Genomic DNA, 53,562 nt, shown 5'->3' with positions numbered 1-53,562 from the left:
GTACGAGTTCCACTCCCGCAGGGTGAAAGAGCTAAACATTGGCATCGCAAATCTGACAGTTCTAAAAACGTTGGAATTTTTCAGACCCGTGTATGATTACGTTATCTTTCCTGTTTCAATTTGATCCGATGGAGCAGTGTAGCGAATAGAGTCGTCACATTCTGAGACATATATATACATATAAATTTGCAATGTAAACTAGTATGCTTTGTTTAGCTACATGTATCTCTATGACAGGGCACATCTCCACTCAACGCAATTCAACTATTTCATTCTTTTATTTCTTTCAATGTGGCGCACAAAGTGTCAGAAGAGGAATTACAAAAATAGTTTAATAGTAATGGTACTGTGAAAACGCTTGATTCGTATGTGTACCATCTATATTTCTTGCGTTTTAACAACATCTCAACTTTCCTGAAATATTCATAAAAAATGTTTACACAAAAAAAAAATGAGTAAAGATCGCATGATGTAAATCGAATGAACCATTAATAATGCATTTATCTCTAGTTTAACAATTACAAGTAAAAAAAATAGTCAATTCTTTATTTTTCACTTCTACTAAATTCAAGCCGTATTTATAAAAAAAATCTTCAGAAGTTACAAAATTTGGTTACAGTTAAGAAATAATAAATCAGTGTACAAAATCGAAGTAGTTAAAACTTTAAATATGACTATGCAATAGTTAATTCATCTATTATTATACATGTATTCCTATTGAAGTGTTACCAATACATGTAACGGAAAGTGTAAGGAAATGATATAAGAACATTGGCATGAATAGTAGTCCTACCTTCGATGATTTTAAAAGATCAGTTATTAAAATGAAATTTATAGATTCAGATATATACATGTACATGTACTAGTATACATGTATGAGGCCAAAAGCAAATTACATGTAGCACAATAGGAATTATAAACGCTAAAATATCTCGAACATTTAACTTGGGCTACACTATCAACTATACAGAACTGTTTATAAAAAATATACAAGGATTTTTCATCATTTCTGTAAAAAATATCTGCCCAAACTGAGTCAAGATGGTAACAGTAAAATTTAATATAGAGAGAGGAAACTTCTAAAACAAACTAATAGGTAAGAAGTTTTTCACAATACAATTTGTAGTAAAATTTTGGGAATTAAGACGATGTCGGACCCAGAAATATCGAAAGGGTGTGGGCGATAAAGTGAATACAGGTGATTTTCTATATATATATACAATTCGTCTAATCTTTACAAGTCTTTGGATGTGTAGGAACAATTATTGTATTGGCCTTCCAAAACCCTGTATAAAACCTGCATGCACGTGAAATAATTTAGCATCCTTATCAATTAAAGTGTATAAATTTATATCAGTGATGGAAGTGACCAGCCCTGTCTTGGTTGCCATAACTACTAGTAATTCGTGCAAACTAAATTTCTAATACAGTAACTCATCATTAGGGTGAACGTCGAGTTTGAAATTCACCAACCAATTGAAATTCCCCGAAATCTAACTTGGTTACAGGAGATTGTGAAAGCTACTGATCGGAGAAAGGTTAAATGCTTGGAGTTTCAAAAACAGTCAAAATTAAGTGTTGTTGATGTTGTGGAAAAAGGTTACTTCTGTGTAGTAAATCAGTGTAAGAATAGGATTAAAGATATCGCAGATAATAACCGAAAACAATATCTAAAGCATGTCATATGTTTTCTGCCTTTTTTTAACTCCTCAATAAAAAAAACGTCGAAAATAAGAATACATGAAGTCAAACTAATTAATGAATCGAATGTATAAGAGCAAGGAAAACATCTATGCGTAAAAAACCTCACTAGCACTTGCAACTTTCTTTGCTTTGATTCTTCAAATTCGGTCAAATTCCCCATTGATGAATGTTGTCATTGCTCTTGGGGCCTCAGTGTCAAACCCAACCACATCAAGCATATATCTATCGGATGGATCGGCAATACTGAATCCATTCGTAGCCATTCCGCACACGATTAATCGCGCATCTTCTATTCCAGAGTACTTCCGGTACTCTACTAGAGCTCGTGCTGGATGAATATTTCCGAAGAAAGTTTCTGAATCTGTGAAGACAACAAACACATCGTAATTTTTCTTCATTTCACAAGCATATTTCATCGGAAGAGAACAGTCAGTGCGACTAAAAGGAAGACGAGAACATTTATCGATTGCTGTTTTCATGTCATCGTTTTCAGTTACGTCTAATTTCGTAAAGGTTTCAGAAAAAGCCATGACGTCACATTTTCCTTGTTCAGCTTTCAAAGTTAGGAGCATCATGGCTGCTGCGGCGTCTCTACATGTAATAGTACTTGACCCAACTACTGGGGCAGTCATGGAACCACTAACGTCAACTGCCAGCAAATAACGTTTACCTGTTGGTTCTACATAACGGAAAGCTTGATAAAAGCCGTCTTCGAGAGCCTTCACTATTTTGTTATTCACTGGCCACGTGAGTTTGCCTTTATCGCCTTTTCCAGCTTGGTACTGGTACCAAGCAACTAATATGGTAAAAGGATGAATTTTTGCACATTTCAAAATATTCGGTTCGGTTAGTTTGGTAACAACTAAATTTTCATAATAGGACTCGGAACTAAACATTCCAAGACGTGACATTTTCCCCAGGTTTCTGATCATAGCAGTCATAGGCATTTGACGAAACAAAACGTCCCAGATTTCGATAGAATCCAACATGCTTGTTGGGACATGTTCTCTTGCCAGATTATATGTTGAAATCAATGTCTTCATTTTTTCCACTTCTGCTCTCTTACATTTTTTTCCGATTTCGACTGCTTCTAAAAAATCAAGCACCTTCTTAACTTGATCTTCCCCAAAGGTGTTATCGTCCATAGGCATTGGTGCAGATTTCGCTTCACTTAAACCTTTGACAATATATCTTATAACGCGACTAATGGCTGGTGTTTCCGGTCTGATGTGTGCCAATCTAAGGACATCTCTATGGCTCCATGAATGACGGCTTTGATATTTAGTCACGTGAAGAGCCAGCTTTACTGGGTCTTTTTTGTATTGTGTTTTGTTGTACCATTTGCCGATTGCAACTCTGTGAGCCCGACCCCATCCCGTTCCTGCACTCTCATTTTCGCAATACTTGACAAACTCGAAGAGATGTGTTGGTATTCGACACACACAGACAAGAGCGCGGTAGGCGGCATTTTTTGTCTTTAAATCATTAGATCGTGCACAGACAGCCAAGGAGTAGATAGTTGTGGATTGCTTACATGATCTGCCATTCTCACTTACATCCTTTATAATTCTCACAACATCTTCTCCTTTATTAGCCATGATTAACCTGAAATGCAAACGCAGTAAGTAAGGCTAGTCATTTTGACTGGTGTATAGAAAACATTTCCCTGACACTTTGCTCAAAATTGTTTCAATTAAAGCTTTTTTTTTCTACGTGCATTTTCTTATTATTTGGAATTTGATAAAACCAGAAAAATATAATAATTTGCACAGCATCACAGGAACCGATACTTTTGTAAATCGATTCATATTTGAAAGGGCTACCCATTCGCACAATGCATCGTCCCCCATTCCCAATGAATCCCCATTTTATTTTCCGCAATTAAATTATTATAACTATTGTAAACTTTAATTCTATATTTATATATTTTTTAATATAAACACTACACTGTGTAGTTGTTTTTTAATTAGTTAATTGTTACAATTATATAAAATTGAATGAAATAGATCAATATTCTTTTAAAACAATTTACCCACACTCTCGGAGTGACGGAATCTCCATTCAAAATTCCAACCCTTCACAAATTCTTCTTCACTATCCTCATCCATCACATTCATGATTCCCTATCTCTTATTTAACTCCATACAAGTACTTTAACAAATTTTCCCCATTTTGGCACGTACAACATCACATGGCTATACTCAATTCACGAGTTAGTTATGCTTTTCTTAATTTATGGGGTAAAATATATGCACAAAAAGATTTTTTTAAAGTTTTATATATCCACTGGGTAGGCTATACCATTTGAATTGAGCAAATTTAGGAATCAACCAATTTCATACTGGAGGTGGGATTAAAAAAAGTTCTTCCAAATTTGAGCAAAAAAAAAAGTTTACTCATCCAAGAACAAAAACAATAATTTGAATCAATATTCCCTCCATTACATTACAATGTAGATTTTGAAATAAATTCTTTTAACTCCCGATTACTGCTGAAAAAAATCGATTATTTTTTTAATAAAATCACAGCCTCCCACCCTTTTCTGAGAAGTGTGTTTGTTTGTTGGGGTTTAACGTCCGAGCAGCACTATTTCAGCTATATTCAGACGATGAACATGAAATTGATGATAAAATGAACATGAATTGATGATGAAATGAAAAAGGGGTGGGACACAAGGACATTGGGGTCGACAAATTTTTATTGCCACTGGAAATAGGGAGAGGTGGGTAGGGTCGGGCAATTTAGCCTCCTGTGGCGGAGCCCTACGGTTCCTACTCCGGGAGAATACCACAGTAGGGTTCTTTAACGTGCGAGGAACGTGGCATCTTTCCCAACACGGTGCATCACTATGGTTTGCGGTCAGGTTTTCCGTATTATAGCCTCACAACCCCAGCATGTAACACGCCAGGAGTACCTTATTCCACCACCTGGGGCACACATCCCAGTTGCCTTGTGGGCAAAGCGCCCTAGCCCCCGGCTAGGGTTCTGAGCACTATTTAGTTGCCTTTTACGACAAACTTAGCGCTGCTGTAAGCCTATTCTTTAAAACACCCGGACCTGCACGGGGCTTTTCTGAGAAGAAAATGGTTTGTGTAAAGGTTTTGAAAAAAAAAAACGTTAATTTTCATTCCTATTTTGTTGTGTGTTATATACCCTTTCAAAGTTGCGGGCTGCAATTTACATTGTAATATTATAATATTAATGCATATGCAGTTCATTGTCAAATAGCAATTATAACGTCTCGTTTATACAACGATCCAAAAATAACCACAATATTTGTTTGATAAACCCTAGAGTTTACATACTTTATAAATCTGTATAATTTATTGACATGATTCGATATTTTCTGGTTCACTTTGTATTAAAATACGTATTTAAATAAATATCAAATTACATCACAATTGTAAACAGGAAGTAAATTGCGAATGACCGATAAAAAAGGGGGTAGTCACGTAAATAAAAGTGAAATTCGAGTTTGTCCGTAATTCAAACGTTATAAAATGTTTTTCATTCCATTCAATAAACTAGTTTATTTATCGATACATATATACCTGTCGATACACTGTACATTTTCACGTTTTAATTCCGACTCAGATGTGTAATATGTTCCACCTTCAGACCCTAAAATAAGAAATCTGAGCAGTCTGACTTCATCTGTTACTTCATACGAATACCCTTTAGCTTTGTTTTTACTTTGTCCAATAAGCGGTTCCCATTGAGGAACTGGATTCCCGGATGGCTGTGAATGATTTCGAAAAGCCATGTCTCAGTTTATGTAGGCTTACATATTTTTTTTGTTTAACATGGCTGCCGTTACGTTCCGAATAATACTGTGAATAAGCTAAAATTAGAAAAGGGGAATTATTGTTTTGTGCTATAGACCACAAGTTCACCCGGTGGCTCTAGATAGCCATACTTCTGTGTGATTTTTCATGATATACTTTATTATGATGAGAGTTTCATTATTGTGATGAGATTTTCATTATTATGATGAAAGTTTTCTGTTTTCTTTATCGATGCATTTTCTTTATTATAAATGACATTTAGCTTAGAGAGTGATAGAGCAGTTTGTTACCCCGAGAAAATTGTTGTCACCCCGAAGCATTATGGAAGGGGAAATCCGCCATAAATATGTTCTTTAACTTTGTTACTTGCTCATTTGTTCTCTGTATTTTCTTTCTTGGTTAATCGAAGATTGTTTAAATGTTAATTCGTGAAATGTATTTTTTATCGTAACTTGCAGTGTTTGTACGTATCTTTCTTTGCTTAATGTCGTTTCTTTTTCTGTAACATCTTTCTTTTACATTTCTACAATTATTAATTTGAAAAATACTTCTTCTAATCCTGAAAATCGTAGTTTTTCACTATCTTTCTTTGTCGAAAGTCTTAAATTAGTAATTTATAAATTAAAACACGTTTCTTTTAAAATCGATACGATCGACACAGTTACAACAAACGCACTAACTTTTGACGAATGAAAAATAGACATGTTACTCATGAGTGATTTTTCACCGGCAAATCGAGGGTTGGTATAAAACAGGACGGGCATTTTCCGATACATTTTTGGCTATAACTTTTGTTTTATTTAATGGCATTCAAAAATTCGAAATGAATTCTAAAGAAGAATAAAAGTGCATTTTGGTATTTTAAATTGATTTATAGTTAAATCTAAAATTTTGACAGGACTAAATCTTCATTCATCGACATAATTAGGCTTAGAACTTAACATATATATTTTATGAAAATTAATGTAGATAAAATAGAATTTGGAGGTATTTTTCTATATAGAATCTTAATCAGCATCACAACAGTAATTTTATGAGCAGAAATCTTTTCAGGTCGAACTACGTGTAAATGTTCTTCGTAATCTGCCTAAATTGGATTAACGATCTCTAATCACCATTAATTGGCTTGTAAAACTTTCATACCTCGTTAATCTAACTCATAATTAATCATGCCGGTGAATAGGTTTTGGACCAATTTGATGGACTCTATGATCCATACTATGGTATAACAAAAATTATCAGAGAGATATAATGTTGTTTTGAAACAAGAGAATGAATGACAGGAACTGCCTGTTAACATGCTTGTTCTCGGTTACCGCTTCTTACAAAACTTTGAAAACTATGAGATTCTTAGAGGTTTGTCTAGCACAGGTAACTACATGTAACACCTAAAACGAGTTTTCTAGAGCAGCTATTTCGAGTGACGAATTAGTTATTCTTAAAAAACTTATTGCACCTTCGACATAATAGAATACATAAAAAAGAGCCTCAAATATATTTATGGTCTTCCTTAAATCAAGCGGAGCAAGAGTCTGGGGATGAAAAATGGCATGTAAGGCTAAGGAAAATTTATCAGACACATCGCACGTACAGGAAAAAGTTGTCTGTCCTCCCAGAATTATCAATTCCCTCCAGCAGTAAGTAGTCCACATGCACATGCAAAGTATGTAATAGACAATAACCTAATCACTCATGTACCCACTCAGGGTGCCTTTATTGTTCAAGGTAGAAGTGGTAAGTATTGTGTCACAACAGTTCCCATTGAATCACGTCATTTACAACAACATGCTTCCATATCCTAAAGCAAAACTCCACAGAGGGTGTGAACCTGTTGAAAAAATAACCATTGTCAATTTTCACCTACCAGCAAATACAGTAGAAGGAAAACAAGTAAATCTACTCCGGTATCAAGAAAAAAGTTACAATTTAATTTAGAGACGATCCAGGAATGAATGAAACACGTACATATATAGATGTCAGTCCAGAATTACCACATTCTTAACTTAACCTACATATGAAAGAAAGAAACTCGATTACAACGAAAAACATATCCAGGCAGACATTTTAACAGAAAGCATACCTTGGGTAGGAACTTAAAGACATGCATTCAATTTTAACAAAACAGTTTTCACAGAAATCGGGTTTTTAAGACTCGGCTTCTCGTCAAAATCCCAGAAATTCATAAACGATCTAATTCAGTTGACTGTGGTTTATATGCGGTTACAAACACGGTTCTGTATCAGTGGTTTTACTGGGGTCTTCATATTCAACACGAAGAAAAATATATGAAAGAACATTTCATTTCGTGTTTGGAAAAGGGAGAATTATGGATGTTTCCTAAATCACTAATGGGTCAAGTAGGTATGGTAAAATCAAAACCTGCAACTGTAGAAATGAATGGTAATTGTGGTAAGGCCGATGGTGTTTAGTACATGGTAGGTTGTGACTATAAAAATGGAGTTAAGAGCTGTAGTGTTTGGAGAAACAAATCTTGTGCAGATCTTTGCTATGTATATTGTATTACTCAAATACCATAATACTATGGTACAGAGAACAAATTCAATACAATTTGCATAGATGCATAATATACATAAGAAGTTGGTTAGTGTACATGTATTGGAAGAAATAGTATTAAGTCACATTCATGATGAATTTCTATATACATGAATTTAGAGAACTACCCTTGAGACAACATCTTTGTAATTTGTCGCATAAGTTTACATAAATTGTTGAGAACAGAAGGTGATGAGCTGGACATGATCTATTCATAAAAGCTTTAGATTTAATAATATTTGGTCTTTTAACAAATTTTTTCTGCGAGAAGGATTTTTTCTGTTACTATCAAACCATGTGCACTTAAACAAATAATGGAAGTCATCCCCAAATATCTCCCGAATTACATAAATGACATTTTCTATTTTCTCCACTAATATTTTGCCAACGCCCACTTTCAACGGGAAGGTTCTAAATCTACAAAGAGTAATAATAGTTTTTGTCATCTAAAATTCTGAAATAATTTTCAATTCCAAAGTTTTCTTTGTACAATCTATAATTCAGAGATTCAGGCGAGTTTTTTTCACTTTTGGGCTCCATGACTGTTGAAATTTGGTCTAAAAGGCTTTGTTTAATTGTAAAAAGTATCCAAGATGCATTATGTTCGTGTTGTTCGTTTCAAATAAAAGAAAAACCACACTCATCCAGTATTGATTTAATCTTTTTTTTTATCCGGAATATTCTATCGCCATATTTTTAAGAGCAAAGTTAAATAAAATTGCAGGTAGCTTTTCAGATTTTCCAGTAACTAGTTTAAGCCAAAAGTTAAAGATTCTCTGTTTAATTTTTATTTCCAGTGGGTATCTGCCTAGTATATAGTTCGATTTGCCTTTCCTACGTTTGCCTTTTTTCGCTTTTGAAAAGCTATCTGTTATTGACAGCAATATTCCTAAATAATTGAAACTATCAACCATATCAAGAGATGCATCATTGAATATTAAAACTTTAGACTTCTTGCCTTTAGAAAAAAAACAACAATTTTATTTTGCCAACATTAAATTAAAGTTTCCACATTGTGCAGTAGTCATAGAGTGCATCAAGTTGTTCTTGTTTATCACCCTCTGAGCCATGTGATAGAGCAGAATATTACCCTCGTGTTGAACCAAAATTCATCAAATTGACTTGAAGTATAATGATATTTGTTATGAAGCCAAGTCAAGTCAAGTAATTTTCATTTTTAATAGGATTAAACACTGTTTTTTCCCAGAATTTATCGATGTGTTTTTCTATGTACAATGTATGTCCCTATCAAGGCTCGGTAGTTTTATATTCACAGATTACCTGACACACTTGTTCTTAATCAATTGAGGTCCATCTCGGATACTGAATTTTTAATTTGTGTAAAGTCCTAACCAATATATCATTATTGTGCTGTAGAGGGTCCTCAGTGAATAAATGTATACTTCTTATAATTAAGCCTCTGGATAGGGTTATGTTGCTACAAGATTGTAGTCATCACTACATAAGTTTTATGGTCGTTATCATGAACTCGTGGATCATTACGATGTATCCATCTGCACCGTGAAAACTGATTTGTTCAATGTGTCTTGGTTTTCCTTTCCTCTTTCGTCTACCCCGGACTTGACTTTTTATGAGCAATTCAGCGGGTGTTTCTAGATTAATGCAGAGGTTCCTTGCCCTACCGATGTACCTGGTCCATGCTCCCAGTTTTTAGTGGAGTTCGAGTTGATTTACTTTTGTTACTTTGTATGTATCAGTTTGGTTATTTTATGTTTTTTTTTTTGTTTTTTTTTTTGTTGTGTTTGTTTGTTTTCCATGTCTGGTCTTTGTTCCTGGATTACATTATTTTTATTTCCGCTAGAATCTTGGCTCATTAATTACTCTTACTTTTATTCGTCATGCAAATAGTGAAAGGTGGTAATTCGGTTACTCTTTTTGTGACATCGTCTGAATATAGCTGAAATATTGCTGCTCGGACGTTAAACCCCAACAAACAAACAAACTTTTTGTGACGTATAATAGTTAATGTATCTTACGTTTAATATCAAGTGTTCGTGCAGAACTCAAGAAATTTGTTTCACTTGGTTAAGCACCCAGTCCAGTAAATATACCAGTGCATTAATATGAAATATGAACGTGACTAGAACCCAATGTGTAAACATTAACATTTCATTTCTAGGATATCCTTCTTTTTTACACTATTTTACAAGCAAACACATTTAGTCTTTTTTCTGTTTAAAACAAACCGTAAACCTCAAAATATTTGCTCCGAAGCCATTACACGACACACAACAAATTTTAAACAAATGACAACACATGTTCAGTTAGCATTACTTACAATGTACGTAATCATCAAGATTTTAAGACTTTTACATGCCAAAGACTACGAAAATAACTATTATATAATGTAAGCATTTTATTCACTAATCCCATTTCTTATAAAATCTAAAATGAGAGAAACAGCCTTCGAGTCAAGTCCAATAACATTCAGCATATTTTGGTCATGAGGGTCAGTAACGTTATAATCGATACTAGTCATAACTACATTGACAAAACGGCAATGTGGTGTGCTCATTTGCTCACGATATCTCCGAGCCACGTCTACAATAGGTGTTCCTGATATCGTAAATAGAACAAAGGCGTCAAATGTTTTCTCGTTTTCTAAAGCCCAATCTACAAACTGGATGGCTCTGCCCGGATCGAGATTCGAAGTGGTGCCTTCGACTGAGAACCTTTGACTTGCGCTTTCGATGTCATTATCTCTCTGGGTATTTATAACAATCGGCCTGACAGTATCTAGAAGAAGGACCGTTTCAACATTCCCTGTTCTATGAGCCTGAGCTTCAATTTTAGATATAGCGAGTACCAATGCTACTGCAGCACTACGGGCTGACACCTCAGGCATTCCATGTGCAGGTCGATGAAGCATTGCTTCACTTCCATCGACTGCAAGAAGTAGTCTTCCCCCGGTCGGTCGTACATTTGACAAAGAATTGTAAAAAGCAGTTTCTAGCGCATTTGCGATTCTAGGGTTTATTTCCCAAACCGAACGTTTGTGATCAGCAGGTCCCGAAAACCCTCGTTTGTACGAGTTCCAAGCCGTAAGCAAAATGAATGGATGCATTTTAGTAGATTGTACACCAGTTTGACTACAGAGTTTGTTAAATACATAATCTTCTTTGGGTTCTCCTGGGTTGAGTAAACCAAGAGCACTTAGCTTACCAAGATGACGTATCAACGCAGTAAGTGGCATCGAGGAAACGAGACTTTCCCAGACTTCCTTTGATCCTAGGTGAGTTGTTGGAATATGTTCATGACTGAATCGATGTTCCTTTATCAACTTACACAGCTGCACTGTATCATTTGTGGACACTTTTCTTGTTTTTTCCAAAGCTAAGACATACTGATAGGCCAGGTTGAGAGCGATGTCTTCCGTTTTTCTGAAATCACCTAAATACTTTTTTCCCTTTACGAAATATCGAATTGCAAATGCCACATGTGGATTAGCAGGTTTAACATGCCCAAGCCTAATTACATCTTTGTGACTGAATGTATTTCGCCGTCTGTACTTACATCCAAGATGTAATAGTTTCAGTGGATTGTCTAAGAAATGTTTTTGGTTGTACCATTCTGACACACCTTTGCGTTGCGCCCTTCCCCATCCCTTGTGGGACCCACTTAATATGTCGGCAAATTTAATAAACTGGAATAGATGTGTTGGTAGACGACATACTTCAGCAAGACTTCTGAAAGCTGCATTCTTGGTGGCTTTGTCTTTGGACTTGGCACATAACGCCAACGCATATAGTAGCGGGCCATACCTCGGAGCACGGTTTTCTCGAGTTGTTTGTTTGATTAAATCCACCACAACTTTCCCTTGTCCATTGGTGATTAATCTACAATTCAGAAAAATGAAAATGTTACTACAGTCAACTTTTACAATACACAAATATGTTAGAATATATTAGTATGGTCAATAATACATTAATTTTTCATCATATGATACTACACAATAATGAATTAGTGTATATTTTAACTGGGACAAAGGAAAAGTAATACAATGTAATATCGAACAGTCAAACAAAAGGAAATCTAAAGACAAAACCAAAACAGAAAGACGAATTCAAAGGACAACAGACAGAGAACACAAAACATGAAAGTACACACAAAAATGATCCGAAAAAACCGCGGAGAATAATACATTGTAACTGTGCTGAAGGTTGAACAGTGCTTTCTCTATTATGAAAACCACCGTTTTGCTTGCTAAGGTTATGCTTGTATCTGATCAATTAAACACGACCTTACATGCACTTAAAAGTTTTTTTACGGAATGAAGCGTGACCTAAGAATTAATTTTATCTTATTTGTTATGTTAGAAGAAAATTATCTATTTATAGATGGAGCTATATATATATATATATAGGTCGTTTGACGTAAATTAAAATGGAAACTAGCAGCCATTAGTTGTCAATCAGGTTATAATTACGACCATTATTACATGTAAACCTATAGCCCAGCCAACAATATAAGTTACTCATGCTCTATATATACTAATAAACTGTGTGTAATATGCTTTACCATAATAATGTAATAATCGCCATCTCTAACAAAACTTGTAAGTTGTAAGACAAAAGGCCCAAACAATGGACCAGCTAAATAAAATGATACTACATGTACATTAGAACGAAAATAGTTTGCAACTGGAAAAAAACTCCTCGCGCTTGTCACAGAGTTCAATTTTAAAGAAAAGTTTATCGTTAGTCAATTTCCGAACTATAAGGTCAAGATAAGAGCCAACTTGTGTTTTTTTTTTTTTTTTTTTTTTTTTTTTTTTTGGCTGTAATATATAGTATTTCATTTCAAGACTAGATATTTCTATTGCCAATAGGTAGAAGAAATGAAAATATTTACCAAATCGGGGATTCAATAAGAAATAGAAGTCTATGGAGCCTGAGCCGCTCACCTGGTTCAATTTTTGCGCTTCAAGGGCAATAGTTGTAACAATGAGGTATCCTACATCTTTGATCAATACAGACTTTTAAAGGTCTTATCATAAGAATCATTTCATCAAGATTTTTTTTTCGTATTTATTATAGTTTTCAAGATATTAACTGAAAATTGCAAAGAATGTCATTTTTCGCCGTTCAAGAGCAACAACTCTAACAAGGAGTCGTCCTACAATTTTGACCCAATTGAAGACTCCTGTATGCCTGATCATAAGGATCGTTTCATCAATGAAACTTGTTTTCTATCTATTATAGTTTTAAAAAAAACGTCATTTTCCCCTTTCAAGGGCAACAACCCTAACAAGGAGTCGTCTGACAACTTTGACTCCTTGAAGGATTGTGTAGGCCTTATTATAAGAACCATGTTTATGGCAAGCCAAAGTGGACAAAAATCAATATTTTGTAATATTATAAAATGAATTTCTAATATTACAAAATCATTTTTTTAATATTAGAAAAGGTTTTTTTAATATCAGAAATTCAATTTGTAATATTATAAATTCATTTTCTAATATTACAAATTCCTGATTTAGTAATATAATATATAAAATATCACACATTTTGTAATATTACAAATTGAATTTGTAATAATAAATTATAGTTTTACCTTTTGATACAGCCCACGTGCTCGTTAAATGTAGCTGTACAGCTATTTTCGTCTTTGACAACAAAATAAGATCCATCAGTTCTTCCTAAAATCAAGAATCGACGAACAAGATATAAATCTTTAATCGTGTCCATATAGCAGCTATAACTTAACAAAGCAAATGACGGATTTGCATCATTTATTTTCCTAGTCTGTGCGACTCAATCTATTTTCAGGTTTAGAATTTTTGTCTTTCTATTTTAAGATATTAGGGTTTACATTGACCAAAAATAGACTAATAGTCATAATACATCTACGGTTATCGCAGGTTACGTTAGCTAATTATTTAGGTCAAACTAATTTTGAATCAAAATGAACATGGGCATGGAATAACATTTGTAAGAAATATTTTTTCTTTAAAAAATTCTATCATTTTGAACAATAGAGCTTGTAATATTTTACAACATATCAGAAACTGGACGTGGATGTAACTGCAGTTTCGTGTTATCGTTTGCATTTGCAGTGACTCATGTTGTATAGAAAGAAGGAAAAAAAAGTGAAAATTTGTCAGATAAAAAAGGGGAGGGGCACTCAGAGGCTCATAGAGGGACCTGTCGTGTCGTACCTGTGATACTTTAAGTGTACTTAATAATGTGCACAAGAAAGTCAGACGCAAGTAAATGATATTGATTGGTTATGGTTTTACGTCTTATGGCATATATTTCAATTACCTTTAACCCTGTTTCATTCTAGTTTAACGCGTATAGCCGGTTTCCAGCAAAAGCCCGCATGTAAGCATTTCAGCCCACTCGGTCTCCAAACATATTATCCTATTAATTTATGCTTGACAGAGTAAGACAGTCTTCTCTACCGAGGCCATGATTGAACCCCCCCCCCAAAGCTCTATAGGCACAAAAGGTGAGTATTTCTTGTATTATACACCGTAGCTATAATAATGTAGCTCCTTGGACACACTCAGTGCTGGATTTGGCTTTTTGTTTCGACAGGTTTGGGTTTAAGTACTCTATGAACATACTTTATTTTTTTTATCTTGAATTCCTTATACAATGTATGCAATTTGCACTAGATAATGCTGCTGATGAGAGATCACATTTTGAAGTACGCGAACAAAGAACAAAAAAAAACAAAAACAAAAATGAATATTAATTTATTGGTATCTTTGTACTTAAAACAACGATAAAATAACAGTTTTTCATTAAAAATTTACTAATGGGCTGTGCACTAATTGTCTAGTCTATTCCTCTCCCTAGAAAATTATTTTCTGTGATAACGAGACTGTTAATTTTTGCATCGATGTTTTTTGCAGGTATTTGTCAATTGGTTGCAGTTTTCTCGGTGTGTGCTTTTCTTGGTAAGAAGCCTAGTAGCTATTGACCCGTGAACTTCAGACAATAGATAAAAACTACCTTCCATTGCCAATTTTTTCTATTGACTTCTTCCTTGTTCTTACTGATAGTTAATACAACTATTTTTACTTCTTTGTAAAACAATAAAGCATTATGTTCGGGATAGAGCGTATACATGAAGATTTTTTTTAAGCGAAACAATTAATCAGTCAGTAAAAATTTATAAATGTAATAGCTATAAAACTGCATCCTCCATGAAACATGAATATTTATTTTCTTTTCCAGATGACGAGGGTCAGACAATTGTTTTATCCTAAAATTCGTGGCCAGAATATACTAGTCCCCCATTTTGCCTAAGAATCAAATGGTTCTCCTATATATTATGGTGTGAGCATCACCGTTATCTATTTTCATCATGTTTGAATCAGGCTCATTTTACGTTTTCCTTATTTTGTGTTTCTCGCATTATTCAACATACACATAATTCTTTTTGATTCATCAAATTTCTTATAATGAGAACGATATTATGGTCGTCTTATAAAGTCTAGAATAACATTTAATGCCGCGGTATCGAATCCGACGACACTGAGCATGTACTGGTCATTGGAGTCGATAGGTTGTCCGTCTTTACTTGACAATGAAACGGCTACATAGCGTGCATTGTGTATGTTTGAAAACTGTCGATAATAACGCATGCAAGCTGATGGGCTATCTGTTCTAAAGGAAGTTGTCGTAGACAGGTATACAATGGCGTCATATTTTTCTCGTTTTTGTATGCACCAACGAACTGGTTGGGCCGAATCACTTGTTGAAGAAGAACTGGCCACTATAGCAAACCTTCGGGATAAACTTTCTAAATTATCGTTTGGTGAAATTGAGATTTCCTCTGTGGCATTGCTTACAACAGAGATAACTTTCAAACTGTTTTCTGTTTCTATCTTGGACATGTAAAGAGCCAAGGCAACTGCTGCGCCTCTTGCTGTGACGATGGGCATTCCAATGACATGGTTGAGCATGTTCGTACCATTGTCGATTGCCAGAAGTATCTTTTTGCCGGAGGGATTTGGTGTTGGAAAAGAAAGATAGAATGCTCTCTCCAGCGCCAAAGAAATTTTACCATTGACATCCCATCGTATAGGGGTTTCACTACTGAAGGCCTTACCGCATTTATAAACATTCCACGCTGTTAATATATTTAGAGGATGTATTCTCGCTTTTCGTAATCTATCTTGTTCTTGCAGTCTTTCGACTACGTGATTTTCTTCGAGAGAATCCGGCCTTAAAATCCCCACACTAGACATTCGTCCTAAATTCCGAATCATTGCACACATTGGCATCTGATAGACTAAAGCCTGCCAAATGGCTGGGGAATCCAGGAGGTTATTTGGTATGTGTTCTACTGCTAACTGGTGTTGACGAATTAGCTGTGCCAAACGAGCAATGTGCTCTCTTGTGCAGCGCTTTGCTTCCTCAACCGCTAATATGAAAATTTTAGTTTCATTAACAATGCCGTCTGAAACATTTGTACTACTAGTATAAAAATCTGCATATTTCCCTTCAATAAGATACTGAAGCACAAGACTGGTGTGGCTTGATTTAGGTTTAACATGCGCAAGCCTCAGAATATCCCTATGAGTGTAAGAATGTCGTTTTCGATATTTCGTACATTTTCGCACAAGACTCTTTGGATTGCTTTTGAAACGTTCCTGATTGTACCATTCTGACAAAGCTTTTCTCGTGGCTCTTCCCCAGCCCCCTCTAACTCCATTGCTCCCCTTTTTCGTTACAAATTTGACAAAAAGAAAAAGGTGCGTTGGGATCCGACAAATGTCTATTATAGCGTGATATGCAGCCTTTTTGGTTTGAATGTCATTAGATCTTGCACACTGCGACAAGGCGTACAGAAGGGTTGTTTGTCTTGGTGCACGACCCTCGTTGCTAATAGTTCTGATTAATTTTACAACTTCCTTTCCTTTACCGTCCGATATCAATCTGAAAGTAGAAATGACTCTTTTAAACTAGTGCAACTAAGTCTGTGTTTTAAGTATAATCAGCAGTGTTGATAAATATGTATTATATACACTTTCGTGTTAAGGCGATGAGTATAACGAGAATGGAATTGGTGAATATGTCAGAGACAACAACCATACCAGGATTAAAAAAAAAACATCAGCTCCAGCTGTATACATGACAGTTTCTTCTTTGAGGTGGAGCTTAGATTTTCTTCGCAAAAGTGCACATTGTGTATACTGAGCATGTTCATCGGCTATCTCATATTTAACAAGACACATAGCTGCAGTTCATGCAACGCTTTATTTTTGTGTGTTACAAATTCTCGAGAAATTCACATCACTACAAAACACGAGGCTCTCGAAGAGCGCAAATCGCTCACCAGGAAAACCATGCCCTATGAACTAAGAAAGTAAAGGTTTCATGCTTTTTTAAGTCATGTTTAACAAAAAATGCTGAAAAGAGCATAATTATTAAAGAATGCTGTAAGTTCAACTGAGTGCCTAAGATTCTGTTCAGTACTTCTCCGTTTAAGAATCGGGTATAATGTGTATATGGTGTGACACATGAGGAAGAAAAATTGATTGCATTATTTAAGTATTTATACCTCATAACCTCAAGAAATTACTGTTCCATTGTTTGTAAAGTTTGCCTTTATAATAATGTTAGTCAAATTTAGTTAAAATGTAAAATGGCGGGAAAATTATCCCGAATTTTTCCCTTATATAAGCAGTCAAAAAATATCTACGTCACAAATGCTTCAATATTTCAAATAGCTTTTCTAGATGTGTTTGAGTATGTTTGAGGCAAAAAAGATCAAATTGAGAAAAATGGTGCGCCACTCATTGCCTGATTCTTACACAGAATGTTTGAAATGACTTCAAAGTGCATTAACCCTATGCTCTGATATTCTACCGGGTCTGAGGGGGGCATAAGCCTAATATACATGGCTGAAAAAGAACATAAAATGAAGTTAAATCATGGCTATACAACATTTTCATCATCATCATCATTCAATTCAGGAGACCATGTTTACTATATAAACCAACAATCATTGAAATCAAAGCAAGTATAAAATAAGCAGCATGGAAAATGGCCGTCCAGAACACCATTCAACTTAAAATGCAAGCATGTTTCCTAAAAAAATAATTGGAATCAGAGCAATCAGTGAAAGTGATCGCCAAATTGCAGCCATTCTAAAAATGGCTTCCTAAAAATATCAATACTGCCTGACGTCTTAGAATATCATGTTTATATTATGAGTAGCGTTTATCTTCATTATTCTTAAATTAAGAGTAATCAAGGGAACCAAGGTTGTAGCAGCAATCAAAAGAATGCAATCCAGGAACAAAAACCAGAAATGGAAAACAGACATAGACAACAAAGAACACAAAGTAACTGAAATCATACATACAAAGTAACAACAGCAAATGAGTAACTCGGACTCCACCAAAAACTGGGAGCATGGACCAGGTGCATCGGTAGGGTAAGCGTCCTTTGCTTTTCTAGAAACACCCGCCGAGTTGCTCATAAAAATGTCAAGACCGTGGTAGACGAAAGAGGAAAGGAAAACTAAGAAACGCTGAACAAATCGGTTTTCATGGCGCAGATGGATACACCGACACGATCCACGAGTTCATGATGACGACCATAAAACTTCAATCTTGTAGCAATATAACCCTGTTCCAGAAGCCTATTTGTTAGAATTCTAGCGCGATACAAAAAGTCTACGTAGTTTCGGCATAACGTATGAGTTGTGATATGAGTCTGTTTAAACTATCCAATCTACTCAAAGACTTTGAACAGATGGAACAGGGAAACAAGTTTACTCCATGACAGGTCATTCACAACTGTTCCTTTTTTTCCGCGGGTTAAATATAGTTGAGGAAAAATAGCAAAAAAAAAGTATTTTTACCCCTATGTTCACTTTTTAGTAACAACGGCCATGTTATTCGGCCAATGAAAAATTTTAAACGATCACTTTATGCAGGATACCCTAGAACACTAGTATGTCAACTGCTAAAAGCAACATTTCTCGCATTTCAAGGGCAATAACTCTAAAAAGGAGTCGTCCGATAACTTTGATCCATTGCTGACATTTGTCGGCCTTATCATAATATAGTTCTATGCAGGATATCCCAAGGAACTTTCATATCAAGCTTGTGTGTTTGTATCTAATAGGTCAAGTTATGTCAGAGGAGACGATTTTTGAAAGAAAACAAATATTAAAAAGAGCAAAAAGACTGTCCAAAAAGGGCAATAACTCAAACATGGCTTAACGAATTAAAACGAAATTTTGTCTACAAATAGATCTCATCATACTAAACAATTTTACCCAGTCAGAATATGCGAAAAACTTATGTCTAACCCCAAAAAATAAATTTATGTGACCGTGGCCATGTTAACCTCTTAATCATTCATAGATGGTTCCTGTCAGAACTCCTGAAATCAATACCAGCCTTTCTTTTGTGGTATGGCACTTTTTGATACAAGTTAAAAGGAACCATTCACTTATGCATATTGCAGCTACAGCCGGCCCTGTTGTGTGAAGGTTTCTTCATCCATCGTTCATCAATAACCCATAGGTAGCCTTGAGTCGACATTTTTCATCCGCTGTTCCCGGCGGGGCTGTTGTCTCTTCGACTTATTCGCCATATCCACTCCTGTTATATGTGTTCATGTCCGGACATAAGAAAAATGCATGTTTCTGTAGCACTTTTTAAGCGGTTCAGGTCACTTAAACATCCCCTATTCTATTCTTAATTGTTATGAACCTCCCACGGTACAAATTAATACAGATACATTAAATACCCGGAAACAAAAAATCTGCTAGGACGCAGACGACGCATCATATCATGTGGTGAAATAAAAGAAGCAAAAAAGAAAACTAAAAGCCCTGCTTATCACAGAAGCCCCCGCGTCATTTGTTAGTAACGATTTTTTTTTATAGTAAATCAAATGTGTCTGTAAGAAATCCTTCCAAGACTTGTGATACTCAGGCTCTGATGGTTCAGTTCAATCCTTCCAAGACTTGCAATAACAAACTGTTCCAGTATCGTAACTCGAAAAAAAAATGGGGATCAATATGAGGATCAGAAATTCCTAAATATACGCATATCTACATATTGTATCCTGGCAAAATAGTGTCAGACTATTTGCGATGTGAAAAAGAGGACTGACGAACGGACTGACGGACACATAAAAAATGTTAATACCCCCAATAAAGAATCCCTAACTTTGTTGCTGGGGATATATTTCTGACAAAAACTAGAAAGTCTAACTATCACCCAGTTCAGTAATGTTTCATGAAAATCAAGATCCGATAACCTTGGACACAATCACTGTGTGTAGAAACATCCTGCAAAAAATATTTCAGATGAGGAGATTTTAAGCCATATAGCCCTATTTCTGATGAAAATGACTAAGTCTAACTTTCACCAATTTCCGAAATATTTCATGAAAATCATGATCCTATGACCTTGCACACCATCATTATATGTAGAAACATCCTGCAAAAAATAGTTTAGATGTAGTTCAAAAAACTGTATGAGGAGATAGCCGGACAAGCCATGATCTATATATTTCTGAATAAAATGACTAAGTGTAACTATCACCAATATCCGTAATATTTCACGAAAATCAAAATCCTTTGCCTCTGCACACCTTCATCATGTGTGGAAACATCCTGTAAAATATATTAGATGTAGTTCAAAAACTGTACGAGGAGATAGCCGGACAAGCCATGATCATGTGTAATCCGGACGCTGCGACAGACGGACGGACAAGGGGTAAACTAATATGTCCCCGACGATTGTCGCGGGGGCATAAAATGATGATAATTAAATTGGTAAATAGCACTAATAGACTGAAAGTTCTGATGGATAAAAGAACTTACCGGTCAAGACTTCTTGTGTATCTATTTATGTCTCCAATATTACGGTTATACTCTGCAAAATACACCCCGTCTTCCCTACCATATATCAAAAATCGACTTAAAAGTTCGAAATCACCAACTGACGATGCAGTCTCCATTATACACTGTCCAAATGATTATGCCGTCTTTGGGGGTAACTTTTTGTATATTTCTTGGTCGTTTTACTTCGTAACAACTGACAGAAGTGAACAACGAACGTAAATAGAAAAGGGGAATTTACCGGAAATATACAAACTATTGCAATGATATATTTTTATATTAATTAAGTAAAGTTTTGTTTGAATAGTCAATTGGTTAAATATTTGTTTGACTTTGATACTCTTGGTTTACATCTTTTTCAGTTCTCATTCTAAAATTAGTGTATGTATTTGTTAGTCGTTTGTTTCCCGATATACAATAGCAATGCCTCTGAATATTCATAAGAAGTGGTATTTATAGTTTGTAATGAAACCGATTAGTCCATCAGATCTTGGCGGCAACTATAAATTCGACTGCTGGTTTGTATTATCAAGATAGATCTTTATATTGAAAATCATACTCTTGTCAGTTCAATTGACACATTTTGTTTATGACATCAAATCAGAATGATCGGATAGCTGCAGGTTTAACAAACATATAACTGTTAATGAAAACCATACCCATATTTTTGGCGCACCCACGTGAAGTGGTAATTAGGAAATTACACCCCTGGGGGCCTATGCACATCCTTTCCAATAGCAATATGGAAATGGAAACAGGAAAATATCAAATATAAATAAAATTAAAAAAATATATTCATTGCAACATGTATAACAGTACGATTTATAAATGTAAGTAAACTGTCGTCGAAATTATCTCGGCTCCCATTTAATAGATTGATTTCAAATTTGATGTTTGGTTTTATTTAGACGCAGCATACGTTGTAAGCAGTTTTGAGTGCTGTCCGATTCAACTTCCTGTTTTGTGGGACTTGGCCGTTTTCGCATTTTAAGGAATGATAGAGACAAATCTAGGCACCCATTGAATGGATTGGTTTCGAATTTGGTATGTTACTTAATATAGATGGGACATACATTGTAAGCGACTTTGGTTGTTTTCCAATATTTACTTACTGTACATGTACGAGTCGGGCTATCCCGAACACGACAACTTCATTATTTATTTGATAAACCATACATATTTACATACATATCGATGAAGTTTACTAGTCAACAAGTTTACTAAATCTGTAGTTCTTTGGTATAAGGAACATTCGTTGTGAGTTCAGATGAAAATTTTCAAAACTAAAAGTATTTGATTAACAAGAATGCAAAGGGAAAAATGAGATTAGGAAAATATTTTGTCACATGTAATAATATGATAAATTTGATACTGTGACAGTGTAAGTTTCGGGCCGAAGATTTTGAGACAATACAAATAGAAGGCAGTTATTTAATGTCTATATTAGTTCTAACTTTCCATGCAAACGAACAGAACTTTAAAACTCCCCCTTGACAAAGTTTGCCATTGCCTTTGGAGCTTCCGTGTCGAACCCAACGACGTCCATCATAAATGGATCGTTAGGATCTGCTATTGAAAACCCTGTGCTGGCCATTCCGACGACAATAAGGCGAGCATCGAAAATCTTCGCATATTCACGATACTGCTTGAGTGCCTCTGATGGATGCATTTTACCGTGATATGTCTCAGAGTCGGTATACACGATGAAAACATCGAATTTCTTTTTATTTTCAATAGCATACATCATTGGCATGGAACAGTCTGTACCACTGAAGGGTAAATATGTACACTTTTTAAGGACAGTTTGTAATGTATCTTCTTTAGTTATTTGTAGTTTTGTGTGCCCCCTTGAAAAAGCAATAACCTCGTAATTACTTTCGGTCTTCGCTGTCAAAAGCATCATTGCTGCTGAAGCTTCAAAAGCTTCTATTGCTGCTGCCCCAATTACGGGGCAACGCATAGAGCCGCTAACATCAACTGCGAGGAGATAGCGCTTACCAGTTGCTGGGACGTATTGAAATGATTTGTAGAAAGATGTCTCTAATGATTTAGTGATTTTCTCATTTACCGTCCAGGATAAGCTACCTTTTTTGCCGTGACCTGTCTTGTACTGATTCCAAGCTACAAGAAGGCTAAAAGGGTGGATCCGAGCAGACTTCAGAATTTCCGAATTTTCTAGCTTAGAACATACCAAGTTTTCGCCGAAAGAATCAACATCAAGCAGACCTAAGTTGGACATTTTCCCAAGGTTTCGAATAGTAGCAGTCATGGGCATCAGCCGAAGTAATGTGTCCCATATTTCTTTCGAATTCAAAAGACTAGTCGGAACATGTTCACGAACGAGTTGATGTTCAACAATCAAAGCTCTCATTTTTTCGATGTCAGCCTTTTTGCATTTCTTTGCTTCTTCAACGGCATCTAAAAAAGTTTTAACATCAACGATTGACTGGTCTGTGTGATAGTCGACAAGTGCGCTTTCCATATCTTTAACAACGTATTTCAAAATGAAACCGATTTTGTTATCTTCCGGTTTAACATGTGCCAATCTAATGACATCGCGGTGACTCCATGAGTGACGGGTTTGGTATTTCGTTACAAGATATGCGAGTTTCTTCGGATTCTTTGAGAAATTATTGTACCACTTTCCTATAGCGACCCTGTGAGCTCTCCCCCATCCCGTTCCTGCACTTTCACCTTCGCAATACTTAACGAACTCAAACAAATGTGTAGGTATACGACAAACACTGCTAAGAATTTTGTATGCAGCGGCTTTGGTTTTCGGTTCGTTGCATCTTGAACATATGGCTAGAGCGAATAACGTCGGTCCTTGTTTACAAGCTCGTCCCTCTATGCTCACTTTGTAAATCAGGTCAACCACTTCTAGGCCTCGTCCTTCCATGATAAGTCTGAAATGTAAATATATATTAAAGATAACATATGATACTAGAGACGATTAACCTCCAACTCAATCGTAATGTATTTTCGATTACAGTCTCACCACCAAATTAAATGTACTTAAAATTCTCAAATTCTGTAATTTGAGGTCACGCTTCCAATTAACTATTACTAAGAAAACTGTGGATTAATTGTTAATATGATATCATGGTCACAAATACAAAATACTATTGTGCCCAACCAATTTAAAAAAAAAAATTCGGACTAAGTATTCAGTCATTCGTCATGTTCACCAGATCTGAGGTTTGTTTTTCAAACAAATAACCTACCTAGCCTCATCTTTATGGAATTTTGTTAAAGTGTAAAGATTAATGTGATTTCAACTTTCTCTGGAAGTTGATGAAACAATGAAATCTGTAATTATATTTCCACAGTTGAACAAAACCAAATAGGATAATTAAAAGGATACTTTAAAACTATGATTAATAATGGTTATAATTACATAGTATTAAAAATCTTAACATATAGTTTTTTCCGAGTTGCGGATTTTTAAACACTAATTGTCAACTTTTCATTTTGATCTTGTAATATTGCAGGAACATCTAATCTCAAATGCTTCAAAATTTTGCCTACAAAAGCTAATACGTCAAACTTTTCTAAACTGGCAAAACACGTTTGAGTACCAGTACGTGTTCTGAAACTACTCGTTTTATGTGTACACAAAATTGTAGATAACTGATGCCACATAATTTGATGTCCAGGGGTGGGTTTCTCGGAGCTATCTTAGGGATAAGACGTGTCCTAAGACTAGGATTCGTCTCTGTCGTAAGTCGTGTTCTTGAGGCTATCATAAGTTAAGACGAGTCGCAATTTTCATCCTAGCTTCAAGGCTCAACCTTACATTGTCATAAGATGATCCTAACTTCACCCTAAAGTTGGTTTTTGGACGTGACTTTGGACATATCTCAGGACAGCTTCGAGAACCCCACACCAGGTAAATATATAATTGTTAGCGTAACAGAATAAACAAAATGATACAATTGGATAAAAAAAATCGCAGTTAAATTTACATTATTAAGTAAAATAAAAGTATCATTTTTTAATTATATAATTTGCCAAAGAGATTTTTAAAATTGCAAATAACATACAATAACCACACCACGCAGCTAATGTAATAACATACAATAACCACACCACCCATCTAATATAGCACAAAAATAATAACAAATATAAATTTACCTATATTCTGGTGCAAAAGAATCATTAATTTATTGGCGCAATTGTACTATGGAAATCGAAAAGCAAACTCGCGAAAAAAAGAGTACTGGCGTAAAAGAGTTGTGGCGCAAAAGGAAAAGTCCCATTTCAACAACCCGAGTATATTTTCTAGGAAAAAATCATGAAATGGTATAGACTTAAAATCATTTAAAAAAAGGGAAAAATGAAACCTTAGGAATACTATATCTTGATTTTTTTAAATGTCCAATATGAAATCCCCGCTGCTTCTTCAGTTAGTAAGATTTAATCCATCTTACTTTTTATTGCTTACCTAATTAAGTCATGTTTTTTTGAAGGAATTTTATGGTGACAAAAATCGATCACTTTTCTAAAATCATTAACTACAGATTAGTGTTCATATATTTTCCCATTGCATTTATGTAATATCCCCGTTACACGTTTTATATTATTTCCCCATTACATGTGTTTATGTTATTTCAATCACTTATTATTCAATGTTGTTGACTTTTGTGACAAAGACTTAAATTTTGTCTCACAAAATTGAATTTTGTCTAAAAAAAAATGATTTAGTTATTACAAAATGAAGAGATCATAAAACTAGTCTGTGTAACATAGTTTTGTACTACAAAAATGATTTTGTTGTGAAGGAATTCAATTTTGTGTACACAAAATTGATTTTGATTACAAAAAAATCAAGTCCCATTCGGCGCCCCGTAGTCATACGAATTAATTTAATCCACGAGAGGAAAAGAGATAATATTTTGTTTTAACAATTGTATAAAATGAATGAATTAATTTTAAAGATCCGATCATAAAATCGTCATCACATCAACTATTTGAATAGCGATTTGTACCTGTCTATACAACGGACATTTTCCCGTTTCAAGTCCACCTCTTTGGCATAGTAAGTCCCACCTTCGGTCCCCAAACACAAGAACCTCAACACACGAGTTAAGTCTGATACTTTGTATACAAAGCCACCTGTACTGTTTTCGACTTGGTCGTAAGTAAGTTCGGTGCCTTGATCGACAGAATCACCCATAGGTTGTATAAAGAATTCATCACTGTCGATTTGCATTTGTGCATGCAGCTCTGAATCCATTTTAAATATGAAATATTGTTTTGAATAGTACGCAATAAATACGAAATAATTTATTGCGTACTTTTATTTCTTCTTATTTTGCGTTTTAACTTCTAACAGAAATAACTTTTGGAATGAAGTGTACACTCCTTGTTTCTATTTTTAGATTAGGGAATTTCCACGGATATCATCGACTTGAAGAACTCAGCAGTGAAGACTTTGTTTAACTATTTATCTTCTTTAAATATCTTTATATAAGAAAAAGTATAAAAAGAGGCAATTTTTATAATAATATATAATTGACATACATACAACTACAGTAGACATTTTTAACAAGTTCTATTGATTGTTGTATCGGAAAATTAAATTAATGTAATTTATATGACTTTATTTCATATTTATAAATCCAATATTTTAGATTCTGATTCTGACACATAAGAAGTTAACTAAAGAGTAGAATTTTGGAGATTAAAATAATTTATGGATCGAAAGTGGGGATTTTAGTATTTTAAAATAGAAAAGAGAAACGGTGTAATAAAACTCGAGGGAAAATCTCAAAGGTATTTTTTGTTTGTTTTATAGTAACCAAAATAAATTTGGCGCTAAAATGCAATACTTTCGTCATGTATTGGATTTGCTAATTTAACTACCAGTACAATTCATTACTAAAGTGATTGCGCTATTCAACGCATTCCAGCTGAATCAGAAATTTACTATTATTTTGAAGATAAAAAAATGGCAAGTTCTCAATATTTTAACTAACAATAAAAACTGTCATCTGTGGTAAGGGACACAATTCGAATCTAAAATTTATCAGTACTGAATCATTTCTAGTGCTAGAACAAAAAATATCAGCTTCGACCATTTTGGATTTAGTAAACTAGGAATAACTTTAAATATTATTGAAAGGACGAATGGGTGCATTGAGGAATGTATGTTTTACTAAGTTTGAAAAATCTTAAAACGGAAACACATTTTATTATTTTAAATTCCACATGAGATGGTAATCATTCTATTTGCATTATATAGTGTCCAGAATATACCTCTATCCAGCATTTTTACTTTGTCTATTCATTGATAAAATGAATACTTTTATGATATATTTTTTTTCATCATGCTGAGCTGGGCACTGTCATTTTTTTACACTGAAGTCTTATTAACATTAAATGTGATCAGACATGAAGTGATATATTATTAGAATCACTTGAAACAGGAATTGTCTTTAAAAAAGATAGCCGACGCATATTCTCTCTCTGTTAATACCAAATCTGATTAAGATTTTATTTGGTGAACTGGTTGATCACTGTACTTCATGTATATTTCGTATTTTAATTATTTTATTGGTTCAACTATTTGCAACTATTCAATATATGAATTAAAAATTATTAAATATGTAAAAGTCATCGAAAATATTCCGGACACTAATGCCCCCAATGGAACCTTAAATTTCACGGTTATTACCACATTTGTCCATTGAAATGCGAGATTGTAAGCTTCATCGGTTAGATTGATATCACGTAATGCTAAAGCGAACTCAAAACCGACTGCATCGGTATAATGTATTTAAGTCAATTTGACTTTCTAATCAGATGATATACAGGTAACAGTTTACTATATTTTTATTTGAAAAATGGATAAATATGGGAGTTATCTTTATCGCACATAATTCATGGAATACTAGAAAAGAAATAAAATAAAAACAACATGTCGAATTAATGTATCACGATTACATTCGGTTTTCTCTGAGACACACATTAAGTGAAATCAACGTGTCGAATAATGCCGAACGAACCTATATATATAGAAATGAGTTAAATAGAAGTGACAATACTTTACACTTTACTAACTCCTTTATAGCCTTTGTCAAACATGAAGTAATATAAAAAGGCTGTTGTTTCTCAAATTGAAAAACCTTCTCGACTTCCATAATTTCAATTAGTAGCAGAGAACCCTTCCACACGGTTATCAATTTCAACTTTAAAAAATGTTGTTTGGTATATGTATTTTTTTTGCAATTTGTTCTTGCGATGTCGTATTGAAATGGGTTGGAATAAATCAGAAAGTATCGCCTGTATCATGTCTTCTGTTAATAGACAATCACAACAGTATTGGAGATAGATGACTGGCGATGTAGTAAAATATGTATTGTTAAAACGCTAGTTCTTACTTTCTTTATAAATATTTCCCCCAAAAATATAAAAAGGACAAGGCGAGAAAAAAATGTTATTCACCTTACTTCTGTGTGACACGGTGGGCAGATATAAGCTATTCCGTTTTTGTATATTAAAATAAGCAACGACTGTTTTCAAAAGCAAGGTAATTTGAAAAAATTGTCAAAATTACCTTAGTAAAGCTCTCACTTTAAATATGCATTATAGTTGGTCCTCAATTTTATTTACTAGTAAAACTTCAGCTATTCGAACTAGGGTCATGTTCGTGTATATAGAGGTTTTTTGTTTCTTGACAAGCTACATAAGTGGTTCGATAGAGTCTTACCGTATCGAAGCGATTACAGCAGTCATTTTTGACTTCGTAAGATTTTCATGACGAATTTGACACCGTAACAGCAGACCCTGACGTGCCCATACTCTTCAAGTTGCGCAACATCCGATTTTTCTAATTTTTTCGCCACACGTTTCCATGTCTATATATTTCTGGTTGTCCTTAGTCACTAAACTTACTACACAAGAGATGACTAAAAGATATGCATGTCTAGTATTAAGTAGAAATATCTTTTTTTTTGTGAAAAACCACCCTGATTCTAACGAAGCATACTCAAAGGCTAATGTCTAAAAATCAGGCAGGAGTGATTCATCATATCTCAGAATAATCAACGAAACTGTTCAAATACATTTGTTACCTCCTAAAACAACTCTCCCGATGTTCATTTCCTTTGATCTGCAGTATCCTGAAATATTTTTTGACTGGTTATAATGTGAAAATCCTTGCTGGAAATTTTCCCGTATTTTTCTGTAGTAGAACGCAACAAAATTTTAAGTGTAAATATCTCCAGTGGGTAGCTTCCATATGCACTTAAATTTTTTAATACAGTTTCCATGAGGCCTACTTAAGGATTTGAAGTCAAAAATATTTGGGAATAATGCTCGATTCACTATATCATAAGCTTCACTTGAGCTGCACTTAAAATTGTTGGAATTTCTGGAATACCGAGAACACCGGAATATATATATATAAAATCAGGTGTCACATATGTATATGTGACAGTTCCAAAATCGTTTGGAATTTTTCAGACCTTAATATGCTTGCGTTATATTCCCGGTATCAAACATGATCCGATGGAGTAGTGCAGCGAATAGAGTCGTCACACTTAGAGACGTATACATATTAATTCGAAATCGAAACTAAACGAAAATCGTGATGATTTTGACTTTCCAGTTGTAAACTTTTCCTTGCTAAGTGATGATATACCATGTCCAGCCTATAACATGTCCAGCCTATGGATAATACATTTCATAGTTAGTATCTTTCTGTCGTGCATGTAATTTGTTTCTTGAGTTTGTTAATAGTGAGAATACTGCCAAATATATTTCTATGTCCTGGTCATGTTCACATTTCTACAATTGTTACTTTATTGTCGGCTTCGTCGGATATAAGGTTTTTATTTCTCTGTTATACAAGACGTCTCCACTAAGATTTCCCGTCTCACCGCATTGAAAATCTACGGAAACTAACGTTTATTAGGTTTTACTTACTTGCAACATGATAGACCGCTGGCGGAGCTTACCCTACCTGGGCACCTGATATCACTCACAGTTTTTTTGTTGTTGTGAGATTTTATATTGCAAGTGCTTTAGTGTTTTGTGATTTTCTTTTTGTATTTATGCCGTCTTGTTTACTATAGTCGGAGTTTTATGTAATATACATTATTATATATATGTTGTATCTGAATTCTCTTTCAGTATTTTTTGCAGATATGCTAATTACGTTGACATTTCACAGATGTACAAAGTAAAGCTAATAACAAAATTACTAATAGCCATATACCGGGCGAGAGACAAATAGGTTACATGGCTAAAGGAAAAAAATGGCCACTATATTTCCTGACTTGGTACATGCGTTTCAAATGAAATGGTGGTTTAATCAGGTTTCATGGCCTGCCAAACCTGCTTTTTGTACCGGTCATAGGAGTTCCGGTGGAAATCTATGTGGTGAATGCACACAAGAGTCAAAATAAGAAGCGATCTCGGAGTTAGACGATACTGTTCTGTTGTTACAGAATAACTTGCGATTAGTTCTTTATAGACAACGTTTATGAAAATCGACATCACTAGTGCAGGCTCCAGTACACTTACTCAACTGTGAAATGTAAGCACCGTATGTAGGAGAAGATGGTTTATAACAGAAGTTAATTATTTAGAATTGAAATTGTCTCTCTAAACATAATACCTATTAATTAGGTGACCAATGGATTTTAAGTTCGAGTTGTATGTCCTAAATTGAGGAAGCAGTGTCGGTTACATCATTAACTTCCAGTTCTTAGGATATATTTATCCATGACGTGGATAAACTAAGTCAGTGTATTTGTTAGAAAAATACTGACCGAACAGGACTCTGAAGGAGAAGAACTCTTAAGATTAGAGGAATAAATCGACAAGCGTAATTGGTTTCCATTGCAATTAAATTGCATTAAGTAAGTTAACCCCAACACGATACCAAAAGTGTCAAGGCGGTCGACCGTTCACACCAAATCAAAACAAACGGAAAAGAAAATGCTAGTTGTATAAAGTAATATATACATGGAAATACTTACAGCAAGATATTATAAACATACAGACAAAATGCATAATCATTTCTATGTATTAACTTTTTTTTATTAAAAAAATAAAACTGTTATTTTTTAAGACCTTCTTTTTTTGCAAATCCAGCATTTGTTCAAAATCATTAATAGTTCTTTACATATCATATATGTTGCTGAATGATTATGATTTTTAATCTTTCTCATTCAAGCACTTATTTACGCTAGTGCTCTTAACACGGAATCGCAGAAGATTGTATAGGTTGAAATAAAAAAAATGTGGGAATGTTGGTGCATCCGCTTAAGTAAAGCAAATTGAAACAAAATCATGCACAATCTCAAAGCTAATAGCAATTGAGAGTATAAAAAGAAACTGGTACTTCAAAGCAGAATTTCAAATAAAGGACAGAAGTGACAGGGTTATCACAAAAGGTCTTCATAATAGTCAAGATGGATTTTCAATTGTACATTTACTGTGTAGACAAAAAATCAAACGTGGAATTTCAATTCATGAAAAGATACGAGAATTTTAAATATCTTTTTCATGAATCCAATTTTTTTCATTATTCTCATACACAGAGAGGATGTGCCAATTTTCAAAAAGCTTTATCACATTGTATATCAATTTTTTTTTCTTTTCTTTTAAAAATTGTCATGCACCCATTTTGTAATTATAAGTCGACTTGTCGGAGAGTATTATTTAATCTGGTTCCCTGGTCTATATCATATGCGACCCTAGGATCGCTATAATATATATTGGAGAGAAACTTGTGGAACGGAATTATCACCGGGCTGTCATGTGTTAAGTATTATTGTACTCATGTATACACTTACATTGTTTATTTTCTATTTGATTAGAAAATTTGTTTCTGTAGACTGGTTTGTAATTGTGAATCACAATACACAGCAATGTGATGAAATGATATTGAAACGTAATATTTTCAATATTAATTAAATTCATGGATTTGGTTCATAATAAGATTATCAAAACAACAACTATTAACTTTGGACGTCACAATACTTATGACATTCAGACGTAATGACAAAACTGAAAACAAATGGAGGAACACAAATATGTGGAAAAGGGATTGGAAAGGAAACTGAAAAACGGCCTATCATGGCCGAAATATTTTTTTTAAATTTGGGAAAAACACAATTATATACCAAAGTAGCATTCCCTTAGGAATGTTAAAACAGTTAAATAAAATACCAGAAACAATAGAACGGAAATGTATAGTTCGTAAAGTAAGCATTGGACTTTAAAGAAAGAACTTTGATTCGCTGATTTAAACGAAACTATATTTACTATATCCAGATGAAAGGAGTGATGCTACAGTTAATGCGAACAAAAAGTTTGATTTGTTTCAATATTGATGAACAAAAAGGAAAAGGAAACAGATGATCCAGATAGATATGAATGAACACGCATAAAAAAGAATAAAAAAGTAGATCTTACAAAACACAATTTTACTAATATCTTATAACAGTTAAACATACGACAGTATTTTTCCTTTGCTCCTTGGAATAATATCCAGACCGTTGTTGTGTGTAGAAAAAAAGAAAGTAGTTGAATTAAAAATGAATAAAAGTTACTTAAATTTGTGTTTCAAGGTATTATTCACCTATCGATATATTCCGCATTTTCTCTCTTCAACTCTTTCTTATTGCTTTAAAATAAAACCCCTTCTTTTCCCAAACTCGAGTTGAGTCAGTAACATTTAACACGCACTATAATCCATTATTACTATCATTAACTCTCAAACTACCAGTTCATATCTATCAGATTGCATACGGTTCAGTAATTGGTTCATTTTAAAGCTATCGTTTAAATATAGAAATGGGTTTCCCAACTCAAAACAAATTCCCCTGTTCCTCAAATACATTACAACTATACTGTATTATATTATAGACAAAGTATTTACATTACGATTGAAGGCATTCAGGATTATTTCTAAAATAATTTAACTTTAACCCGGAGCATGTGTATTTTTGCTTATATACGAATCATTGAAACCGGATAATTTTTTAACATGAACATGACATAACATATTTTTTTGTTAATATAAAAAAATACTATGATGCTCATGTATTTTAAATTCGAATACTCTGCAACTATTTATTTGCAAGCGAAATAAACAACACCGAAAGTGTTAAAAAAGATTTGATCAAATCATTATTCGTGCACCAAAATCTCAAAGTATATGAAATTATGAGGAGATTAACATACATCTGCTTCTCAATTATTAAGGAAAGAAAACAAATACTCTTCCAACTTGATTGAGATTATTTCTTCATAGACCGGAAAAAATATAACAGCCATTCCTTAATTACTAATTTGTTTGGGAAAGACTCATTCAAAAAATGAAGTAGGAAAAAAAAAACCCAAAACAATCTAGTCTTTCAAACCATGTAAAATTCACATAGTTTTTTATGACATTCGGAAGGCAGGTTCAAGCTTATTTATGTCATGATAGTAGTTAAATTGCTTACTACTGTAAAGTAATCTAGAACAAAATAAATTTATGAGGGTTTTTTTTGCATAAGGTTTAATTTAAAACCTTACTCATTAATTTTACAAACAATGATGCTCTGTTGCATCCATACTTCAAATCATGTCTTATTTCTAATATATTAGTAAGAACGCACATTTGTTTTGCACAACTGACATGAAACATGAACCTTCTTTTATAAATTCAAAAAAATCAGACAAGTGGATTTTTTAAAAGAAGAATATGAAATACACTGGTTCCCACAATAAATATTGACCGGTCCCTCAAAAACTACAAAAATCAAGAGATACTGACAAGGAATATTACATAGTAACTAATCTTAACTTATGTATAATGTGTTTCCATCCATACATTATTAATCAAAATATAAAGCACCTCTTTCTGATATTTTGTATTGAAAGAAAACATGTTCGGTTTACCTCTTATGCATTTGAAATACAATGCAAGTTCATAAAGTGTTTATTGTATCTATCTTGAATGCATTGAATAAGTGATGGGTATATAAGCCTCTAGTCATATACGTATTTCACGCACTCAATTCCAGAGTCAATTTATTAAAATCGTTCATGTAACAACGTGTACCATACTTGGCATAAAAAAATAAAAATAAAAAACAAAAACGAAAACAATAAAAACAGCAAAGCAATGCAAACAAAACATTATCAGGAAGAAAACAATCACAAATTTAAAAAAAAACCTACTAAATATATCTGAATTTCTCATAATTATATAATTCAGAATAAAAAAAAAATCATTTCATACTTCTATGTATATTTATGTATAAGAACAACAATTAAACCGTTTTAAAAATGACATGAAAAACTGATATGAAAAGACTATCATCCGCATTTCCAGATAGATTCACAATACACACAACGTCGGGACCTTTTGGAACTTACAATATTTTTCGACAAAGAAATGAAAATTCCAATCTGTTTCATTTATTAAACAAAACACAGAATGTGTGTCACAGAGAAATATATATTTTTTTTTATTTTTAGAGGTTTAGTTTAACATAGATAAAAAGAACCAAATTAAACAACAAAAACAAAACTTATAGACCTCTATGTCATTCAATAATATGCTGTACAAATTTACAGTGATTGAGTATACACCTAGTATAATCATAAACATATATTGTAACACTTCATTGCAAATCCCACGACTTTTATTCCGAATTCATTACATTAATTAGTTAAAAAGCCGGTAAAACATAGAAAGGAATAAATTGTTCTATCCATATTGAAATTATGGTTTTTCACAAATAAATGTAAAATGGAAATAAAACGCTCAAAACACGAAAATCCAGTCTTAATTCTTGTGAAATGCAAAGGTTAAATGTTAGAATATTTCATATTTGACAAATCCTTAACCACCCCGATGTTTCTTTTCGGGGGGGGGGGGTTCTAATATATAATTGAATTTGCTTTTCCTACTTAATGTTGGTTTGATGTTTAGATACCCCACAGAAGATCAATAGAACTGAATAAAATAAAAACAAAATACAAAAGTCCTAAAACAAATCAAAACAGATAAACATACACAAACACGAAGCCTATAACTCATACAAAATGAATAGCTAAATGGCAACATAAAGCAAACAAAGAAGAAACAAAGAAACTAAATTTAACAAAAAATATTTTTTGTATCGTACGTAAGGAGAGTCGATATTCACGGTTTAAGTATATTTTTACCGAATATTGGTCACATGTATTTTTTAAGGAAATATTTCTTTGTAGATTTAATTATAAATGACTTTATTTAATATACTTCCATAGCTATGTAATACGCCATTTTAAACTTAAAAGCTTTTAACATAAACATGAGAAATAAGCTTGAATCTTCCCACAAGACAATTTATAAATATTATTTCTAAAGTGAAAGAACAAATATTATAGTAAAGTATGTTTTGCTGTGTTAAGATTGTTTAACCTGGATATTATTGTATTGATAGATAAAGAAACATTCGTACTGGAACTGCATGACCATGCATCATTTTCACTATTTGAAACAGTGGTTGTCACCAATAAAATGAAACAGCTTACAAAACGGTAAAAGATGCCTTGCACATTACATTTAAGTTTTGATGTTCTTATGGGCTAAATACAATTACCAATTTGGAACAATACAAATATAACGTAACACATATAATAAACCAAAATAATTCAAGTATTGATATGATCTTTTTAATTAGTTACAGACGTGTCATAAGATCTTTCCCTATCCTAAATAAAATGTCAAAAATGTTTTTCGTACAACTGCTAGAAATGTTATATGTGTTTCTGATATAAGAGAAACAAATCATTTGTGGTTAAATGTGTTATTTACCTATCGATACATTCTGCGTTTTCTCTCTTCAGCTCTTTTTCTTTGCTATAATATGTACCTTTTTCTGTTCCCAAACAGAGAAATCTCAAAACTCGAGTTAAGTCAGTAACTTTGTACACATAGCCCCCTTCATTGTTTTTGACCTGATAGTAAGTCAATTTGTCATCTTGGGGAATTATTTCCATTGCTTGAAACGAAGAAAATTCGTCATTTGACGTGTTTTCATGTTCACAAAAAATATCCATTTCATCCATTATATCAACCATTAAGACCAACACTAATACCGATTCATTCGTTCATTTATATATCCATAACATGAAACGCATGTCAATATTTCAGATTACACCATTGGTTAATTTAAAACTATTGTTTAAATATAGAAACGGGGTTTCCAACTCAGAACAAATTCCCCTTTCCCTCATATACATTTTGATTATATTGTACAATATTGGGATTAACACACACACATATATATATATATTACGAATGAAGGCGCTTAAAAATATATGTTTATCTCTTGACTGTAATCAGTATCGTTTGTGAATATTTGTTTATACATGTATCAGTGAAATGGGTGTATGTTTTAACTCAAATATAATTTCATTTAATAAGGAAAACAAGATGGTCTTTATAGTAAATTTTACAGTACTGAGACTCTTTTCGTGCTTGTGGTATCACAGTTATAACAAATATTATAAAAAAGGATTTATCTAATTTATCACCCGTGTTTCAAAGTAAGTTGATGTCAATTTATGAAGTAACATAACCTTTTCAAAATAAAAGCAGTAAGAATGAATTTGACAAATTTGGTAATTGTCATATATGGCGTGAAAAATGTTTTTAACATTTTATTGGAGAAAAATCGTTTTGACAAAAAAAAAAAAAAAAAACCAAAAAACAAAACAAAAATAAACAAAAATAAACAAACCAAACAAATTTCAGTTTGAAAATACCCCTTTTTCAAAAACATGCCAACTTAAAATAGTTCTAATTTAGTTCAAATACATGCTTCAGCTTGTTTTATTTACACCTTATTTATGTTTCGATAACAGTCAATGGTTTTGTAGCAGGCCTCAAATTCCTCCTGAAAGAAAACAAAAACCACATAGAGTATATCCTCCGTATTGTTTCAGAAATTTTGAAACAAATTCAGATCATACAATGATGAACAATTATTATGAAATGTAAGATATACAATATAGAAAAGAAATACCCCCCAAAAAAAGTCTTCGAATACATATTAAATATCTCGGACCATCTAAGTACGACTCAGATTTATGTGTGGTAGTTTTCGTGTCTACCATCTTACGCTGTATAGTTACAGAAGACAATATGTGTCGGTAAATATAAGGGCTTACACGTTCCTACTCCCATTCAAAAGCATAAGAAGTGGATGGGTAAAAACTACATTCTTGTCAGCGAAAACCTCTTACGCGTAAATACTATGGTAAAGATATGACATTTTATATTGCTTTTTCTACACTATAAAACACTATGATAAAAACGAAAAATATTAGAACATTCTGATAACTATGTATTAATTTGATGTACCAAGAAGTAGCAAACTTATTAGAAATCAATTTTCGGTTTGAAGACTTTTAACAAGCCGTGTTTGAGTAAATTAACAACAAAAATCAACTCTGCCTGTACTATTACAATTGAGATTTTAAATAGGGTGTGTTTCGGTTCATATGTCCAAATGTTGCCTCCTGATGGATGGCAAGCTCCAAAACAGTGTCTGATGTTCAAAATTTACTCTTGACGCTGCGTCATTCCTCTCAGAAAATGCGAGAATCTTGCAAAGTCAGGAAAAAATGAATGATTTTACGCGACGTCATCCAACTGTCAAACGACGTATGATTTGAATAACGTCTGGAAATTTCGAAAGGCCTCTTTGCAGCGGTTAGTAAGAGAGGAAACGAACGTCTGCCGCTCCGTGGAGATTGTGGGTTTCATAAAACTGTATCCGGATTAAAATTTCACACGAACACACAATTAACAAACAACTTAAACGATGTAACTTACAAAATTTACAAAAAGATCATTCCTCATTCTTTTTACTATCATCGCCTCTTCCAAAATGTTATATTGACCTTCCTGCTCTATTTGAACTGCCACATTCATACACACAGCTACAATACCAGATTCAGGACACATATTTCCGGATGAAAGTTTGCTGAAATATTAGAAGTGCTTTTTGCTAAGTAACAAAATGAATGTGCATTAATGAAGAGCGACAGATTAGTGTGGATGATGCAACATATTAGATCAAAAAGCAAAATATGTATTTAACACTGAAAGAACATTTTGCTTGGGTATGAAATAAAAATAGGAGATGTGCTATGATTGCCATTGAGACAGTCGTCCATCAAAAGTCAAACAATGAGTAATTAAACCTTTGCAGGTCACCACACGGTCTTCAATGATGCTCAAAACCCATCCCATTAAAACAAGCTGCGAGGGCCCCAAAACACAAATGAAATTAGACCATTCATTAAAGACCAACACCAACCTAATCTAAAGAAAAAAACCCAAATAATAACAATATCAAAACAACGACAACAACTTGAATACATGTTACCTGGCTTGAGACAGGCACATGTAGTATGCAGCGGGGTAAAACACGTTTATGAACGCTCAACCCACCCCTACCCTGGGACAGTGATGGGAAAATACAACAATAAAACGAGCCATAAAATATGTTGAATTCGGATTTGACTCTTGAATCGATACAGATTACAACAACTCTAACAGGACAAAAGACAACAAGCTGTTTCTACTTCGAAAGCGTACTCGCTCTTTCTGTACGCTAGTTCAAATTCCAAAAGCAACTGATAAGCACACCCAGTGGTTCTCAAACAATACTATCAATAAAACTCGTCAAAAAGGATTTTTTGAATATAAATATATATACAAACGTCTCAAAATGTGACGACTCTATTTGCTACACTTCTCCATGGGATCAAATTGATACAGGGAAGATATATAAACGTATAGAAAGGTCTGAAAAATTACCAACGATGTTAGAACTGTCAAATTTGCGATGCAAATGTTTGGTCGTTTCCTACACGAGACTCGAACTCGTACCGCTGTGACATCTATGGCAACACCGCCTGTACAAAGTCCAGCGGACTGCTAGGCTATATAAAAATATAGCTTTCGCTGGCCCGGTCATTCCTCTTCGTAGGATTAATCTAGGGCTGTAACTTAGTACATGATGTACAGTTCATTAAGCTATATTTTTTTAAAAAACAAGGTCTTATGAGAGTTTTTTTATAATTACTTGCTAAAAAACAAACAGTTTTCATTATTTCTATAAAGCTAATTGATATAGATAAATGTTTTGTACATATTTGCATAAAACATATTATTTTGTAGATGAATGCTAATTCAATGGTAACGATTTAAAATATACTTTCATCTAGAACATTCTAGACACCACTTATCCATTTGTACATGAAAGCACTTCACCTAATCAGCTAATACAGAATCAAAACTACGAATAAAGTAGTTAAGAGATTTTTAATTAATTTGAAAATTGCGAAAAAATGTTATTGTAACATTTTTCTACTGATTTGTTAAAACAAATAGGACGTCGAGTTATGTTTTGCATTTCTGAAAATATATATCAAAATCAATAAGCATTGCAAGGGAAATCAAGATTTAGACGGCTTTGAAAAGATTAAAACCCAATGCTTACGACTAGACAGTGAAACCAGACACACACAACGAAGACCATGAAATAAACCAAATAACGTGTACAACGATTCAACAGTAGATAGGCGTTCTCCACCTTAAACTGAGAGCATGGTCCGGGTGCATAGTTAGTTATAATAATTTGACAAATATACTTCATATGTTTAAACCTGGAAGTTTTGCTGTAAATGGGTAACCACAATAAACAGAAACACAGTTAACAAGTAGTTCACGATCTTATGATATCTTCCTTCGGGATCAAGCTTTAAACCTTTACATCCGATATGGATCTGATCACGTGACAGTGTTATGGTAGTGTAATTGCACATGTAAAATACCTGTCTATAATTACTGCGTGTGTTTCATTTCTACCAACCACTGCTTTAATCAAATCACAAGTAGAATCAACAGCTGAATGTTTAGGTACATTGACAGTCTTGAACATTGTTACTTGAAGTGACATTTGGGTTCCCATAGCAATGTATTCTTGCTCCTAAAATTCACAAATTAGTCGATTTAGGATTCAATATGTGAAATAATATGTGTGTTTCTTTATAATGTTTTCATGTATATTTTTTTTAAAATTGTTCACAGAATAATACTTATGTATTTTATTACATGGTATAAGGGTGAACATTACTTACATGCTTGGTAATATTCAGAGAAATAATGCTAATATCGTCAACTTGTTCTTCCGATTGCAACTTGAGCACTAACGTTGACAATGTAATTGGCCTGTCTGTTGATGGACAAAAATCGTTGGCCTGTGAATAATAATTAATCCTGGAAATAACTTATATATACGTCCGATCATTTACTATGATGAATTGAAGTATCCTATTATTTTCACATAATATAGAAGAAACATTTTCCGAGTAAAATTCCATTTTTCACAAGCTTATAATCCAAGAGGAATAAATTCTAAACAACTACTCTTCTAATAAAAAAAGTTGATTACAATGGTTAAGCTTGTTTTTAAAAACTGCATTAACTTACAGCTATATTTGCACTAGTGCCATAACAGTTTACATTACATTGACATATCAATATATTCCGAAATTAATAGCTTATAGGCAGATTATTAAGACAATCCAAGCAAATCGGGGCATTCCCTGCGCTACACAGTAATATTATTGCTTTTGTAGTAAATCGTATTTTGCTAAGTTATAAAATGCTATGATTTATGGTGTCCTCGGTAACATACAGCTTCATGAACTACTTAAGTTTAAATTAATTACTTATATTTCTTAAAAGGCATTATATACTCATGGGTTCAGCGATTAAATGCTCAAATCATATACCTGATTGTTGTTCCGTGCCAGTAATACTATGATCTTTATTTTGCGCCAAAATATCATTTCCCAGAATTTTTCCATGGTTTCAGAAGTTGGAATCTCTAAAATTCCACTGATAAAGTTTGTTTTCTAAATAAAAATATTGCAAATATTTGGAATATCATCACGTTATCTGTTCCTTACTCACACACACGTTTTAGATGATAAACCAATTAAATAACAATAACTATGTTTAATAAAAAAGAATTGAATTTGTCATGACGGATATCTATACGAACTGTGTTATATATTCTGTCTTTGTTTTCGAAAACTCGTGTCTCGCAAAGTTAATTGTGCATTAAACGTATCGTTTAAATCTTATTTCAGCTGTTGTTTCCATCATATCTATTTCGTTCTGACGAGAATAGTGTTTGATTCGTTGTCAGTTTTATTTTGGTATTTCATCTTCTTTTGGTGTGTATCTATGTACTTTTCCAACTAATTATCCCTGAATTTTGTTTTTTAGTAACCGTTGGAATCCTAGTTTCCTTGACTTGACCATTCTTTATACATTGTTACACAAAAAAATTATTAATACATACCGTTGTCTTTTGATCTAAGTTTACATCTAAAAATCAAATATGGATTGTATTTAAAAACACGAATGTTTTTTGTTTTATTTACATGAATATTTAATCGATTCCTGGCTTACATCAGAGTGCATTTTGCTGTGATTTCGTCCAGATTACTAGTGTATAACGCATTACATGTCTGTAAATCTATATTACTGCACCATGAGAACCGATTTGTTCACCGTGTCATAGTGTTCCTGTCATCTTTCGTGGGCGCGTACGTGACATTCTATGAGCAACTCGATGGGTATGTGTTTCAAGATGGCTTACCTAGTCCATGCTCCTTGTTTTTAGTGGAGTCTATGTTGCTCATTTTCTTTTGTTTCTTTATATGCGTCATTTTTGTTATTTCATGTTCATTTTTGTGTGTATCTAGTCGTTATCAGTGGATTGTATTCTTTTGACTACCATCGAAACATAGTTCCGTTGCTTTTCCTTAATTACTCGACATCTTCTTTTCCGGAGTAAATTTCGGAGTTAAATTCATGTCTGATGGTTAATGATTTACAGACAAAACCTCGTATCAACATGCTAAATTACCTTCTCTAGATCGGTTCAAAACCTCATAACCATCTTCAACAGACACTGCTTTTAAAACCTATAGTAAATTATGTTTGAAACAGAAAATGAAGCAACAAACACATTCAATATTGCTATATACATATTCTTTAATTATTTATCTTTTCCTAAATTATCCTATGCGAACAAAACTAAAACAATGAAAGACATTTCTGATAAAGACATCTTGAACAAAGACATATATTCAAACAAGAATATTTCAAAATATAGTTATTCATCAAATAATAGGGGCAAAAATGTTTCACGCTTCGAAATATAAGTAACCGAAACAATATATTGCCAGAATGTTTTTTGTACTGACAACTCTGTCATGTTTACCTTGAACTGGTCCTCTAAGCTACTTATGTGATTGAACGTATCGCTGCCACGACTTGGAAGGGCTGGTGGTTCTGTTTGGGTATGATAATGAATCTGATTTTCTGTTGTGTTCTTCATAATATGATAAAGGAAAACAAAATTACTTAAGCATTTTTTTCCGTTGATAATACAATAATAGTACTAATAATTTATTACCGACCGACCAGATTCAGTTCGATTGGGACATTTTCAGATATTTCCGATATAATAACCTTGACGTACGTTCGTACCACTCAATGAATGAGCGAAAACTAGGATATATTACCTATTTCATAGCCTTCAATTTGTATAAAGCTTAACACTTCTTACATTTCATTTCATCTCTTTAAAGTTTGTTTCTCGTTTCATTTTCCTTCTTCTGACGTTTTTCTCCTTTAAATTTGATCTTTTCGATAGCACTTAACGATTCAAATTAGTCACAGACTTCAGACAGAATACAGACATCTAATATAATAGGAAATATGCAATGTAAAATGGTCACATTAGGTGTATGAACTTGAACACTAATATTTTTGCAAAAATCATTCGAATACGTCATTTTATGATTTGAATGAAAAAGTCTACATACCGAAGGTAGGACTGTATACGAATTTGATGGTGGTCGGTCTACAACTTCAAAGTAAACAGGACCAGACGCTTCCTCCTCATAAACATGGCTGTCTACGGCTCCTTGTCCTATCTGACCTTTATAAGATATTAAGTTACATATAAAAGTTCAAATATAGAATTAAATAACGCTTTTCCTATTGAATAATCCAAAGTTAAAAGCAATACTCGCCCAAAACAAAATTGAAACCGATATATTATAGCTAATATAATTTCTCATGCTGAATTATAATTTAAAAATGTATTTTAATACTATCACATAAAAATAACAAAAAAAAACATGTTTAACTGTATCCCGATCTTATCGATGTCCATAATTGTTTTGTTTAGAAACAATAAGTTTTAAGGTGAGAACCTATATAAAATTGTAACATGAAGTACCATATCACTGAAAAGTTTGCATTAATTGGGATTATAATCCTATTACCATATATGAATAAGGAGTAAAGCAATTGCAAGCACTTGTATTGATTTCGGAAAATATATTCCTTTTATGTACAGTGTAAATGAAGTTAATGAAATTCTTTTATGACAAGATTCAATTTACAAAAAGGAAGTTTACATATAGGTTTGATCTAGTGTTTATCAAATTAAAAAACAAAATAGAAAATTATAAAATATGACCATAAACAAGAATTGTCAAAATGATAGAATATGATTTTCGAGTACAATTCAAATGAATTTTGATGTTTTGGAATGTTCAATATGCAGACTGTTATTTTTTTTTATTTTTTTTTTACATTTGGTTAAAAAAAATTGGTTAAAATTCATTCCACAAAATTGGAGTCCAAAAAAACCAACTCTGTGTCAAAAAGTGACTCATTTTTTCAAATAAATTTCAATGGATATGATACTACCAATGAGGTATTTTTGACATAAAATAAATTCCATTGGTTCACTGATGTGCATAATCTAATCATTTGTTTAGATTTTGGATAAAAACCAACAAAATGATAACTCTTCAGTTTCATTTTAAATTTTGTTCCTAATTAAAAGCTAATATATTGTCAAATACCAAGAAAATTTCAGATTCGAACTGAAATGTTTATGGTACGACAGCCCTAATCGTATAACAATAAAATAGAGATCAAAGAGAATCTATTTTGCTTTGTATTGTGTTTTTAAAAGGCTACTCTGAACCGAAAATAGCAAATATTCAATGTTGGAGTATTTTAAAGTGTATGCATGAATTCATAATAGCAAAATTACTCGAATTATTAATACAAAGAACAGCAGCTTTACCAGTGCATATATTTGTTCACAATAACGTAACGTTTGACTTTAAATTAAGTACAATTCTGTGTAAAAGTCAGGCAGTGGGTTGCTCATCATTTTTCGCAATTTTGACTTGTATGCCTCAAATGCATTCAATACATACAGGAAACAACCCAAAATCAATTTCAAATTATTCCGAAGCATCTATGACATATATATTTGTTTAGACTGCATATATATATATATATATATATATATATATATATATATATATGAATAAAGTGCAGGAACATTTTCTTTGCAATTTTTCCATAGTACATTTCAACTAGAACTGACCTATCAATATCTGAAAAAAAGCAAACTTGGATGAGTTGTTTCTGGATGTCATGGGACATAAATACCTTGAAATCTCTGAGTTTTTTTTTCCTTCTTGTGCCACATCTTATACACATTTTGCCTGATTCTTAAACGGAAAGATACTTTAAACATTTTAATCTCAATTACTTTACACCTACCGAGTTTGGATATTTCTTCATAAGTTTTTGTACGCTTTTTAAGCAGTTTCCTTCAAAATAATGGAAAGACACTAATTATTGCAGTACACAAATATATGACAAAGATGACAATTTTGATATTAAAATTATGAATTTTCCCTTCTTGAGTAGTAATATGGGAATACCCCCTGCATATTTATATTTCTAATTTACTAAGTATATCAGAGCTAGTAGCGACTATTCTGACTTCTTAAAATACATCAATTGCGTTAGAGGCAGGTTTTGGAGCATGGTTACAAGAAATTACATCTCATACGCTGCCTAAAAAAACTTATTTCCGATATCCATATCTTATTGGATAATATTCTGTTTCTAACAAACATATTATAGATGATAGATTTTCATTATGTAATCAAATTAGTTTTCTGTAATTTTTACTTGTATATTATTATTCTATTTTGAACTTGCCGCACATACCCCACAATGTTCACAACTTTTTTATACTCGTGGAATAGATTTACATATTTCTATTGTTTTAGCTAACATCTTAAAATTTTATCAAACTATGACGACAAGTAAATCGCAGCTAATGTAACATTGTGGAAGACAACAATGATTTCACATATCATCTTTGTCATTCTTCAGGATACATATGTCCAATATAACATCACAAAATTCAAAACCCCTAAAACCATGAAGCTGCATCCCTTGTAAATTATTGGTGGTTGGTTATGTTTTCTATGTTCATAATGTTAGTTTTGAGTACTGTTTCTATGGAATTTATTTTTGGATCATGATTACCTTTGTGTCTGATACTTATGCTGTAGATTAAAAGTTACTCCTTGAAACACGAGTGCAGCATAACGACATTTACAAAATTTATAAATGATAAGTGTTTTCGAATTAACACAAATATTTTGTATTCATCATTTGAGACAAAAATAATAAGATTTAAATATGACAATATTGACCATAATTTGTATTGATATGATCCAAAACCAATTTACCTGTGTAGGAGAATGGCAGAGAAAATGATCAAACAAAAAACGAAGAGTCCGACTAAACTGATGATAACAATTGTTGCAACTGGCAGGGCACCCTCGTCGTCTTGTTCTACGATCAAATAATGAACAAATGCAGTGTATATACTCTACTATAGGTAGGTTAATAGAGCGAGCGTGAGCCAATAGACAAACTACACAACATTACAAATGAACCACGCAGGAGGTCTGATCATGAATGTTTTAAGACCAGACAAACATGTCTATAAGTAAGGATTACTAAATTTGATTTCTACGTATGTTGTTATTACAATTTTTTAGTTATTGTGATATCTTTTTGCGTTATCTTTTACTTAAAATCTACCATACGTGGTTGTACATGACTATATTGAAAAACAATAATGGTAGGAAACGCATTATAACTACAATGTTATCACCTTGAACTTGTAAATGTATTGGCTGTCCTAATGTACTACCAACTAAATTAGTAGCATTACAGCTGTAGTATCCAGAGTCATCAACTGTTACACTTTTTACTGTAAGAGAGGGTTGATTTGGTTTACTAATACTGTATTTGTCTTCATTTGCAGCCAATATTTCACCATTTTTCGTCCAACTGATTGATTTAATTTTGGGATATGCATTGACGTCACAGGGCAATACAATGTTTCCACCGTGAAGGGTTGTCACTGATGAAGTTGGAGACTCAATGTATGGAAAGTCTAAAATAAAGCAGAAATATATATAATCCAATAACATGCATCAGCGATCAACTTTGTAGGAATCTAAGCTGAAGAAATGTTTTAACGCACTCAGTTCCAAAAGTTAGGTCAGTATATAGAATCTGATGATTTTATGAAATGTAATAAGTCGTCCCTGGAGACAGTAAAGAGCACATAATGAATCGTTTGTTTGTTTGTTTGTTGGGGTTTAACATTAATGAATCGTGTGCATGCACAAAGTTTATAGTGGTGTATATAAGTTTGTTTCAAGTAATGGACCTAAACAGCAGTTTATGTGATCAGTTTATAATAAATTCCTTTGAAGATGATAAAATATTTCAAAGAAGCAGAAAAAGAAAAAAAACACACTTACAAAAAATATATAAACAAACAAAAACAAGCAAACAAAACGAAACAAAATATAAAATTAAAACAACAACAAAAAGCGAATTGAAATGCCCAGTAAAAAGCAGAGTAAAATTCTTAGTGTCCATGCCTCCTTAAAATGCTTTAATGCCACACATACACAGTGAAATTATTCATAGAATGAATAAGACTACGTCCGTCTTTTAAACGTTGAATTAAAAGGACTGAATTCAGTTTAACAAATTGTTTTTCTTATTGAAATAGTTTTTTTACAGCACTGACAAGTACACAACTAACAACAAACCGATTTGTAATTTCATGCCTACAGTGTTCATTGAACAAAGATATGATTAAAATCACTCCATTTTTACTATAATATCAACAAAACATATTTGAACATCCCAGTGCTAGGCATTAACGCAGTATTGTAATAACATACCATCATGGTTTAGCAGTATTACCTTTTACAAAGAGTTCGATTATTTCACTTTTGGAAACGATATCACCTACAGAAGATTCACATCTATATAATCCTCGGTCTTTTCTATCAAGGCGTGTTATTGTAAGAGATGGTTTTCGTAATGAGCCACCATGATACTTCTTGTAATGACTAATTAAATCTACGTTTCTTTCTCCTTTCCACCACTTTACTCTATCAGCATCAAGTATAGAGCAGAACAAAATAACGCTCTCGTTTGCAAACAGTTCGTATTCAGTTGAGTTTACTGAAGAATCTGGAACAAACATTTCAAAATGTTTTACTAGAAGAAAATTTTAGATACATCGATAAACAATCAATACATAGTTGCACATTTGAATACAATTTTGATTTCTTTTTCAGACTTTAAAACTATAGAACCTTAAGAGTATTTAATATTATAATCAATGATTGATATTTTACTCTCAATCACATCGACGTACAATGTACTACTCTTCAGTACATTTTACTCTCAATCAAATCAGACGTATAATTACTATGTACTACTCTTCAGTGTACAAAGAAACAACCCGATTCAATTTTGATTTTGTGAACCAGAAATATTACGTTCTCTGTTTTGTTAACTATTTTGTCGATTGTGATATCTTTTAAATATTCGTATTGTGAATAAAATATAACCAGTTTTGCAAAATGCATTCGTTATTTCAAGTATATATTTACAAACAACGATAATTTTCAAGAAAAAATAATGGCTATTTAACGGCAAAGCGTATAGGTCGATTTTGATTTTCTTGAAAACCTCTGCTTTCTTTTTTCCAAAGTGAGACTCTAAATAAGCTATCGCAATTAACATTATTGTATCCTAAAATTTCATTACAGCGCATGCTTTAAGCATGTTGATAAATATAATGAGATTGTCATATTTTATTGCCTTATTTTTAAAAGCAATTTCATGATGCCTATGTCGGGTTTTATTGAGAAATGTTTCTGAGAAAAAGATTATAGACGATGGATTTTCATATTATCGAAAAGATATGTGCTTTACTGTTTTTACTACTTATTTCACCAACTCTGCCCAGTGGTAGTGTTGTGCTGTCTGTTTACAATGCAATATACAGGCAGTAATCAACCGAAATAAGCTCGCGTTAAAACATGGTTAGAAAACCCACCATTTCTATTGAAAGTGACTTCACCAAGTCAGGACGAATGAGATTGTGTTCTATTCTCCGTGTTTTACTTTGGCATTTGTTATACGGACTTTCCTTTGGGATATTCCTTTTGACTTTGGCCCAGAGTTTATCTTATCGGTAATGACGCTTGAAATATTTTATAACCCTTCAGTTATGAACGAATGATAAACACCGACTCATACATTACATTAATATCAACTGTAACCGTTTTCTTAAACAATATACGACAGTTCCATTTAAGACAAATGGAAAATTTACGTAATGAATTAGTTATTATGAACAATAAACTGTGCATTTCGTCTGTATTTTGCACTCATTTGTATCTGAATCATCAACAATGTACAAATGAAACACTTCATATGTATTTAAGCAAGGTATATCAAGATAAGGTTGAAACACATTCCCTGAAGCAAACAAATAAAGCTCAATCAATAAAACAACTTTTTTTACCTTTGTTTTTTTCTTACATTGTTTCCCATAAATTCGGGTTTGCTTAGTTAATGCGAAAATACTGTGATCACCGACATTTATTTTCAAACATATAACTCATTAACTTCATTTTGTCTTGATATTCCAAAAGCACTAAAGGTACCATTTATATTGAGTAAATATTTCAAATATTCAAATAAAAGCATGTTTAAGATCCTTCAATGGCGCCTAGTACGACAGGAACTGCTTGAGCAGTATCAATAGTTATCGTTGGTATGGTATGCAGTAATTAAAATGTCTGTACAACCAGTGGAAAACATTATTCTAGAATACCAATCAATTTGGGTTGCTACGCCTATGTACTTACGAACAACTTTCACCACAGTTGTGTCATTAGCATGACCTGCAGCATTCTTGAGGTTGATTGTGTAAATTCCACGGTCATTTGAGTCAATGTTGTGTATGACGAATGTGAAAAAATCGGTCCCGTTGTTGTATAGGTCACTGTATTTTGTAGGGTCATTGGAAAGCGGTAAGTTTTCTTTTAGCCATTCGTAAGTACCGTTGTTGTGTGTGTAATTCATTTCAACATGTTCACCTAGTTTTGAAACGTATACTGCGTCAAGTATATTAACCTCCGGCGGGTCTAAAAAACAACAAATGCTTTTTCTGATGAATAACATAAATATCGTAATACTATTTATTATGATAGATATAATAATACTATAAAAAGGTTATATAAAAATCTATATCTGTCATGTCTTTTCCGTGTTTTAACATATACTGCAAGAAGAAAGTGAAACTTGCCATTTTCAATGCGAATATTAATTTTCTCAGATTTTTCAATTTTTTAAAAAGCACAGTGTGGGTTTTCTGGAATTCAGTATAATATGTAGTTTCCATGTATGATTAAAGATGCTATAATGTTACTTTATATAGGCACAATACGTTGCAAAAAAGATTCTTATGTCCTCGTTTTCTACTCATATTTACATAACAAATGTTTAAAATTTTTCAATTCATGATACTTTTGTGATGAGAGAGACTTTTTAAGAATGTTCTATTTCAGCATACATGTCATTACCTTATTATTAAGATAATCAATCAATTAAAATACTACTAGTACGTGAGTAGACGTAAATTGTAATGTTTTACGGATTCTATTGAAAATTCTGATGATAGATAACAGGTGAAGTTGCTGTTATATTTTTTTTCTGAAAAGTTATGGACGAATATTTGTATTTATTATAATATTCGTTTATATTTCTAAATGATATACACCATCCTTCTTGCCGTAAAGAGATAAATTAATAATGCATTTAACAAATCAGATATCTAACACGTATTTCAAATTTTCATTGATCAATTGCTTCCAATATTTGTACCCTAATCGTTACATTATACTTCCTGTTGTAAAACACTTTAATCAATGTATAGTTACATGTTTTTCACTACATATCATTACTGTTTTATTGTTAATGTTCTAAAATGGGAAGTGGTAATTGAACAGTGAAAAAATGAGCATGCTGATTGAAACAGTTGACATACTTCGGTGATGAAAAATAATTCAGACTTTGCTAATTGTTTATTTAGACTATAAGTAAAGATAAAATCCATGTCTTATCTAGAAATAAAGGCATGCATTCTGTACTATACATACCGACACAGTTAATTTCGTTGCAACTAAGTACCTCTCTGTTAGTTCCATTACATGAAATATCTTCTTTTGTGGTATTGACTGTCGTATTCAAACATGTCCTCGACCGTGTTTGTATTCCGTCATAACATGTTGGTGAACAGAGACTCCAACTGCTCCATTCTGACCAATCTAACGGATAAAAGGATAAGATATAATACTGTTGTAATCTCAGGAACATTGATATTTGTCACAGACGGGTGTTTTTATTCCTTTGTTCTTTCATGATTAAGCAAGCGACGTTTTTTTACTTAACGTAATATAAAATGAATTTGGGGTAACATAGTAATTTATTTTCAACTTTACTTTTTAAGTATACATTTCAATCCAGACTTGCTTTGTTCAATTAAGGAGAGTATCCATATAGAAACCAGGCTGTTCCTATAATATAAATGGCACATGGTAAATTTTATAACTTTGGATTTGTTTAATGTTATTTCATAGTTATACTGATTAGTCATTTTTCTCAAATCGACAGCGGATGAGTCAGAAATGATTTTAAAAATCCCTAATAAAATTAAATAGTTATCTCTTTTTTTTTAATGATTTTCTATGATTTCTATGTAATTTATTTCTATTTAACATTTGCAGATAATCAACAATCAACATTCTACTTTGAGAAAAGGTGAATTTTGCGATATGAAATGATTAAAAAAAACAAACAAAATTTGTCATGTGCCGCCCACTGCATAGTTTGTTGCATAGAAACCATCTTACAGTATATTTCACTTCAATACGCACGTTGCATGGCGATAATGTTTATAGTGAACGTAGAGAATAAGTTACTTTCGGATATGTTACTCTGACGAAAGACAATGTAGCTCGTCATGCAAGTGATTTCCGTGCGACTACCGCATTAACTCGGGGATCGCTAATTAACATTTTCTGAGAAAAAAAAAGAACATGAGAATATATATTTTGCATTGGGTTCGTTAATTGATGTCGTTGCATATAATAGTATTACTGCCCGCCAATCACAATTAAAACGAACCAAAATTTCTGAAAATGTTAATCGGATCAATGGTATTTCTTGAACATATTTGTAACAAAATACGATGAATTGAAGACTTCAAAACAAATTTGGACGATATATTTATGTTTTTATGTTGTGTGTATATGAACTTTGAACACATGCCTCATTTCTTAATTTGTAGTTAAGCACATCAATGCATTGGGCTTTCAAGACAATTATATTTGAACAACCACTGTTTAAAATAATATGGGGTAGACATTGCCAAAATCAGCGAGCACCGTGAGCTTTACCATACATGTACCGAAGTATTACAGTTCTCCACGGATGGTGGGAATATTTTACACATATCATGTGACGTAAACAAAATTCAGACGACAGTTCAAATTCCAAACAAAAACATGATTGACTTTCTTATCTTAGAAAAAGCTGTGCTTTGATTTCGATAATATGATCGGAGTTCTATTTTTTTCGAGGCGGGTTAGGTTCTTGAAAACAGCAACAGCGGAGATACGTTCATCCACGTGTTTCCCGAAGTTTTTGTAAACATAACATTCACTTCTTTAAATAAGTAAAACAAATTAGAAAAAAGACTTGAACACTATTTGAAAAGATGAAAATATTTTTTTATTCGTTTGATTGAAGGAAATGATAAATTTTCTTTTTAAGGACAATCACTTTTTATTATTTCCTGCACATGACATTTTTTTTGTTAGTATATTGGGGAACCTTAAGGGAAATTTAGAAAGTACAGGTACAGGTTATAACGGTAGAGCTCACACCGCTTCGCGGCGCTCGCTCTAAAAATTGTTATTAAATCAGTAGATACAAAACATAGTCGCAGGACATTTAAAGAGTAATCAAGGGAACCAAGGTTATAGAGGTAATCAATAGAATGCGATCCAGGGACAGACAGACCAGATATGAAAAACAGACATACACAACAAAGAACACAAAGTAACTAAAATCATACACACAAAGCAACAAAAGCAAATAAGCAACTCTGACGCCACTAAAAACTGGGAGCATGGACCAGGTGCATCGCTTCGGTAAGCGTCATTTGCCTTTCTAGAAATACCCGTCGAGTTGCTCTTAAAAGTCCAGTGCGGTGTTAGACGAAAGAAGAAAGGAAAACTATGACACTTTGAACAAATCAGTTTTCATGGCGAAGATGGATACATTAAAACGTTCCACGAATTCATAATGACGACCATAAAACTTCTGTAGTGATGACTTCAATCTATATAACGGAAACTGAGATTAAAGGACCTAGCTAAACGATATTCTTTCTTTCTGATCAGATCAGCTATAAAGTCAGCCTCATAAGAGTGAATGAATAGGTCAGCAAGTAGAAGAACACAATTTGTTCCCATTGAAATGCCGACCGTTTGTTGAAAAAACGCGTCCACCACACTGGACAAAGACATCACCCATTTCATCTGAAATAAAACTTAACAGAAATTTCTGACTATTGATGAAGACATTATACCATTACAATAACTATTGGAGATGTGAAATAATTACCGACTAAAATTTCCAAATGGCAATCAATGGTATGTGAAATTTGTTGTGATTAGCAACAACAAAAAACGTATTCCGTCCCTATGGGTAGTAAAGAATAGATACATCTTAGATAAAACTTACCATTCTCTACTGCAACCGTGAACGACAGTATGACATATAAAGCACAACACAGGTTTTCCATCTTCAAGGTTGATTTTCGTGTCAATTCTAATTGTTTAAAATGGGTGTAACTGTTTATTATATTAAATTAAAACAAACGTTTCTCATTATAAACAAGTATATATTGTATCGGTTAATGCCAATCGGAAATAATTATTTGTAGTTCATTTCCTGATATGATTTTCTTCGGTTTTTGTCAGTTTAACAAATGGCACAGAGTTGTTATTGCTGCACTTGTCAAAATGCACTCAGTAAACAGCAGAATAGGTAAGAACTAAAAATGAAAACAAAGGATGGGAAAATCAAAACCTTATACAAAAAGCACTTAAATTATGGACTGTGGCGAACAAAAACTAAATAAGAATACAAAACAAAACAAAACAAAAACAAAAAAAAAACAAAAAAACAATGCGGTAAGAAGTGAAATCTTACTCAGGATATATTGTTCCATATGTAAGAAAGAAATTTCATATCGGTCAAACTGCTCCATTGGATCAAATTGAAACAGGGAAGATATGT

General features: G+C 33.0%; 5 protein-coding genes across 7 annotated transcripts; all 5 read right to left on the bottom strand.

Annotated features, from left to right (window-relative positions):
- Window positions 1–259: 259 nt before the first annotated feature.
- Window positions 260–5,549, bottom strand: LOC148609830 (RNA-binding protein RO60-like). 2 transcript variants are annotated; one of them, XM_088541196.1, is made up of 3 exons: window positions 5,256–5,549; window positions 1,811–3,309; window positions 260–414 (listed from the first exon to the last, which is right to left on the bottom strand). In XM_088541196.1, the coding sequence occupies exons 1-2, from the start codon at window positions 5,465–5,467 to the stop codon at window positions 1,842–1,844; spliced, it is 1,680 nt and encodes a 559-aa protein (XP_088397322.1). In that variant the 5' UTR covers window positions 5,468–5,549; the 3' UTR covers window positions 260–414; window positions 1,811–1,841. The 2 variants fall into 2 exon arrangements, with proteins under 2 accessions (XP_088397322.1, XP_088397321.1); XM_088541195.1 differs by having other exon boundaries at window positions 260–3,309.
- A 4,852-nt stretch (window positions 5,550–10,401) lies between these two features.
- LOC148609829 (RNA-binding protein RO60-like) lies at window positions 10,402–14,605 on the bottom strand. The gene is made up of 2 exons (XM_088541167.1): window positions 13,617–14,605; window positions 10,402–11,899 (listed from the first exon to the last, which is right to left on the bottom strand). Exons 1-2 carry the CDS (start codon window positions 13,748–13,750, stop codon window positions 10,420–10,422), a joined length of 1,614 nt encoding a protein of 537 aa, XP_088397293.1. The 5' UTR covers window positions 13,751–14,605; the 3' UTR covers window positions 10,402–10,419.
- A 143-nt stretch (window positions 14,606–14,748) lies between these two features.
- On the bottom strand, window positions 14,749–35,970 carry LOC148609827 (RNA-binding protein Ro60-like). Of its 2 annotated transcripts, none has more exons than XM_088541163.1 (2): window positions 35,695–35,970; window positions 14,749–16,954 (listed from the first exon to the last, which is right to left on the bottom strand). In XM_088541163.1, exons 1-2 carry the CDS (start codon window positions 35,958–35,960, stop codon window positions 15,487–15,489), a joined length of 1,734 nt encoding a protein of 577 aa, XP_088397289.1. In that variant the 5' UTR covers window positions 35,961–35,970; the 3' UTR covers window positions 14,749–15,486. The 2 variants fall into 2 exon arrangements, with proteins under 2 accessions (XP_088397289.1, XP_088397290.1); XM_088541164.1 differs by lacking the exon at window positions 35,695–35,970 and adding an exon at window positions 20,868–22,165.
- On the bottom strand, window positions 22,303–26,130 carry LOC148609828 (RNA-binding protein RO60-like). The gene is made up of 2 exons (XM_088541166.1): window positions 25,874–26,130; window positions 22,303–23,791 (listed from the first exon to the last, which is right to left on the bottom strand). The coding sequence occupies exons 1-2, from the start codon at window positions 26,119–26,121 to the stop codon at window positions 22,363–22,365; spliced, it is 1,677 nt and encodes a 558-aa protein (XP_088397292.1). The 5' UTR covers window positions 26,122–26,130; the 3' UTR covers window positions 22,303–22,362.
- Window positions 35,971–36,112: 142 nt separating the features above from the next.
- Window positions 36,113–53,141, bottom strand: LOC148609826 (uncharacterized). Its single transcript, XM_088541162.1, has 16 exons — window positions 53,005–53,141; window positions 50,355–50,522; window positions 49,062–49,340; window positions 47,098–47,370; window positions 45,986–46,270; window positions 45,555–45,660; window positions 44,569–44,618; window positions 42,801–42,916; window positions 42,194–42,304; window positions 41,837–41,894; window positions 41,267–41,292; window positions 40,692–40,814; window positions 40,035–40,154; window positions 39,729–39,883; window positions 37,720–37,870; window positions 36,113–36,778 (listed from the first exon to the last, which is right to left on the bottom strand). Exons 1-16 carry the CDS (start codon window positions 53,063–53,065, stop codon window positions 36,719–36,721), a joined length of 2,142 nt encoding a protein of 713 aa, XP_088397288.1. The 5' UTR covers window positions 53,066–53,141; the 3' UTR covers window positions 36,113–36,718.
- Window positions 53,142–53,562: the final 421 nt, after the last annotated feature.

This window comes from Perna viridis, chromosome 8 (genome assembly GCF_037379345.1).
Source record: "Perna viridis isolate PV_CMFRI_1.1 ecotype Kerala chromosome 8, ASM3737934v1, whole genome shotgun sequence".
Lineage (NCBI taxonomy): Eukaryota > Metazoa > Mollusca > Bivalvia > Mytilida > Mytilidae > Perna > Perna viridis.
The sequence above is the reverse complement of the archived record's forward strand: the minus strand, read 5'-3'. Positions and strand labels throughout refer to the sequence as shown.

Coding starts and splice junctions, on each gene's coding strand:
- LOC148609830 (XM_088541195.1), bottom strand. CDS start 5,467: ATGGCTTTTCGAAATCATTCACAGCCATCCGGGAATCCAGTTCCTCAA. Junction 3,310..5,255: donor AATGTACAGTGTATCGACAG/GTATATATGTAT, acceptor TTTGCATTTCAG/GTTAATCATGGCTAATAAAG.
- LOC148609829 (XM_088541167.1), bottom strand. CDS start 13,750: ATGGACACGATTAAAGATTTATATCTTGTTCGTCGATTCTTGATTTTA. Junction 11,900..13,616: donor CACGTGGGCTGTATCAAAAG/GTAAAACTATAA, acceptor TCTGAATTGTAG/ATTAATCACCAATGGACAAG.
- LOC148609828 (XM_088541166.1), bottom strand. CDS start 26,121: ATGGATTCAGAGCTGCATGCACAAATGCAAATCGACAGTGATGAATTC. Junction 23,792..25,873: donor AATGTCCGTTGTATAGACAG/GTACAAATCGCT, acceptor TTTACATTTCAG/ACTTATCATGGAAGGACGAG.
- LOC148609827 (XM_088541163.1), bottom strand. CDS start 35,960: ATGGTTGATATAATGGATGAAATGGATATTTTTTGTGAACATGAAAAC. Junction 16,955..35,694: donor AACGCAGAATGTATCGATAG/GTAAATAACACA, acceptor TTCTACTTTCAG/ATTGATATCGGACGGTAAAG.
- LOC148609826 (XM_088541162.1), bottom strand. CDS start 53,065: ATGGAAAACCTGTGTTGTGCTTTATATGTCATACTGTCGTTCACGGTT. Junction 41,293..41,836: donor TTTGAACCGATCTAGAGAAG/GTAATTTAGCAT, acceptor TTTGATTTTTAG/ATGTAAACTTAGATCAAAAG. Junction 39,884..40,034: donor CTCTGAATATTACCAAGCAT/GTAAGTAATGTT, acceptor TGTGAATTTTAG/GAGCAAGAATACATTGCTAT.